This window comes from Bufo bufo, chromosome 2 (assembly GCF_905171765.1).
Source record: "Bufo bufo chromosome 2, aBufBuf1.1, whole genome shotgun sequence".
Taxonomy (NCBI): Eukaryota; Metazoa; Chordata; class Amphibia; order Anura; family Bufonidae; genus Bufo; species Bufo bufo.
Window position 1 is genome coordinate 111,264 of NC_053390.1, and position 72,089 is coordinate 183,352.

Below are 72,089 nucleotides of genomic sequence, written 5' to 3' on the forward strand. Positions count from 1 at the left end.
ACCCCAAGGTATTTCGTGATGGGCATAGTGAGTTCATGGAAGTTTTTATTTTTTGTCACAAGTTAGTGGAATATGAGACTTTGTAAGAAAAAAAAAAAATCATCATTTTCCGCTAACTTGTGACAAAAAATAAAAAATTCTAGGAACTCGCCATGCCCCTCACGGAATACCTTGGGGTGTCTTCTTTCCAAAATGGGGTCACTTGTGGGGTAGTTATACTGCCCTGGCATTCTAGGGGCCCTAATGTGTGGTAAGGAGTTTGAAATCAAATTCTGTAAAAAATGACCAGTGAAATCCGAAAGGTGCTCTTTGGAATGTGGGCCCCTTTGCCCACCTAGGCTGCAAAAAAGTGTCACACATGTGGTATCTCCGTATTCAGGAGAAGTTGGGGAATGTGTTTTGGGGTGTCATTTTACATATACCCATGCTGGGTGAGAGAAATATCTTGGCAAAAGACAACTTTTCCCATTTTTTTTATACAAAGTTGGCATTTGACCAAGATATTTATCTCACCCAGCATGAGTATATGTAAAATGACACCCCAAAACACATTCCCCAACTTCTCCTGAATACGGAGATACCACATGTGTGACACTTTTTTGCAGCCTAGGTGGGCAAAGGTGCCCAAATTCCTTTTAGGAGGGCATTTTTAGACATTTGGATACCAGACTTCTTCTCACGCTTTGGGACCCCTAAAATGCCAGGGCAGTATAAATACCCCACATGTGACCCCATTTTGGAAAGAAGACACCCCAAGGTATTCAATGAGGGGCATGGCGAGTTCATATAAAAAAAAAATTTTGGGCACAAGTTAGCGGAAATTTATTTTTTTGATTTTTTTCTCACAAAGTCTCCCTTTCCGCTAACTTGGGACAAAAATTTCAATCTTTCCTGGACTCAATATGCCCTTCAGTGAATACCTTGGGGTGTCTTCTTTCCAAAATGGTGTTATTTGTGGGGTGTTTGTACTGCCCTGGCATTTGAGGGTCTCCGCAATCATTACATGTATGGCCAGCATTAGGAGTTTCTGCTATTCTCCTTACATTGAGCATACGGGTAATGATATATTTTTTTTCCGTTCAGCCTCTGGGCTGAAAGAAAAAAATGAACGGCACAGATTTCTTCATTCGCATCGATCAATGTGGATGAAAAAATCTCTGCCAAAAAAAGAAAAAGGAGGGGAAAGGCGTCTGCCAGGACATAGGAGCTCCGCCCAACATCCATACCCACTTAGCTCGTATGCCCAGGCAAACCCGATTTCTCCATTCACATCAATCGATGTGGATGAATAAATCATTGCCGTTTTTTTTTTTTATATATACAAAGTGTTTGCCAAAGTATATGAACACCGCCACCTCCTCAGCTCATATGCCTCGGCAAACATATCTTTTACTGCAGAGGAGAAATCTCGTCTTGCAGCGCCGCATACACCGACTTGTGTGTAATCTGACAGCAGCGCAATGCTTCTGTCAGAATGCACATCAGTGCTGCAGCTAGTCGATCGGTTGGTCCACCTGGAAGGTAAAAAAAACAAAACAAAAAAGAAAAAACCAGGCCGCAACGCAATAAATTTATTAACTTTTGAACAGAACATATAAACTTTTTTTAACTTTTTTAACTGAACGTTAACTTTTTTACTTACCGGTATTTTTTTTTTGGTTTATTTTTTTTTACCTTTATAGAACAAACCTCTCCTTCCCCATGGGACAATGTGCAAAGCGCAAATCGCCCAAAGATGTGGCGAAGTACGTTATGCACTTTATCCCAGGTGAAAGGAGAGGTTTGCAGCAGCTGTGAGTAAAAGGGCCCTAATAGCCCTGTGTGCCTGTCCTGTGAGATGCAATCCCTATGCTAAGTGTACCTGTGTGTGGTACTTCCGGAAACACTCCCCTAAGCATAGGGCAGGGTGGTCAGGACAGTCAGGACAGAAATAGCGGGTGTCACGCCTTATTCCACTCCTGCTACAGACATCTTTTTCGGGGTGACGGTTGGGTTGAGGTACCAGGAACGACACTGGGGAAATGTCGCTCGTGTAGACGGCTAACTACACTGGTGGATGGGGCCACGGAACCTTCTGGATACAGGAGGTTCTCGATGATCTCTTCCTGGAATTTGAGGAAGGATCCTGTTCTCCCAGCCTTACTGTAGAGAACAAAACTATTGTACAGCGCCAATTGAATTAAATATACAGACACCTTCTTATACCAGCGTCTGGTTCTGCGGGAAACTAAATACAGAGACAACATCTGGTCATTGAAGTCCACCCCTCCCATGAGCGCATTATAGTTGTGGACACAGAGGGGCTTTTCAATGACACGGGTTGCTCGCTCAATTTGGATTGTCGTGTCTGCGTGAATGGAGGAGAGCATGTAAACGTCACGCTTGTCTCTCCATTTCACCGCGAGCAGTTCTTCGTTACACAAGGCAGCCCTCTCCCCCCTTGCAAGACGGGTGGTTACAAGCCGTTGGGGGAAGCCCACGCGACTAGTTCGCGCGGTGCCACAGGCGCAAATCCGTTCTAGAAACAAATGCCTAAAGAGGGCCACACTTGTGTAGAAATTGTCCACATAAAGATGGTACCCCTTGCCGAATAAGGGTGACACCAAGTCCCAGACTGTCTTCCCACTGCTCCCCAGGTAGTCAGGGCAACCGACCGGCTCCAGGGTCTGATCTTTTCCCTCATAGATCCGAAATTTGTGGGTATAGCCTGTGGCCCTTTCACAGAGCTTATACAATTTGACCCCATACCGGGCACGCTTGCTTGGGATGTATTGTTTGAAGCCAAGGCGCCCGGTAAAATGTATTAGGGACTCGTCTACACAGATGTTTTGCTCGGAGGTATACAAATCTGCAAATTTCTGGTTGAAGTGGTCTATGAGGGGCCGAATTTTGTGGAGCCGGTCAAAAGCTGGGTGGCCTCTGGGACGGGAGGTGGTGTTGTCGCTAAAATGCAGGAAACGGAGGATGGCCTCAAATCGTGCCCTGGACATAGCAGCAAAGAACATGGGCATGTGATGAATCGGGTTCGTGGACCAATATGACCGCAATTCATGCTTTTTAGTTAGACCCATGTTGAGGAAAAGGCCCAAAAAAATTTAAATTTCGGAAACTTGGACTGGTTTCCACCGGAAAGACTGGGCATAAGAGCTTCCCGGGTTGGCGGATATAAATTGTGTGGCATACCGGTTTGTCTCTGCCACGACTAAGTCCAAGAGCTCCGCAGTCAAGAACAGCTCAAAAAATCCCAGGGCCGAACCGATTTGAGCCGTCTCAACCCGAACTCCAGACTGGGCGGTGAAAGGGGGAACTACAGGTGCGGCTGAAGTTGGTGACTGCCAATCAGGGTTTGCCAGCACCTCAGGGATTCTAGGGGCTCTACGGGCCTGTCTGTGCGGTGGCTGCGACGGGGTAACTACTGCACGTGCCACCGTACCAGCTTCAACTGCCCTTCTGGTGCTCGCCACGTCACCATGTTGTACGGCAGTGCTGGTACTAGGTCCAGGAAGGGCTGCGCTGCTGGTGTATGCCTTACCACGTGATCCGGCAGCGACAGCCCCACTCTGCTGCTCTTGAAGCGGATCCTGCGCAACCTGTGGTCTAGCGACACGGGGCCGGGTACGCCTGGTGCTATCAGGGACCTCAACCTCCTCGTCCGAACTTTGGGTCAGACTGCCACTGCTTTCTACAGGTTCATATTCTGACCCGCTAGATTCATCAGATGAGGGTTCCCATTCCTCATCCGACTGGGTCAGAATCCTGTAGGCCTCTTCAGAAGAATACCCCCTGTTTGACATTTGGACTACTAAATTTAGGGGTATTCCCTGAGACTACCCAAGAAAAAAAGCAAGCCTGTCTTACAAAGGGGAGGCTAGCGAAGTACCGGAGGCCGCTGCGATTGATAAAAAATATCAAAACTGATTTTTTTATCGCCGCAGCGCTTGTAAAGTGATTGTGCAGTGATCAAAAAAATATATATTTTTTGTCACTGCGGTGGGGCGGGCGTGGGTGAACGCACGTGTGGGCGACCGATCAGGCCTGGTCGGGCAAACACTGCGTTTTGGGTGGAGGGCGAACTAAAGTGACACTAATACTATTATAGATCTGACCGTGATCAGTTCTGATCACTTACAGATACTATAAAAGTACAAATGCTGATTAGCGATACGCTAAACAGCGAATAAGTGACTGCGGTGCGGTGGGCTGGGCGCTAACTGACGATAACTACCTAACCAAGGGGCCTAAACTATCCTAAAACCTAACAGTCAATACCAGTGAAAAAGAAAGTGACAGTTTACACTGATCACTTTTTTTCCTTTCACTAGTGATTGACAGGGGCGATCAAAGGGGTGATCAAAGGGTTAATTGGGGTGCAGGGGGGTGATCTGGGGCTAAGTGTGCTGTTGGTGCTACTCACTGTGAAGTCTGCTCCTCTGCTGGATCCAACCGACGAAAAGGACCAGCAGAGGAGCAGAGAAGCCATATAACAGATCATATTTACTAATATAATCTGTTATATGACTTGTGATTTGATTTTTTGAAAATCGCCAGCCTGCCAGCCAATGATCGTTGCTGGCAGGCTGGTGACAAACTTGTTCTTTAACTTTTGCCGGCCCGCGATGCGCATGCGCGGGCCGGCTTTGAGCGAAATCTCGCGTCTCGCGAGATGACGCGTATATGCGTGACTGTGCGCAGCGCTGCCACCTCCGGAACGCGAATCTGCGTTAGGCGGTCCGGAGGTGGTTAATAGGGCAATCGTACTCCCTGTGCGGGGCAAATCCTGAACTCCACTCTCAGAGAAGACATCCGAAAATTCAGAGAGGAAAGGTGGTACAGTCTTAGTAGAAACCTCAGAAACAGATGTCGTGAGGCAATTCTCTCTGCAAAAGTTACTCCAACCATTTATTTGCCTCGCTTGCCAATCAATGGTGGGGTTATGTTTAGTGAGCCAGGGTAGCCCCAACACTAGAGGAGTAGGCAAACCGCTAAGGACGAAACATGACACATCCTCAACATGAGCATCACTCACAATTAAACGGATATTGTGAACTATGCCCTTTAATGATTTCTGAGAAAGTGGAGCGGAATCAATAGCAAAAACAGGAATATCCTTTCCCAAAGTGCACACCTGGAAACCATGAGTTATTGCAAATTGATTATCAATGAGGTTGACAGCTGCTCCACTATCCACAAAAATCTCACAAAAAATGCTCTTGCTCTCTAGCGCCACCCTAGCAGGCAGGACAAAACGGGAACTACAAGCAAACGGAAAACCTTCAATTTCCGCCTCAACCCTGCCAATAGTAACAGACGGAACATTTTTAAAAGATTTTTTCCTTTTTGTTTCTTTATTACTCTCAGAAGACTGCCTGAATCTCCTAGAGGGACACACATTTGCCAGATGATTTATACCTCCACAACAAAAACAAACCCTCCCATGCTGGCTGAATCTTCTATCGTCAGAGGCAATCAACCCCAGCTGCATGGGCTCCTGCTCAGAAGGGGCTGACAGCGAGTGAGACCCCTGCGCACAGAATGAGACCGCTGCACTGTCCCGGGACTGAGTATGACAGGAAGGAGAGATCTCTCCTCTCTCTCTAAGACGCCTGTCAATACGAACAGCCTGAGACATAGCAGAATCCAAGGAGGTAGGTCTCTCATGAAAGGCAAATGCATCTTTCAATCCCTCTGAAAGACCATGGCAAAATTGACTTCGGAGTGCAGCATCATTCCAACCCGTATCTGCTGCCCATCTCCGAAATTCTGAGCAGTATATCTCTGCGGATTGTTTACCCTGGCATAACAGACGTAGTCTAGACTCAGCCAGAGCAATACGATCCGGATCATCATATATCTGACCCAGGGCTAAAAAGAATTCATCCGCTGAACGGAGGGGCCGTGCCCCCTCCGGCAGCGAAAAGGCCCAGGACTGAGCGTTACCCCTGAGCAGCGATATAATGATCCCCACCCTCCGTTCCTCATCACCAGAGGAATGGGGAAGAAGGCGAAAATGGAGTTTGCAAGCCTCTCTAAAACGCACAAAATTCTCACTACCCCCGCAGAACGTATCCGGGAGCGAGATCTTAGGCTCAGAACAACTCCATGAACGCAAGCTGAACCGGTCACTTGAAACTGAGAAAAAGTCTTACGGAGATCAGCTACCTCCAATGAAAGACCCTGGAAGCGTTCAGCCAAAAGTGAAACCGTATCCATGCTTGAGACGGTTTAGGCGGCTTATAATGTCACGGATGGTGTACAGGAAACAAGACAATGCAATATAATCAATGACTCACTGGATCCACAACTAAGGAACAAAAGGGAGAGCCCTGCATGGACCTGGCAGACTCTCCCTGACTGCTCAGCCTATGCGAACACCCCAAAGGTGAATGGTCGCATATCCACGTACCTCGACTATCTAACACCTGAAGACCCTACAATAGTGAGGGGACACGACCACCGGCTCCCTACACAGACACGGAGGGAGTCAGGGTCACATGGATCCAGCAGACAGAAAATCACAAATACATATACAGCACTTATCTTGCAGACGACTGGGAACTAGGAACAGCAAGCACACACACTCCAGGAAGTTGTATAAGCCGCAACCTAATGCATTATGGGGAGGAATTTAAAGGGATGCAATCAGTCCAAACACATGACAGCAGAGAGAGGCCAACGAGATGATGAGCTGAAAACCAAAACAAAGAAACTCAAGGAGGAAGTTCTGAAAGGTTTCTGTCAGAGCTTCTCAGCTGTCTGGTTGTGACACACACATACACTTTTGGAAGGGGAATACTAGGGCCGACATACCCCCCACCCCGGTCAAGGGGAGGTGAAATATATAGGCACCTGCCTGGTCTGGGCCAACTCCAAATGAAGAGCACCCCTACCCTGCTTATTCCCAACGATATGCTGTAAATGGATTGGGTTCAGGGCCAGTCAAATCCTGTGGAATAGCGTAAAATTGCCCCCATGGCGTCCCACAATGCCCTCCATCAATATCAAATGTGTCGCTCCTCGGGAAGAGGGGATCATAAAATTGGTAAAAGATGCCTAATAACACGACAACAAAACCCTCCCAGTACACACATCCAGCACAGGCAAAAAACATGGAAGTACAACTGGTATAAGGAAGGAACCCAACTGGCCGGCTCTCTGGTCGCTCATAAATGGGGCAGCATATAGTCCTCCGCTCAGGTTACATATGGTAGCACAATCTAAAAGTGAAAAAAAGAGAAGAAGAACAATAAATCAATGAATATATTATCACAATGGTACATCGGGCACTAAAACTTACATCGCACTAAAATATCACAATCCCACATCTCGGGTGGCGAATAGAAAAGGGAGCTCTGAGATGCACTCGATAGACCTCCTTCCAGGGATTTAGTGGTGCTCCGTCAGCATGGAAGGGGGTCTGTAACTAACTGTGGTCCATTCCACACTTCGCCCAGAACACAGTCCTGCTAGGTTACAACTATTGCCATTGCAGCGCTACACTGTCTATGGGGCATCCACTATTGGCTGCTTCCAGTGTTGCTGGCACATGGGCGATTATTGGCATTTAGTCTAAGTTCATATTCTGGATTTCATGATGCGTGAGATGAGTGGCACGACTGATATTTACCGTATTTCGCTCCCATAATGGATCCTATCCTCAGCCCTATAGTATCCTTTACAACACATTAGCTTTGGTTTAGGACCTTGGGTTGCCGGGATACGGTTGGGACGCTCTATCACATGACTCGTCATGTGATTGAGGGCGCTTGCGCGGTTTCGGGACTCCCGATCATGTGTCGAATACGTGATTTCCGGGAATCTCGTTCTACAACTCGTGCATGCGCAGAGACAGACGGGAGACGCCACTCACCACACGCATACTGCCGGATGGATACTCGGCTCAGGTGCAGGGTAGGTTCCCTTACGTCCTAACCATTGGCACAGATGGGGTATTCTGCCCCTGTGGACTGGTTAGGACAGGTGGAAGTTTTAATGAAATAATAAAAAACTGACAGACGCCGGCAGACAGGCAGTACACTAAACTGCCCTGCCACCCTCCATGGTAAAGGCTACACGCGCTCCATGTGACACACAGTACTTGGGCTTATTTGGACTATATACGTCCACTCGAGCCTGTGCAATCTCTATTCCTTCCCCCCCCCTCCCTCCGTCCGCTACCATCATCCAGCTGATATAGGAGTGGGGACTTTTCCTCTACCCATGACCCCTGTCCCCTGACGAGTTAGGGGGTCCTGTAGAAGTAGAGGTACCTTATTCTTTGAAGGTTGATATATTCATGAATGAAACGCGTAGGGCTACGAATATATCCTTATATACTAGTCCTTAGGGACTTCTTCATTTTTCCACTAACAACACACCCTGATAGTCTTAGCCCCCACAGGGCCACTTCCCCTGCCTTTACAGGGCCATCTAGGGTGCATTTTTCAGGGTCAGGTTCCGGACGGGGCCACCCCTTGCGGGGATAGGGTTAGGAGGATAGGGCACAATAGGCCAAGTAGGGCAACAACAGGGTTAGACTTTTCCCTGTGGCCCTCAGCCATCAAGACCTAACCCATTGAAGGTCGCATCCAGGTTCAAAGAATTTCTTCTCTTGAGCATTGGACTACACGGTCCGGGCGTCCATCACCGGTAAGACCTACCCTGTTACTTTTGCCTATTGGCATATTACTAGACCTTAGGAGCACCGCCAGGGTCTCAACTTAGTGTATATGTTCCTTGGTCACTTCCACTTTTGCACCACTCCAAGGGCCTAAGTGGACCTGACCTACAGGTGACCTAATCCTTTAGGTCCCTTGCTTTTGTTTGTCTATGTTTATGTGGTTTGTCTGGTAGAGGCTCACTATCCTTAGTTATTAATCGTCCTAATAAAATACAGGTTTTAATACGTTACTGCCCCTTTTTCTTACATATACACGCCCTCCCTGCCCCCAATAAAGAGGGGAGTGACCCTCCGGACATCGTGTTTTTTTCTGTCCTGCGGACAAGGCAGGACGGGTGGTTCACTCCTCCATCCCTTCGGTGGAGAGAGTGTTTTTTTATTTTTTCCTCTCTGGGAGCGGGTTCCGCTCCTCCTACGCCGCCTGAGATCTAGGATTCCTTAGCTGGAGTTCAGTCTTACCTCATTCGGGGTCTGAAGCGGCGGTAGCAGCGTCCCGCATGTTCTGCTGGGTGCCGCCATCTTGCGGAAGTGACGTCAGTATTTCTCTGTTTAGGGCTGTTGGGTGCCTTTATATGATTCAGGGGTCCCTCTCTGGGTTCCAGAGGATGTTTTTTTTTTTTTTTACTCAGATCTAAGGAATAGGCTTTAGAGGTTTACCCCGCCCCTTTGTGGGCGGGGCTTCCTTTTGGCGCCCAAACACCCTATTTAAACATGGTCAGGCTCCAGGTTCAGTCTCCTGGAGCGCAGTTTTCTGTTAACCTTGAGTCGTGTGGTTGGTGCTAGAGTTGTTTGCGTGCAAACCTCTGTATTGCTGAAAAAACTTTTCCTTTATAATAGAGCTTGCTAGGATCTTCTGGGTAAAGATCCAGAAGCTTGCGATTAAAGGTCTTTTTTTCTTGAATTATGCTTAAATTCATATCTCTTCTGTTTTTCAGCCATGTCTTCTACCGGGGACGGTGAGCGAGAGCCCAGCAGGAAGTCCGCTGGCAAGAGACGTCACCTGCAGTGCCATGACTGCCAGATCGTGCTGGAGGACTCCTAGGATTTTTCCGGGTGCCCACCCTGTAGGGCCAAGACACTCCCCCAGCTGGAGACATCGGTCCACGACGTTGTCGATTGGGTAAAGGGCTATATGGAGACCAATATGAACCAGGTGAACGCCTCCATACAAGAGCTGAAGAATACCCTGGTTTCTAAACGCCATTGTCCCTCCTCCCCCCATCGGGCGATGGAGGTATCGGGGTGTCAGGAGGCGAGAGACGGTTCAGACTCTTCCTCCTCGGATGAGGAGGACAGGTTTTCATATTTTTTTCCGCTGGAGAAAGCCCAGCGGCTACTAAAATCCGTCCGGTCGGGGGACCAGGACGTTGATCCGGGGGAAGCCTCATCCTCTGCCTCTAGGGGGCCTAGGGCCTTTAAAGCAGATGGTTCTCTCCTGTCTCTGATGAAGACGGAATGGAGAAAGCCGGAGAAGGGTCCAGTGTTGACCAAAAGATTCAAGGCAGTGTTTCCGGTCAAAGAAGATCAAGTATCTTCCTGGGGGCCTGTCCCCAAGGTGGACATGGCGATTGCAAAACTATCGAGAAGGACCCTGATCCCATCAGACGACGGGTCAAGTTTGCAAGACCCAATGGATCGGAAGGCGGATTGCGCCCTTAGGCGCGCTTATTCCTCAGCCTCGGCCTCGGTTGCGATTTCTTCGTCTGAAGTGGCGACTTTTCTGAAAACAAGATTCACCCAGATTCAGTCTGACCTAGACCAGGGGGTCTCTAGGGACGACATTCTGGCCTCATGTAAGACGGCCAGCCTTGCCATAGACTTCCTGTGTGACGCAGCTCCACAACAGTTGAAGCTGGCATCTAAGTCCATGGCTCTCTCAACCGCGGGCAGGCGTCCGCTTTGGTTGAAACCTTGGAAGGCCGATACGACCTCAAAGCACAATCTTTGTGCCATGGCATATGAACCCGGCAAACTCTTTGGTGCAGAGCTTGACCAAATAATGGAAGGGCTGTCAGACAAGAAGGGCAAGTCCCTTCCCCAGCAGTCCTTTCGTGGTCGGGGCAAGGGGTTTGGTTCCAGGGCGGAACCTCAAACCAGAGCCCAGAGGCATTGGGGCTCCCGTAGAGGAGGAAAATCCTCTCGGGGTTCTAGACCCCCCAAGAAGTCCTCGGCGCTCTGATTGCGGGCCTCCTCGAGGCTCTTGGTATTTAGCCGGTCTGACTTGAAATCCCAGGCTCCCTTCTCCCCACATTCCCGTAGGCGGTCGCCTACAGCACTTTCTACCTTGTTGGCAGGATCATATCCAGGACAGTTGGGTCCTGCGTGTAATTTCTCAGGGCTACCTTGTGGACTTGAGCAGTCCGCCTCCGGACAAGTTCGTCCAAACAAGGCTTCTTCCCAGCAACAAGCAAAAGATTCTAGAAAATTACGTGCTAGAATACTTCCAGAAGGGGGCCTTAGAAGAGGTTCCTCTCCAAGAGAGGGGAACAGGTATCTACTCCCCAGTTTTCCTGGTACCCAAGAATACCGGAGGTTGGAGGATGATTAGAGATTTGAGGTTCTTCAACCGTTTCATAAAACAAAAGAAGTTCCGTATGGAAACTATCCAGTCGGTGACCAATCTTCTTATGCCGGGAGATTTCTTGGCAACCTTAGACCTCAAGGATGCTTATCTCCATATTCCCATCCATCCTGGGTCCAGAAGATTCTTAAGGATCGCGGTAAACATTGGGGGGGTCCTAAAACATTTTCAGTTTCTGGCCCTCCCGTTTGGGATTTCTTCAGCCCCACACACTTTCACCAAAGTGGTGGTCTCTGTGGTGGCCGCGCTAAGGCTTCAGGGCCTGAGTATAGTTCCATACCTGGACGACTGGCTCCTCAGAGCTCCTTCCCAAGCGATCCTGTCCCAACACATCCAACAGGCTGTCACATTCATGCATCTGTTGGGATGGATAATCAATTGGGACAAATCCCAACTTCAACCAGCCACCTCGGTAAGGTTCCTGGGGTTCCTGGTGGATTCAGTCAGGATGACGATTCATCTCACTCCCGAAAGAAGGCAATCCGTGCAACAGACAGCCCGTTCTCTTTCTGTACCAAAACAGGTAACGATTCGAACATGGATGAAAATGTTGGGACTAATGTCTTCAACCGCTCAGGCGGTACCTTGGGCATTATGGCATCTACGTCCGCTCCAGTCCGAAGTACTAGCCAAGTGGAATCACAGTCCAGTGGGACTCAATTCCGTGCTCTCCCTGCCTTACAAAGTCCGATCCTCTCTAAGGTGGTGGTCCCACCTCAAGGACGGCAAGTCCCTGATCCAGCCCTCTTGGATCATACTTACTTCAGACGCATCCCTAGTAGGATGGGTGCGCATATTCAGGACATGACAGTCCAGGGAACTTGGACACCTCAGGAGAGGTTATTGTCATCAAATCTCCTGGAGATCAGAGCAATCAGACTAGCTCTTTTTCATTTTGCTCCCTTCATTCGAGGGAAGGCAGTGAAGGTACAATCAGACAGCATGACCGCTGTGCTGTATATCAACAAGCAGGGAGGCACGAGGTCACAAAGTCTCCTGAGACAGATAGGGGTGATATTGGATTGGGCAGAACTGAACCTCACCCACTTATCAGCCGTTCACATTCGCAGAGTTCTCAATGTGATTGCGGATCGCCTGAGCCGAGGTCTTCCAACCGGAGAATGGTCACTTCATCCAGAGGTCTTCAAGGAGATAACGCTCAGGTGGGGCATGCCAGAGATCGATCTCATGGCAACGAGGTTCAACACCAAGGTGGAGAGGTATTGCTCCCTTTACAGGGAGGACAACCCGGTGGCTATAGATGCTCTGTCAATCCCATGGAGGTTCAGGCTGGCCTACATCTTCCCTCCAATTTCCTTGATACCTAGGGTCTTGATGAAAATCAGGCAGGACCAAGCGTCAGTTATCTCCATTATCCCATACTGGCCGAAAAGAGCTTGGTTTACCCAACTCTTACAGATGAGTCGGGGTCAATTTCTGAGGCTTCCCCTAGAGAGAGTACTGGTGTCGGGGGACACCCAGATCTCCTCAAATCTTCAAATGTTCAACCTTACGGCCTGGAGGTTGACCAGTCCCTTCCAAGGATAGAAGGGCTATCAGGGTCTGTCTTGAGAACCTTAGAGCACTCCAGATCAGAAGCTACCAATAAGGCCTACTCCAGAATCTGGAAGATCTTTTCATCCTGGTGTACAAGGCATCAGCAAACATCCGCTGAAGCTTCCATCCCGATAATTCTCCAATTTCTTCAAGACGGTCTGGACAGGGGGCTATCACCAGCTACCTTTAAAGTGCAGATTTAAGCAATCTCTGCTTGTCTCAACAGAGCTATTTCTCAAGACCCCCTTATCAAGAGATTCCTGAAGGGAGCCTCAAGATTAAAGCCTACAGTAATCAGACCTATCCCTGTTTGGGATTTATCGGTCGTGCTCAGGGGGTTATCATCTCCCCCCTTTGAGCCCCTAGAGGAGGCGGGATTCAAGTTCCTGACCTGGAAGATCACCTTCTTGTTGGCTGTTACCTCTGCAAAGCGAGTTGGGGAACTCCAGGCTTTTTCTGCCTTTGAGCCTTATACAAAGTTCCTGCAGGATCGGGTACTTCTCAAATTTTTGCCTACTTTCATCCCAAAGGTTCCTTCCTTTGACAATATTAACCAGGTGATCTCCCTGCCAACGTTGGCTCCACCCCCCTCCTCTGAGGAAAGAGGGCTCCATACCCTCGACATTTCGAGATGTCTTAGGATTTACCTGGAACGCTCCAAGGTATTTAGGAAGGATGAAAACCTCCTTATCCTTTTTTCCGGTACCCATAAGGGGAGGAAAGCCTCTAAGCCCTCCATCAGTCGCTGGATTAAAGAGGCAATTCGGGAGTCTTATATGTCTCAGGGCTCGGAGCCCCTTGAATTTGTAAGGGCCCACTCTACTCGAGCAGTGGCCACTTCTTTTGCAGAGAGAAGCTCGATCCCATTGGACGCGATCTGTAAGTCAGCTTCTTGGAGTTCTCACTCCACTTTTATCTCACACTATAGAGTGGATACTAGAATACATAGTTATTCCTCATTTGGCCGGACAGTGTTATCTTCCGCCAGGCATGAGCACCCTCCCATGGGGGTTTCTACTTGCTAAATCCCCATCTGTGCCACTGGTTAGGACGTAAGGGAATCGTTAATTTCTAACGATAATTTGTTTTCCCTTAGTCCTAACAGTGGCACACAAATTTCCCCCCCTTTTTTAGTAATTGTGGTTATTTTTGTCTACTTGTAATTACACGATGTCCGGAGGGTCACTCCCCTCTTTATTGGGGGCAGGGAGGGCGTGTATATGTCAGTTTTTTATTATTTCATTAAAACTTCCACCTGTCCTAACCAGTCCACAGGGGCAGAATACCCCATCTGTGCCACTGTTAGGACTAAGGGAAAACAAATTATCATTAGAAATTAGCGATTTTATATACACACTGAGATTGTTATGCTGTTTTATTACTGAATGTTATTATCACTTTAGAACACGATTGGGTGAATATGTAAGGGGGGGATTTGACCTTTCTGGGGGACAACCCCTCAACCAATCCGGATTGAATGTTACACCTATATAAGTATTGAACTTCACTTGTAAACCACATGTAGCTGAGAAAGACCTGTGTGTCCAGACGTTGCTGTATCCTTTCAGTGTGATTAAACGCTAAGCTTTGATTCAAGAACAAGAGGGCCGCGACTTTTCTGAAGTTTTTTCTACGTTTGAGGTGCCCCTGAGGCCGGGACCTGACGCCACGAGCAGCGCCGCCATACCACGGACTATGTGTTCCAGGAAGTGGTGCTGTCCTATTCCATTTATTATGTGGAGCCCTCGGGAAGCACTAGAAGCATCCATCAACGGAGGTACCCAGTCGGGGTGCTAGGAGATCCGTTACAATACTATACTGTACTATACTATAATATGCTGTGCTGTACTATACTGTACTATACTATGCTGTACTATACTGTGCTGTACTGTACTATGCTGTACTGTACTATACTATGCTGTACTATACTGTACTGTACTATGCTGTACTGTACTATACTATGCTGTACTATACTGTGCTGTACTATGCTGTACTGTACTATGCTGTACTGTACTGTGCTGTACTGTACTGTGCTGTACTATACTATGCTGTACTATACTATGCTGTACTATACTGTACTATTCTGTACTATACTATGCTGTACTATACTGTGCTGTGCTGTACTATACTGTGCTGTACTATACTATGCTGTGCTATACTGTGCTGTACTATACTGTACTATACTATGCTGTGCTATACTGTACTATACTATACTGTGCTGTACTATACTATACTGTGCTGTATTATACTGTGCTGTACTATACTGTGCTGTACTATACTGTACTATACTATGCTGTACTATACTGTGCTGTACTGTACTATGCTGTACTGTACTGTGCTGTACTATACTATGCTGTACTATACTATGCTGTACTATACTGTACTATTCTGTACTATACTATGCTGTACTATACTGTGCTGTACTATGCTGTGCTGTACTATACTATGCTGTGCTGTACTATACTGTGCTGTACTATGCTGTGCTATACTATGCTGTACTATACTGTACTATACTATACTGTGCTATACTATACTGTGCTTTACTGTACTATGCTGCACTATACTGTGCTATACTTAACTGTGCTGTACTATACTGTACTATACTGTTCTGTACTATACTATACTGTGCTGTACTATACCGTGCTGTACTATACTGTACTATACTATGCTGTACTATAATATACTGTACTATACTATACTGTGCTGTACTATAATATACTGTACTATACTATACTGTGCTGTACTATAATATACTGTACTATACTGTGCTGTACTATAATATACTGTGCTGTACTATACTGTACTATACTGTGCTGTACTATACTGTACTATACTGTGCTATAATATACTGTACTATACTATACTGTGCTGTACTATAATATACTGTACTGTACTATACTATGCTGTACTATAATATACTGTGCTGTACTATACTGTACTATACTGTGCTGTACTATGCTGTACTATACTGTGCTATAATATACTGTACTATACTGTGCTGTACTATGCTGTGCTGTACTGTACTGTGCTGTACTATACTGTGCTGTACTATACTGTACTATAATGTGCTGTACTATAATATACTGTACTATAATATACTGTGCTGTACTATACTGTACTATAATATACTGTACTATACTATGCTGTGCTATACTGTACTATACTATGCTGTACTATACTGTGCTGTACTATACTGTGCTGTACTATACTGTGCTGTACTATAATATACTGTACTGTACTATAATATACTATACTGTGCTGTACTATACTGTACCATACTGTGCTGTACTATACTATACTGTACTATAATATACTGTACTATACTATGCTATACTATAATGTGCTGTACTATACTATAATATACTGTGCTATACTATACTATATTATGCTTTACTATAATATACTGTGCTGTACTATACTATAATATACTGTACTATACTGTGCTGTACTATAATGTACTATAATATACTGTACTATACTATACTGTGCTGTACTATAATGTACTATAATATACTGTACTATACTATACTATAATATACTGTACTATACTATCCTATACTGTACTATTATATACTATACTGTGCTTTACTATACTATAATTTACTGTACTAAACTGTGCTGTACTATAATGTACTATACTATACTGTACTATACTATCCTGTACTATAATATACTGTAATATACTATACTATCCTATACTGTACTATGATATACTATCCTGTACTATAATATACTGTACTATTATATACTATACTGTGCTGTACTATACTATAATAAACTGTACTATACTATAATATACTGTACTATACTGTGCTGTACTATACTATAATATACTGTACTATACTGTGCTGTACTATACTGTACTATAATATACTATACTATAGTATAATATACTGTACTATACTATAATATACTGTACTATACTGTGCTGTAATATACAATAATATACTGTACTATAATATATTATACTGTACTATACTATAATATACTGTACTATACTATTATGTAATATACTATAATATACTGTACTATACTATGCTGTACTATACTGTATTATAATATACTGTACTATAATATAATATACTGTACTATACTATAATATACTGTACTATACTGTGCTGTACTATACTGTGCTGTACTATACTGTACTATAATGTGCTGTACTATAATATACTGTACTATAATATACTGTGCTGTACTATACTGTACTATAATATACTGTACTATACTATGCTGTGCTATACTGTACTATACTATGCTGTACTATACTGTGCTGTACTATACTGTGCTGTACTATAATATACTGTACTGTACTATAATATACTATACTGTGCTGTACTATACTGTACCATACTGTGCTGTACTATACTGTACTATAATATACTGTACTATACTATGCTATACTATAATGTGCTGTACTATACTATAATATACTGTGCTATACTATACTATATTATGCTTTACTATAATATACTGTGCTGTACTATACTATAATATACTGTACTATACTGTGCTGTACTATAATGTACTATAATATACTGTACTATACTATAATATACTGTACTATACTATCCTATACTGTACTATTATATACTATACTGTGCTTTACTATACTATAATTTACTGTACTAAACTGTGCTGTACTATAATGTACTATACTATACTGTACTATACTATCCTGTACTATAATATACTGTAATATACTATACTATCCTATACTGTACTATGATATACTATCCTGTACTATAATATACTGTACTATTATATACTATACTGTGCTGTACTATACTATAATAAACTGTACTATACTATAATATACTGTACTATACTGTGCTGTACTATACTATAATATACTGTACTATACTGTGCTGTACTATACTGTACTATAATATACTATACTATAGTATAATATACTGTACTATACTATAATATACTGTACTATACTGTGCTGTAATATACAATAATATACTGTACTATAATATATTATACTGTACTATACTATAATATACTGTACTATACTATAATGTAATATACTATAATATACTGTACTATACTATGCTGTACTATACTGTATTATAATATACTGTACTATACTATAATATACTGTACTATACTATACTATAATATACTATACTGCACTATACTATAATATACTATACTGTGCTGTACTGTATTATACTATACGGTGCTATACTGTACTATACTATAATATACTGTACTATACTGTCCTATAATATACTATAATATACTGTACTATACTATTATATACTGTACTATTATATACTATACTGTGCTGTACTATACTGTCCTATACTATAATATACTGTCCTATACTGCACTATACTATAATATACTGTACAGTACTATAATATACTGTCCTATACTGTACAGTACTATAATATACTGTACTATACTATACTGTGCTCTACTACACTATACTATAATATACTATACTGTACTATACTATGCTGTACTATAATATACTGTACTATACTATACTATACTATAATATACTATACTTTGCCGTATTGTACTGAGATTACGGAGGTGCAATGAGGGGGATTATAGGGGCAGTTTTCTCTACATTAGGGGGTCAGTAAAGCGGGGTCCACACTTCTGGGGGGCGGGGCCATACTCTGCCCCATTGTACCGGCACCCCCTCTGCTGCAGCCAGGAGCCCAGGAGAGAAGTCCTCTGTCATCTGCGGAGCCCTGACCACAAGACGCATCTCTGCTCCCTGAGAGCCCTGTACACACATGAGGCGGCATCACTGCGGCGGGGAATGTGCGGGGACACGGAGCACTGGAGCCGGCAGGGAGCGGAGGCCGCCGCCTGTGTTACCCTCCCGGGCTCTCCGCGGCTCCAGCTCCTCCCCGCAGCGTCCAAGCAGCTTCCTGCGGCCCCACCTTGTGGGAAAGAGCCCTGGGATGGGGACGAGGGCCGGGAAGAGAGGGAACGAGCCCCCGCAGCGGAGCCATCGGGCCGGATCCAGCCGGATGTGCAGAACGGCAGGCAGAGCGGGAGGACTGTGGCGGAGATCCCGGGGCCTGCTCCGGCCTCCTCCGCCACAGACGGCGACACACGGTGAGGGGGGATGTCCGGGAGGAGGAAGGCGCGGAGAAGGCGGCCTCTCCTGTCCGGTTCTAGCCGCTAAAGGGCTCTTCTCCCGGGCAGGGAAGCACAAGGGGAGAGCGGAGCTGCAGCCGGGCTGAGAGGGGTGAAGGCGGGGCCTGTGTCCAGTGTCAGCCAATAGACGCGCAGGAGGGCGGAGCTCGGCAGCCAATCACTGCGCAGCGCTGCACATATAAGAGGCGGTCCCGGCTCCGGCCTCAGTGTTTTCTCCAGGAGAAGTCTTTGTGTTTTCTCCCCACGTCTCACACGATGGCAGAGACCGCGCCAGCAGCCGCCGCTCCTCCTCCCGCCGAAGCGGCCGCCAAGTCCAAGAAGCAGCCGAGGAAATCCGCCGCGGCAGGGGGCGCCAAGAAAAGCAAGAAGCCGTCCGGTCCCAGCGTGTCCGAGCTCCTGGTCACAGCCGTGTCCGCCTCCAAGGAGCGCAGCGGGGTGTCTCTGGCCGCCCTGAAGAAGGCTCTGGCTGCCGGAGGATGCGATGTAGAGAAGAACAATAGCCGCATCAAGGTGGCCATCAGGGCTCTGGTCACCAAGGGGACCCTCACCCAGGTGAAGGGCAGCGGCGCCTCCGGCTCCTTCAAGCTCAACAAGAAGCAGCAGGAGACCAAGGACAAGGCGGCGGCCAAGAAGAAGAAGCCGGCGGCGGCCAAGAAACCTGCAGCTACTGCGGCCAAGAAACCCGCTAAATCCCCGAAGAAGCCCAAGAAGGCTCCGGCCAAGAGCCCGAAAAAGGCTAAGAAACCAGCCGTGGCCAAGAAAGCAGCCAAGAGCCCCAAGAAGCCGAAGGCTGCCCCCAAGAAGCTGGCCAAGAGTCCGGCTAAGAAGGCGGCCAAACCCAAGGCTGCTGCCAAGAGTCCGGCTAAGAAAGCGGCGAAAGCCAAGAAGAGCGCGGCCAAGAAGTAACCGGCGCCGCCCGCACCTCTCCCCCAAAGGCTCTTCTCAGAGCCGCCACCTCCTCCTCAGACGAGCTCCACTCCGCCCTTCTGCCCTCGTTCTCCGCTCACAGCGGGCGGGGGCTCCGGCTCCTCTGCGGGCAGGAATAGGGGGCGGGTTAACCCTGTCAGCGCCGCTCTCTTCGGTCTATCAGGGCCTCGCTGCTCGGCTGATAACCGCCCCTCACTGCGCCCCGCCCCCTGCTGGTAGTGATGCCGCCGCTGAGTGTACTGTGCGTGCAGGGGGGTCGTGCGCTCTATCCCTGGACACCAGCGCAGCGATGGAGCCGCTCTTCTCCGCACAGTGAATACGGGACTGTTCTCCCCTCCTCCGGTGGGGGGCGGGAGAAGGCGGCCACTGACGGGTTAATACTGAGCAGGCTACGGGGGCGGGGCTATAGAACTAGTACCTTGGCTTTTGAAATTCCCGCTCAATTACCATCTGGTTAGAATTCAGCGGCCGGGGACAAGCTCCGCCCCCGGCTCAGCTGAATGGATGATGTGAGCCCCTCCTCTCTTGCTGCTCCGCCCCCTGGCTTAGCTTAATGAATGTAAATGAGCCCCGCCCCTCCTGCTGCTCCGCCCACCGGCTCAGCTGATTACATGGATGTGAGCCCCTCCCCGCCCCTCCTGCTGTCTCCGCCTCCCCATCTCCTGCTCTTCTCAGAGCCCCCACCTTCTCTAGGACGGAGCTGCCGCATTGTGTGAATACATGGAAGCCTCATGTCCGAGGCGGATTATTCCCTCATTATAGACCACTGATCGGGAGGATGAGGGAGTAGTGATCGTATACTCGGGAGGATGAGGGGAGTAGTGATCGGCCAGAGAGAGGGATGGGGGGAGTAGTTATTGGACACTTGAGGATGATGGGGGGAGTAGTGATTGGACACTTGAGGATGATGGGGGGAGTAGTGATTGGACACTGAGGATGATGGGGGGAGTAGTTAGTGATTGGACACTTGAGGATGATGGGGGGAGTAGTGATCAGACAGTGAGGAGGATGGGGGGAGTAGTGATTGGACACTGAGGAGGATGGGGGGAGTAGTGATCAGACACTGAGGATGATGAGGGGAGTAGTGATTGGACACTTGAGGAGGAGGTAGTGAAGGACGAGCGGCTGGATGGGTCCACAGAGCCGGGCACTCGGGGATACACCGGTGCTATGGGGGCGGGGATAGGATTGGAGCTCAGGACATGGCGGAGAATGCGGGGACGTCTGTGACGAAGAGACGGAAGGGAAGAGCAGGGAGTCCGGGCAGACATTGCTGCTGTAGAGGGTTTGGCCGCTGAATTCTGACCGCACTGTAATTGAGCGGGAATTTCAAAAGCCAGGAGATCAGCCAATCACTGTAAAGCACTTGTCCTATAGCTCCGCCCCCAGCAGCGCTGAGTGGAGATGGCGGGGGGCAGGGAGGATGGAGGCGGTTATCGGTCACGGTCAGCGAGTCCCTGATAGACGGGGGGAGATACAGAGAGCGCTTTTAGAATAAAGGAACTGCTCTTACTAATTAGAGCGCTGAAAGGGTTAACCCGCCTCCTGTGAGCAGAGGTGGAGAATGAAGGGCGGAGTGGAGCTCGTCTCTGGAGGAGGTGGTGGCTCTGAGAAGAGCCTTTGTTGGGTGCGGGGCGCAGATCTAAGCCCTCTCCCCTCGGATCCTGCGGGCCAGCTGGATGTCCTTGGGCATGATGGTGACCCGCTTGGCGTGGATGGCGCAGAGGTTGGTGTCCTCGAAGAGCCCGACCAGGTAAGCCTCGCTGGCCTCCTGCAGGGCCATGACGGCCGAGCTCTGGAAGCGAAGGTCGGTCTTGAAGTCCTGGGCGATCTCTCTCACCAGGCGCTGGAAGGGCAGCTTCCGGATGAGCAGCTCGGTGGACTTCTGGTAGCGCCGGATCTCCCGGAGAGCGACGGTCCCGGGGCGGTAGCGGTGAGGCTTCTTGACTCCGCCAGTGGCGGGGGCGCTCTTCCTGGCGGCCTTAGTGGCCAGCTGCTTGCGGGGAGCTTTCCCGCCGGTGGACTTACGCGCTGTCTGCTTGGTTCTGGCCATGGCTCTGCAGAGATCTGTACACAGCAAGAGAATGAGGTGAGGAGCGGACCGTGCAGATCATTTATACTCCCGGCCTCGTCCTCATTGGCTCATGTAAACCACACCCCTACATCCCTATTGGTTTATTCGTACAATGATGTGCCCGCCAAAACTTCCGTTACCAATCATCGTTCACAAGAGGCGGAGCTCATCCTATCCCAGCTGATGGGCGTGTCTTCAGGTAATAAGCTCCTCCTACATGAAGCGGGAGGTCAGTCTCTTCCCACCGCCTCCTCCTCAGACGAGCTCCACTCCGCCCTTCTGCCCTCGTTCTCCGCTCACAGCGGGCGGGGGCTCCGCTCCTCTGCGGGCAGGAATAGGGGGCGGGTTAACCCTGTCAGCGCCGCTCTCTTCCGTCTATCAGGGCCTCGCTGCTCGGCTGATAACCGCCCCGCCCCTCACTGTTGGTAGTGATGCCGCCGCTGAGTGTACTGTGCGTGCAGGGGGGTCGTGCGCTCTATCCCTGGACACCAGCGCAGCGATGGAGCCGCTCTTCTCCGCACAGTGACTACGGGACTGTTCTCCGGTAGGACGGTCGTGGGGAGCGGGAGAAGGCGGCCACTGACGGGTTAATACTAGTACGTTACAGTGATTGGCTGATCTCTGGATTTTGAAAATCCCGCTCAGCGGCCGTGGAGGAGCAGTCCATTACACACAGGGGACGAACCCTCTACAGCAGCAATGTCTGCCCGTACTCGCAGCAGGTCAGGAGCGGTAAGTGCCCCTGTGTGACGGCCGGACCACCAGAGCCCCTGTGTGTAATGGACTTCTCCTCCACGGCCGCTGAATTCTGACCGGACTGTAATTGAGCGGGAATTTCAAAAGCCAGAGATCAGCCAATCACTGTAAAGCACTTGTTCTATAGCTCCGCCCCCTTCTCTCTGCGCTGGTGTCCGGGGATAGAGCGCACGGCGGGGCTCACATCCATCCATCAGCAGATCACTACTCCCCCATCCTTCTCTTTGGCCGATCACTACTCCCCTCATCCTCCCGAGTATACGATCACTACTCCCCCCATCCTCCCGATCAGTGGTCTATAATGAGGGAATAATCCGCCTCGGACATGAGGCTTCCATGTATTCACACAATGCGGCAGCTCCGTCCTAGAGAAGGTGGGGGCTCTGAGAAGAGCGGGGGCGGAGCAGGAGGAGGGGCGGGGCTCACATCCATTCATTCACTGAGCCGGGGGGCGGAGCAGCAGGACGCACATCCATCCATTCAGATGAGGCAGGGGCGGGGCTCACATCATCCATTCAGCTGAGCCAGGGGCGGAGCTTCTCCACGGCCGCTGAATTCTTACATCACATCCTAAACATTACAGCCTCCATACTAACAGCCTCTACATTATATTACAGCCTCCACATTATCAACCTCAACAACATATTACAGCCTCTACATTATTTTTACAGCCTAAATATTACCAGCCTCCATGTTATATTACAGCCTCCGTATTAACGGCCTCTACATTACAGTCTCCATGTTAAATTACCGGCCTCCACAATATATTACAGACTCCATATTACTGGCCTCTACATTACATCAGGGCCTAAACATTACATTACAGCCTCCATATTACACCACAGCCTCCATATTATATGACAGCCTCCATTTTACTAGCCTCTACATTACAGCCTCCATACTACCAGCCTCCACATTACATTATATTACAGCCTCCATATTACTAGCCTCTACATTACAGCCTCCAAACTACCGGCCTCCACATTACATTATATTACAGCCTCCATACTACCAGCCTCCACATTACATCACAGCCATATTACCAGCCTCTGCATTACATTACCAGCCTCCACATTATATTGCAGACTCCATATTACCGTCCTCTACATTACAGCCTAAACATTATGTTACAACCTACATATATTCAGTCTCCAGATTACATTACAGCCTCCATATAACTAGCCTCTACATTACAGCCTCCATATTATATTACAGCCTCCATATTAGCGGCCTCTACATTACATCACAGCTTAAACATTGTTACAGCCTCCATATTAATTGACAGCCTCCGTATTACCAGCCTCTACATTACAGCCTCCCTACTACCAGCCTCCATTTTGTATCAATCTCAACATTATATTACAGCCTTCATATTTTCAGCCTCTACATTACATTATAGCCTCCATATTATATTGCAGCCTTTATATTACCAGCCTCCACATTACATCCTCCACATTATATTACAGACTCCATATTACCGTCATCTACATTACATCACAGCATAAACATTATGTAACAACCTCCATAATTTCAGCTTCCACATAATTACAGCCTCTACATTACAGCCTCCACATTATATTGCAGCCTTCATATTACCAGCCTCTGCATTACAGCCTCCAAATTATATTACAGACTCCGTATTACCGGCCTCTACATTACATCACAGCTTAAACATTATGTTACAGCCTCCATATTTTCAGCCTCCACATTACAAGCCTGTAAATTACATTATATCCTCCGCATTATATTAAAGCCTCTATATTATCAACCTCAACATTATATAACAGCCTTCAAATTTACAGCCTCCACATTACATAATAGCCTCAATATTACATTGCAGCCTCCATATTATATTACCACTACTCCCCTTATCCTCCCCAGTGCCCAATCACCACCCCCCTCATTAATAGCAGATCACTACTTCCCTCATTCTCCTCACTGGCTGACCACTACTCCCCTAATCATCCTCAGTACCATATAACTACTTCCCTCATTCTCCTCATCGCCCAACTGCTCTCTGCCCAATCACTACTCCCCTCATCCTCCTCAATAGCATATAACTACTTTCCTCATACTTAGTGCCCGATCACTACTCCCCTCATCCTCCTCTCTGGCACTGCTCCCCTCATCCTCCTCTCTGGCAGATCACTGCTCCCCTTATACACTTCAGCTGAGCTCTGCTCCCGCTATGAATGGCTGCGGATCAGCGAGCTGTGCGGCCGCTCAGTGCAGGGCGGGAGGACGAGGCTCCGCCCCTACAGGCACATAACGGCTGAGGGGTCCAGAGCTCTGCTCCTATTGGCTGGGAGAGCTCAGCACCTCGTCGCTCATTTGAATTTCCCGCCTATAGTCCCCAACTGCAAATGAGCTGCTGATCTACAGGAGGAGACGGTCATGTGACCTGTACTCGCGTCATAAGCCACGCCCAGCGCCGCTCATTGGCTTCTCCACGAGTCTTGTCTTCGCTGGCGGCTTCTAATCCACCCAATGAGCGGCGCTGGGGGCGGAGCAGCCGCCTATAAAGGCGGCTCCTCCGGATCACACACATCAGAGTCTTCCTTGCTGTAGAGAACGATGTCTGGACGCGGCAAACAAGGAGGCAAAGTCCGGGCTAAGGCCAAGACCCGCTCCTCCCGGGCAGGGCTCCAGTTCCCGGTCGGCCGAGTGCACAGGCTCCTCCGCAAGGGCAACTACGCCCAGAGGGTGGGCGCCGGCGCTCCCGTCTACTTGGCCGCTGTGCTCGAGTATCTCACCGCCGAGATCCTGGAGCTGGCCGGCAATGCCGCCCGCGACAACAAGAAGACCCGCATCATCCCCCGCCACCTGCAGCTGGCCGTGCGCAACGACGAGGAGCTCAACAAGCTGCTGGGCGGCGTCACCATCGCCCAGGGAGGCGTCCTGCCCAACATCCAGGCCGTGCTGCTGCCCAAGAAGACCGAGAGCACCAAGTCGGCCAAGAGCAAGTGAGCCCGGCTCTGCTGCTGTGCCCCCCGGAACCAAAGGCTCTTCTAAGAGCCCCCCACATGGTCTGTACGACTGAGCTGGCGATGCCGCTGATCTCCGCTCTGGAGGAGGCGTCACACAGGGGCACTTACCGCTCCTGACCTGCTGCGAGTACGGGCAGACATTGCTGCTGTGGAGGGTTCGTCCCCTGTGTGTAATGGACTGCTCCTCCACGGCCGCTGGATTCTGACCGGACTGTAATTGAGCGGGAATTTCAAAAGCCAGAGATCAGCCAATCACTGCAAAGCACTTGTCCTATAGCTCCGCCCCTTCTCCTGCTCTGCGCTGATTGCCCAACTGCTCTCTGGCCGATCATTACTCCCTCCATCCTCCTCACTGTTTGATCACTACTCCCCGATCCTCCTCAGTGTCTGATCACTACTCCCCCCATCCTCCTCAGTGTCTGATCACTACTCCCCCATCCTCCTCAGTGTCTGATCACTACTCCCCATCCTCCTCAGTGTCTGATCATTACTCCCCCATCCTCCTCACTGTCTGATCACTACTCCCCCATCCTCCTCAGTGTCTGATCATTACTCCCCCATCCTCCTCAGTGTCTGATCACTACTCCCCCATCCTCCTCACTGTCTGATCACTACTCCCCCATCCTCCTCACTGTCTGATCACTACTCCCCCATCCTCCTCACTGTCTGATCACTACTCCCCCATCCTCCTCACTGTCTGATCACTACTCCCCCCATCCTCCTCAGTGTCTGATCACTACTCCCCCATCCTCCTCACTGTCTGATCACTACTCCCCCATCCTCCTCACTGTCTGATCACTACTCCCCCATCCTCCTCACTGTCTGATCACTACTCCCCCATCCTCCTCACTGTCTGATCACTACTCCCCTCATCCTCCTCAGTGTCTGATCACTACTCCCCCATCCTCCTCAGTGTCTGATCACTACTCCCCCATCCTCCTCAGTGTCTGATCACTACTCCCCCATCCTCCTCAGTGTCTGATCACTACTCCCCCATCCTTCTCTTTGGCCGATCACTACTCCCCCCATCCTCCCGAGTATACGATCACTACTCCCCCCATCCTCCCGATCAGTGGTCTATAATGAGGGAATAATCCGCCTCGGACATGAGGCTTCCATGTATTCACACAATGCGGCAGCTCCGCCCTAGAGAAGGTGGGGGCTCTGAGAAGAGCGGGGGGCGGAGACAGCAGGAGGGGCGGGGCTCATATCTATTTTTAATTCACTGAGCCGGGGGGCGGAACAGCAGGAGGGGCGGGGCTCACATCCATCCATTCAGATGAGCCGGGGGCGGAGCTTGTCCACGGCTGCTGAATTCTTACCGGACGGTAATTGAGCGGGAATTTCAAAAGCCATGGTTCTAGTTCTATAGCCCCGCCCCCATAGCCTGCTCAGTATTAACCCGTCAGTGGCCGCCTTCTCCCGCTCCCCACCGGAGAAGGGGAGAACAGTCCCGTATTCACTGTGCGGAGAAGAGCGGCTCCATCGCTGCGCTGGTGTCCAGGGATAGAGAGCACGACCCCCCTGCACGCACAGTACACTCAGCGGCGGCATCACTACCAGCAGGGGGCGGCGCGCAGGGAGGGGCGGTTATCAGCCGAGCAGCGAGGCCCTGATAGACTGAAGAGAGCTGCTAGCCCCGCCCCCGGCTTATCTAAATGGATGGATGTGAGCACCACCCCTCCTGCTCATCTGAATGAATGTGAGCCCCTCCCTTCTTGCTGCTCCGCCCCCCGGCTCTGCTGAATAGATGGATGTATGTGAGCCACGCCCCTCCCTTCTTGCTGCTCCGCCCCCCGGCTCTGCTGAATGGATGTATGTGAGCCCCGCCTTTCTTTTTGCCCCGCCCCCGGCTTAGCTGAATGGATGTATGTGAGCCACGCCTCTCCTGTTGCTCTGCTGAATGGATGGATGTGAGCCCCGCCTCTCTATTTGCTCCGCCCCCTGCTCAGCTGGATGGATGTGAGCCCCGCCCCTCTATTTGCTCCGCCCCCGGCTCTGCTGAATGGATGTATGTGAGCCCCGCCCCCGGCTCATCTGAATGGATGGATGTGAGCCCCTCCCTTCTTGCTGCTCCGTCCCCCGGCTCTGTTGAATGGATGTATGTTAGCCCCGCCCCTCTATTTGCTCCGCCCCCGGCTCAGCTGGATGGATGTGAGGCTGCCAATTGGGAGCAGTGGAGACACCACGTGACCCTCTCCTCCAGTAGATCGGCGCGCAGTCAGTAGCAGCTCATTTGCATGGCCCGTGTATAAATACCGCCGCGGTGGCAGGAGGAGAACAGACGAGATTTTGTCTTCCGTCAGAATGCCCGAGCCAGCCAAGTCCGCCCCAGCGCCCAAGAAGGGCTCCAAGAAAGCCGTCACCAAGGTTCAGAAGAAGGACGGCAAGAAGCGGAGGAAGAGCAGGAAGGAGAGCTATGCCATCTACGTCTACAAGGTGCTGAAGCAGGTCCACCCCGACACCGGCATCTCCTCCAAGGCCATGGGCATCATGAACTCCTTCGTCAACGACATCTTCGAGCGCATCGCAGGGGAAGCCTCCCGCCTGGCTCACTACAACAAGCGCTCCACCATCACCTCCCGGGAGATCCAGACCGCCGTGCGCCTGCTGCTGCCCGGAGAGCTGGCCAAGCACGCCGTCTCCGAGGGCACCAAGGCCGTCACCAAGTACACCAGCGCCAAGTGAGCGCCGCTGATCTCCGGACCCAAAGGCTCTTCTCAGAGCCCCCACCCTGTCTCCAGCGGAGCTGCTCCCGGGTCTCCCCGTTCTCACAGTGGCTGCGGTTTTCCTCCCTGTCAGCTAGATGAGATGCGGTAACGCTATCGGAAGTTACACTACAAGCTCCCCTCCTCCTCCTCCTCCATGCCCGATCACTACTCCCATCATCCTCCTCAGTGTGGCGCTCCCTGGAGAGAGGCTGTGCGGCCGCTCAGTGCAGGAGGACGAGGCTCCTACGGGCACATAACGGCTGCGGGGTCCAGAGCTCTGCTCCTATTGGCTGGGAGAGCTCAGGATCTCGTCACTCATTTGAATTTCCCGCCTATAGTTGAGATGCTGATTTACAGGAGGAGCCGGTCATGTGACCTGTACCAGCGCCGCTCATTGGCGGGACGGATTAACCCCTCAGTCTCCGAGCACAGCTCGTCCCGTAGCTGCGGTGGAGAACACCCGGGGCTCGGGATTTACACAGATTATTGAGGGGTTTCTGTAATGTAGACCTCCGGCTGTACTGAGCACAGGGCGCCGCTGATCCCCTGACGTGCGGGCAGTGTTAACCCCTCAGTGGAATTGTAGCTCCTCCCCGGGAAGATGTGGGCGGCTCTGAGAAGAGCCTTTGTGCTGTGAGGACGGAGGCGGCAGCATTAACCCCCGAAGCCGTAGAGAGTGCGGCCCTGGCGCTTGAGCGCGTAGACCACGTCCATGGCGGTGACGGTCTTCCTCTTGGCGTGCTCGGTGTAGGTGACGGCGTCCCGGATGACGTTCTCCAGGAAGACTTTCAGCACCCCGCGAGTCTCCTCATAGATGAGGCCGGAGATGCGCTTGACGCCTCCCCTGCGAGCTAGGCGGCGGATGGCAGGCTTGGTGATGCCCTGGATGTTATCACGGAGCACCTTCCTGTGCCGCTTGGCGCCGCCTTTCCCGAGCCCTTTCCCTCCTTTACCGCGACCAGACATCTTCTAGGTGTGAGGAGCAGAGAGCAGTGACTGCTCAGCCCAGAGCCCTCCTTTATATGGAGCATGGGCGGACCTGAAAGAGAACTGCACGGAGAGGGGGCGGGGCTGTTCCTGAACTCCAGGCCCCGCCCTCCAGCTCTGATTGGCTGAGCTCAGAAGTGCTGGTGGTTTTCATTTTCCTGCCTCCATATTACCAGCCTGTAAATTACATCATATCCTTCACATTAAAATAAAGTCTCTATATTATATTATCAACCTCCACATTATATTACAGCCTCCATACTACCAGCCTCCACATTCTATTACAGCCTCTGCATTACATTATAGCCTCCACCTTATATTACAGCCTCCATATTACATCTATGTTTCTATTACAGCCTCCATATTACATTATCTTCCTCCACATTATATTACAGCCTCTACATTACAGCCTCCATACTACCAGCCTCCACATTCTATTACAGCCTCTGCATTACATTATAGCCTCCACCTTACATTACAGCCTCCATATTATATTATCAACCTCAACAACATATTACAGCCTCTACATTACATTAAAGCCTCCACATTATATTACAGCCTAAAAATTACCAGCCTCCATGTTACATTACCGGCCTCCACATTATATTACAGCCTCCGTATTACCATCCTCTACATTACAGTCTCCGTGTTACATTACCAGCCTCCACATTACCATCCTCTACATTACATCACATCCTAAACATTACATTACAGCCTCCATACTAACAGCCTCCACATTACATCAAAGCCTCTACATTATATTACAGCCTTCATATTACCAGCCTCTGCATTATATTACAGCCTCCATATTACCAGCCTCCATATTATATTATCAACCTCAACAACATATTACAGCCTCCACATTATTTTACAGCCTAAATATTACCAGCCTCCATGTTATATTACAGCCTCCGTATTAACGGCCTCTACATAACAGTCTCCATGTTAAATTACCGGCCTCCACATTATATTACAGACTCCATATTACCGGCCTCTACATAACATCACGGCCTAAACATTACATTACAGCCTCCACATTATATGACAGCCTCCATACTACCAGCCTCCACATTACATTATATTACAGCCTCCATACTACCAGCCTCCACATTACATCACAGCCTTAATATTACCAGCCTCTGCATTACATACAGACTCCAAATTATATTACAGCCTCCACATTATATTGCAGACTCCATATTACCGTCCTCTACATTACATCACAGCCTAAACATTATGTTACAGCCTCCATATATTCAGCCTCCAGATTACATCACAGCCTCCATATAACTAGCCTCTACATTACATTACAGCCTCCATACTACCAGCTTCCACATTACATTACAGCCTCTATATTTCATTACTGGCCTACACATTATATTACAGCTTCCATATTACCGGCCTCTACATTACAGTCTCCATATTATATTACATTACTGGCCTTCACATTATATTACAGCCTCTGTATTACCGGCCTCTACATCACAGCTTAAACATTATGTTACAGCCTCCATATTTTCAGCCTCCACATTACATCACAGCCTCCACATCAACTTGACAACCTCCATATTACCAGCCTGTAAATTACATTATATCCTCTGCATTATATTAACGCCTCTATATTATATTATTAACCTCAACATTATATTACAGCCTCCTTATTTACAGCCTCCACATTACATTATAGCCTCCACATGATATTACAGACTTCATACTATATTACAGCCTCCACATAATATTGCAGCGTCCATATTACCAGCCTCCACATGATATTACAGCATTCATCTTACAGACTTCACATTATATAACAGCCTCCAAAATAACGGCCTCCACATTATATTACAACCTCCACATTATATTACAACCACCACATTACATTACAAGCGTCCACATTATATAACAGCCTTCACATTACAGCCTCCACATTATAATTACAGCCATAATATTATATTACAGCCTTCATATTATATTACAGACTCCATATTACCAGGCCCCACAATATATTAAAGCCTTCACATTACCAGCCTCCACAACATATTACAGCCTCCATATTATCAGGCTCCACATGATATTACAGCCTCCACAAGATATTACAGCCTCCATATTACCAGGCTTCACAAGATATTACAGCCTCCCTATTACCAGGCTCCACATTACATTATAGCCTCCATATTATATTACAGCCTTCACATTACATTACAGCCTCCAAATTATCTTACAGCCTCCACATTACATTATAGCCTCCATGTTATATTATAGTCTCCACATTACATTATAGCCTCCATATTATATTACAGCCTACACGTTATATTACAGCCTCCATATTATATTACTGCTTCCACATTATATTACAGCCTCCAAATTACATTACAGCCTCCATATTATATTACAGCCTCCACATTACATTATAGCCTCTATATTATATTACAGCCTCCATATTACATTTTAGCCTTCATATTATATTACAGCTTCCACATTATATTACAGCCTCCATATTACCAGGCTCCACATATATTACAGCCTCCATATTACCAGGCTCCACATTACATTACAGCCTCCACATTACATTACAGCCTCCATATTATATCCTTCACATTACATTATAGCCTCCATATTCTATTACAGCCTCCACATTACATTACAGCCTCCATATTACCAGTCTCCACATGATATTACAGCCTCCACATTATATTACAGCCTCCATATTATATTATAGCCTTCACATTACATTATAGTCTCCATATTATATTACAGCCTCCACATTACATTATAGCCTCCATATTATATTACAGCCTCCACATTACATTACAGCCTCCATATTACCAGTCTCCACATGATATAACAGCCTCCACATGATATTACAGCCTACAGATTTCAGCCTTCACACTATAGTACAGTCTCCATATTACCAGGCGGTCCTCATTAAGGTCTTACTGGGGGGGCTGTTGTGTGTGTGGGGGGGATGGGGGGGGTAGAAGCATCACCAGCATCACATGCATCAACTTCCGTCTATAATGAGCAGCTTTCTTCAGCCGCCCTCTGAAGAAACCACCCAGCTCCAGCAGCAGGACATCCAGCAGAACCTGAACCAGCAGGCGGTGACATACTTGGACTGCACCCTGTAACCCAAGATCCAAGATCTCCTGGACTTCTGGGCATGCAAACTTGATGTGTGGCCCCAACTGGGCGAGTTTTCCATGGACATGCTTTCCTGCCCGGCCAGAGCGGGTGCTCGGTGCGGCGGGGGGCACAGATACCCCTGAGAGAACTCGCCTTTCCTTCCAAAATGTTTAGTGACAAATAGAGTTGAGTGGACACCTGGATGTTCGAGTTCGGCCGAACTTCACAAAAAAGTTCGAGTTCGGGACCCGAGCTTGACCCCGAACCCAAACCCCATTGAAGTCAATGGGGACAATGAATGCCACCAGCAGCGCGTCTACCAGCGTGCGCTTGTACTCGCGCATCTTACGATCACCCTCCAGTGAGGGAATTAAGGACGGTACGTGGTCCGTGTAACGGGGATCCAGCAGCGTGGCCACCCAGGAATCAGCACAAGTTAGAATGTGGGCAACTCGGCGGTCGTTGTGGAGACACTGCAGCATGTAATCGCTCATGTGTGCCAGGCTGCCCAGAGGCAACGACAAGCTGTCCTCTGTGGGAGGTGTATCGTCTGTGTCCTCTGTATCCCCCCAGCCACGCACCAGTGATGGCCATGAGCTGGTCTGGGTGCCACCCTGCTGTGAACATGGTTCCTCCTCCTCCATCTCCTCCTCCTCCACCTCCTCATCCTCCAGAACTGTGCCCTGGCTGGACAATTGTGTACCTTGGGGTTGTGGGTGCAGGAACCCACCCTCGGAGGCACTTGGGAATGACTAGCTGGAAACCCTATGAAATGATCCCTCTTCCTCCTCCTCCTCCTGTACCACATCCTCTTCCATCATCGCCTGCAGCGTTTTTTCAAGGAGGCATAGAAGTGGGATAGTAACGCTGAGAACGGCGTTATCGGCACTGGCCATGTTGGTGGAGTACTCGAAACTGCGCAACGAGGAACACAGGTCTCACATGGAGGCCCAGTCATTGGTGGTGAAGTGTTGCTGTTCCGCAGAGCGACTGACCCGTGCGTGCTGCAGCTGAAACTCCACTATGGCCTGCTGCTGCTCGCACAGTCTGTCCAGCATGTGCAAGGTGGAGTTCCACCTGGTGGGCACGTTGCATATGAGGCGGTGAGCGGGAAGGCCGAAGTTACGCTGCAGCGCTGACAGGCGAGCAGCAGCAGGGTAGAACGCCGGAAGCGCACACAGACGGCCCGCACTTTATGCAGCAGCTCTGACATGTCGGGGTAATGTTTAAGGAATCTCTGCACCACTAAATTCAGCGCATGCGCCAGGCAAGGGATGTGCGTCAAACCGGCTAGGCCCAGAGCGGCTACGAGATTTCGCCCATTATCGCACACCACCAGGCCGGGCTTGAGGCTCACTGGCACCAACCACTCGTCGGTCTGTTGTTCAAGGCCCGTCCACAGCTCCTGCGCGGTGTGGGGTTTGTCCCCCAAACAGATACGTTATAACACTGCCTGCTGTCGTTTCCCCCTGGCTGTGCTGAAGTTGGTGGTGAAGGGGTTACGCTGACCGGATGAGGAGCCGGCAGAGGATGAGGAAGCCGAGTCGGAGGAGGAAGCAACAGGAGGCAAACTGAAGCGCCCTGCAATCCTCGGTGGTGGAAGGACATGCGCCAAACTGCTCTCCGCCTCAGGCCCAGCCGCCACTGCATTTACCCAGTGTGCTGTTATGGAGATATAGCGGCCCTGACCGTGCTTACTGGTCCACGTATCTGTAGTCAGGTGCACCTTGCCACAGATGGCGTTGCGCAGTCCACACCTGATTTTGTCCCCCACTTGGTTGTGCAGGGAAGGGATGGCTCTCCTGGAAAAGTAGTGGCGGCTGGGCACGACGTACTGTGGGACAGCCACCGCCATAAGGCCTATAAAACTCTCCGTCTCCACCAGACGGAATGACAGCATTTCAAAGGCCAGTAATTTAGAAATGCTGGCATTCAGGGCCAGGGATGGCGGGTGGGTAGGGGGTACTTCCTCTTCCTCTCCAGTGTTTGGGAGATAGAGAGCTGAACGCTTCCGTGGGACATTGTGGAGATGCTTGGTGACCCAGGTGGTGGTGTTGCCTGCAGATCCTCTGCGGGGTGGCAGGTGGCACTGTCACTCCAGAGGTGGATGAAGAGGCCACGACTGCAGCAGAAGAGGAAGCAGGAGGAGTCAGAGACCTTTCTTGGTTTTTGAGGTGTCTTCTCCACTGCAGCTCCTGCTTTGTACTTAGATGCCTGGTCATGTGCAGCGTACTCAAGTTGTGTTTAGAAGTGTTTCTGGGTGATGTAGTGCAATAGACACTAACCTGGTACGGCTGACTCTCTGCAAGGGCAGGTGATGATAGAAAGTTCGTGACGCCAGTGCCAATTAAACGGTGGCACGCCGTTTGCTGATAGCAGGAATAAATGAGGAACCACGTGATGTTAAAACAGAACTCCAACTTTAGTAGTCATCATCAATACAGGGACATTTATGGAATCGCAGTTCCTTTGCATACAGTCGATCTTTCAATACGGTCGATGCAGGCAATACAGTTCAGCAAGGTAACTACAGAGTGTGAAACACAGGACTTGCAGTACAGGAGCTTGCACTCTATTCCTGACTGATCCTGGAACATAGAAACTCTTCTCCAAGGTCCAATGCCCTAGCTCTGGCGTATATCCTTGGCTTTATCTCTAACAAGTACCTCCTCTGTTGTCTTGAGTACCTCTTGCTTTCCTGAGCTTGCCTCTGTCTCCCTCTCAGCTTCTGGAAACTTCTGACTTCCCAGGCTGTTTAACAGTGGTCTTCCTGCTTCTGCATATATAGATTCAGGAGGGGAACCTTCTCCTTGGATTTGTAACCCGGTTACAGGGACTACAATACCCTCTCCTGGTCCGCAGGCTTCAGGCCTGGACTTGTCTCTGACATAGTCTAAGCTCCAACTTCAGACTACAGGCTGCAGCTGTAGACTCCCACTTAAGACTCTAGACTAGACTGACTTTTCCTTCCCTGACTGGGCCTTATATAAACTAGGGCTCCCTAGCTCCCTCTAATGACCAGAAGCTGGAATGACACCCCTAGCAGGCCTGTACATGCAAGTTTCACAGTAACAGGGAAATACATGCATTACATTCAATTACATTTTATAACCAACCTCCCCATAAATAAGGGGACACGACAGCACATAAAGTGACCCTTTTGTAGTGACGGGCATTACCGTCCCCGTACACTACATACCCCACTGCTTTAAGCTGAGTACGCCCTCGTACTCCATCAAGGCTCGCCCAACTGGGATCTCTACCTGAAACAGAAAAGACACATGCAGGCATACATATATGTAATTCATCTGCATTTACATTCAGATCAGGTCCAATTGAGGTCCAAAGGTGCAGGGTAGTGACAAGGGGCGTCGTTCTCTTCTCTCAGGATAATGAATGGAACTGGGGCGCTGACCTGGCACAGCGTAACATTATAACCAGGATAGTCCATGACAATGAATAAGTCCATAATAGAACAGTAAAATAGATAAAACAGTATAAAAGTTCTTGGAGGCTCAAAGAACAAACATGAGTCCGTACCCAGGTTATTTTCCTATAAATCACAGAGGCTCTCGTGCGGTGGAGTCCATCTCTGGGCACATTTCCTTTTAAAAGAGCAAAAATCTCAGAGGCTCAGGTTCTTTTGAGTCTGTCTCCGGGCACGGTTCCTTAGTATGAAGTTGCACAATAAAAGGACAGCAAAGACAAGTGCTGTAATACCCCTGATCAACCTGAAAAGGGGGTGAAGGGTAAAAGGTGCAACTCAGGAACAGGCACAACTTGGCGTGGGGTAGCAAAAGCAGGCAGGAGGTCCTGGAAACAAACTTGGCCTTTGTTGACCTTGTAATTTCAGTGGTTAACACCTACCACTGAGCCGTGGATGAACTGGCAGCAGCAACAAAGGACCAGGAACGTAGGACTCCTGTCCTGGAAGGGTTAATAACATCATTCTCGGATGAAATAAATCAAAGGCCTAGCAGGCTGATTCACAGTGACACATCATAATCACTAGGCCCTGCTGGCAAATATGGCCTGTAGTAGTCCTCTACAGGAGGATGGGCCCACATAACGGTGTTAGGGGGCAGCTGCAGAGTAAAGGGGCCCCTAATAGGTATTGGCCCCATGGGCCTAGGGGTAAACCCTTGGTTGGACCGTACCGGTCCCGGCATGATAATGGTGGGATGGACTGGAGTTGATACCGCTGCCGCAAGCGGTCCGGTGGGCTCGGTGCAGCAACTTCCAGCAACAGGGGGTCTCCTTTGGGGCACCGACGGAGCGGTGGTAGCAGAAGGTGGTCTACGGGTGGTGACAGGCACCCTTACCTCGTCCGTCTTTGGCGGCGTCTGGATCCTGGCGGTCGCGATCTTGCGCAGCTCCCGCAACTTCTCCTCCAGCCGGACAATCTGTTCACCGATGCTCTCTGTGTCAGAGTCGCTGTCATCTGCTGGCGCCGCCGGCGCAGGTACAGTCAACGATGGCGCGGACTCGGCCTCTGCAGGTTCTGGTGATGCATCGGGTCTCCGACCCCTCCGGATGTTCTCAAAGGTATTTTGAAGTCCTTTTAAATTTTCCATTTCTCTCATGGTCTTCTCCCGACGAGGCAGCTCGGGGGAAGGATAGGGGCTCACCCATTTTTCCAACACGGTTGGCTGCCAGAAGACATTGGGCCCAATGAAGGAGCTCCGCTCCTGGAAGGCGTGATGGGCCGGCTCTGGAGAGCGTTCCGGTTCCCGCTCGCAGCCAGAGTAGTCTTCTTCTTCTGCTTCCCAGTCCTCAGGTCCTCGCTGGGGACGGGTCACGGCAGTTGCATAAGGGCCTCTCAGGCTCTCGGCAGGGGTGTACTCCACTTCCTCTCCCTCGCGGAGGCTGTGCTGATAGGAAGGGAGGTAGTCTCTCTTGACAGACCTTCTGTTAACATACAGGTCTCTGCCAGTCACATAATCTTGGATGAACCCGTAGCCACGGGTTTTGTCAAAGGACACCACCAACCCCTTTCTCCTTTCCAGGCGGGGTTGGGTGTTGGTGTGTCGTTCATGGATAGACTTGGTCAATTCCTCATAATAGATCTTAGTCTTTGTATTCCGCTTGATAGCGGCCTCCCGGATCTCTGCCATCAACGAAGACCACTTGAAAGAGGGCTGAAAGAAGTCTCTCCAAGAGCCATAGCAGGGCTCTGGTTCTTTCTCCCATGGGCGGCAGGCGGGTTTCTCCGGTCCCGGAGAGTAGGCCGGTGGAGCCTCCTCTGGCTCTACACCAATGTCATTCATCTCTGGTATGTCAGGCGCGGATGCTGCAGCAACGCTCTGCTCACTTTCCAACATGCTCGATCCTTCTCTGGAGAGCGATAGGGTCGCGCCAATTAAATCAGCCAGCTCCTCCCATTGCACTGGGAGGCCGCCCCCCAGGTATTCCAGTATATGGAAGGCAGAGTCCATGCTGGCCGACATGCAAATGTCCAGATAAGCAGTGGCGCCTGACCTTGAACTCCTTCCCGCTATTTCCTCAGAAAGGCGCCAATTTTTCCCGCCTTTTCGGGATGAAGATGACGCAGCAGTAAATTCAGCAAGCCCAGCGGCCATCTTTAGCAAGAAACGCTGTCTATTCACTGACAGCAAGCAGGATGATGAAAAGTCCATAAAACCACACTCCAATGTGGCGATTTTCTTCCTCTGGTTAGCGCAACACTGCACAGCGCTTTTTAGGGGTTTTCGGTACACTTTGGGTATGATTTTCAGTCCACAAAGTCCACTTTAAATAAACAGGCAATTTGTCACTTTGGTCACAGGGCAACGGTATAAGGCACAAAGTTCACGCTTCTTGCACTAGAAAGCGTGCGTATCCTGTTCGTGACGCCAAAAGAGAGGTGCAGCGTACTCAAGTTGTGTTTAGAAGTGTTTCTGAGTGATGTAGTGCAATAGACACTAACCTGGTACGGCTGACTCTCTGCAAGGGCAGGTGATGATAGAAAGTTCGTGACGCCAGTGCCAATTAAACGGTGGCACGCCGTTTGCTGATAGCAGGAATAAATGAGGAACCACGTGATGTTAAAACAGAACTCCAACTTTAGTAGTCATCATCAATACAGGGACATTTATGGAATCGCAGTTCCTTTGCATACAGTCGATCTTTCAATACGGTTGATGCAGGCAATACAGTTCAGCAAGGTAACTACAGAGTGTGAAACACAGGACTTGCAGTACAGGAGCTTGCACTCTATTCCTGACTGATCCTGGGACATAGAAAATCTTCTCCAAGGCCCAATACCTTAACTCTGGCGTATATCCTTGGTTTTCTCTCTATCAAGTACCTCCTCTGTTATCTTGAGTACCTCTTGCTTTCCTGAGCTTTGCCTCTGTCTCTCTCAGCTTCCTCAGACTCTAGAAACTTCTGAACAGTGGTCTTCCTGCTTCTGCATATATATATTCAGGAGGGGAACCTTCTCCTTGGATTTGGAACCCGGTTACAGGGACTGCAATACCTTCTCCTGGTCCGCAGGCTTCAGGCCTGGACTGGTCTCTGACATAGTCTAAGCTCCAGCTTCAGACTACAGGCTGCAGCTTTAGACAGACACTTAGACTAGACTCCTTCCTTAGACTGACTGTCTCTTCCCTGACTGGGCCTTATATAAACTAGGGCTCCCTAGCTCCCTCTAATGACCAAGAGCTGGAATGACACCCCTAGCAGGCCTGTACATGCAAGTTTCACAGTAACAGGGAAATACATAGCATTACATTACATTACATTTTATAACCAACCTCCCCATAAATAAGGGGACACGACAGCACACAAAGTGACCCTTTTGTAGTGACGGGCATTACCGTCCCCGTACACTACACATGCAGGTTGTGCTCAGGTGGAGAACGTTTATGCTTCGCTTCAGGCTCTGATTGCACAGCGTGCAAACCACTCGTGTCTTCTCGTCAGCACATTGTCTGAAGAACTGCCACGTCAGGGAACTCCTTGGAGCTGCCTTTGGTGTGCTCGGTCCCTTGCTGCGGTGGGCAGTAGCAGGCGTACTGTCTAGGTCTGGAGGATGAGGAGAAGGATCCCCGTTCACAGCAGGGTGGCACCCAAATCAGATCACGGGCATCACTGGAGTGTTCTGCAGTGAACATTTTACAATTTTTGACATGAATAAACCCCTGCTCTGCATAGGTGACAAGGACTTAAATTTCTAAAATTCGTCTTTAATTGGCCCTTTCATTCGATCCTTCTGCTTTAATAGCTTCTCCCACATTTCCGCTTCATCCCATTGCAGCCATTGACCTCCCTTGGATGTGGTCTCTCTTTCTCACGCTCCCTCTCTGGCGTGGAACCCTGATTCGCCGCTAACCGCGATCACCATGGTAGGCACAGAAAAGAACATGGAAACTTGATAGAGCAGATATCCAAATAGATGGTGAACATCACGGGGACGTGCAACATGGTGGAGCAGTAAGTGTGCACACGCCTACATGAACTGACTGACAGGGGTCAGCCCCTGCAACTTCTTGGTCTCCAAATTGGGCACATGTCACTACCAGAGTTTTGAGACGTTCTCACAGCTCTGTTTCTCCACCCCTGTGATGATGTCACTACTAGAGTTTGGAGGAGTTCTCACTGCTCTGTTTCTCCGCCCCTGTGATGAAGTCTTTACTTTCTGTTTCCTTCCTCCCAGCTGTTCCCTGCGTTTGATTTCTCTGCCTTTAAATCACCCCTCCTCCTTTGTAGGGTGTGGATTATATTTCTCATTTGAGTTGTAGCTCTTGCTTGAGTATCTTCACTTGTATGCTATCATTTCACTGGACCTGTGTTCTGCTGCAGCAAGCACTCCGGATATTGCCAGCTGTCTTTGGATCCGTCTTCTCTGCGGCTGCAGCTCCTTCAGCTAAGTGTGCAGACATTGTTGTGTACATGTTTATTTTCTGACTGGATCTGAGGCGGCCACGGTTCCCTCCATATACTGAGCAGGGCACCGGTGGCCGTGCCCCTTCCACTATTGTAGGGGTTACAGTGGTCATCAGTCTTAGGTACGTGGGCATGCCCCGTTCCACCATTTGGATCCGGGCATGTGCTTTAGCAGCATAGGGAGAGCTTTGAGGGTCTGACAGGGGTCACCCTTTATCCTCCCTAGTTTGGGTCCGGTCAGTAGCTCTATTTACTGTGTATGCTCTTGTTGCTCACATACAGCCGTGACATTATAATCCACCAAAACCGTCCTTTTTGACATGGATCCGCTTTCTGGCCTGGTTGACCACATGCAGGGTCTTTCTTTGGAAGTAGCGGATCTCCGTCAATCTATGACTCAGCTTCAAGCATTGGGCTCTGCTCCGGCTCATGGAGTCTGTTGCGAGCCAAAGGTCTCACTTCCGGAAACGTTCTCCGGGGGCAGTGAGAGTTTTGTTCGCTTCAGAGAGGCATGCAAACTCCATTTTTGCTTGTGTCCCCACTCCTCTGGTAAGGAGGAGCAGAGGGTGAGGATTGTCATCTCCCTGCTTAGGGGTAATGCTCAGACTTGGGCTTTTTCGCTGCCATCAGGGGATCCCTCCCTTCGATCCGTGGAAAGATTTTTTGTGGCCCTGGGGCAGATTTATGATGACCCGGATCGTGTTGCTCTGGCCGAATCTAACTTACGTGTTTTATGCCAGAACAAACTGTCTGCGGAGCTTTATTGTTCTGAATTTCGGAGATGGGCAGCTGATTCGGGTTGGAATGATGCTGCACTCCGGAGTCAGTTCTGTCATGGTCTCTCAGAGAGATTGAAAGATGCGTTTGCTTTCCATGAGAGACCAACGTCCTTAGAGTCTGCCATGTCATTGGCGGTACGCCTTGACAGGCGTCTAAGAGAAAGAAACGAGACCTCTCTGTCCAGCCATTGTCAGTCTAGGGGCAGTGGTGCAGACTCATTCAGTGTGCAGGGGCCTCATCCTGTCTCGCTCCCCTCTGAGGAGGAGCCCATGTAGCTAGGTCGACTTGCCCCTGATAAAAGAGGATTTAGTCCTCAGAGTATGGTGTGTTTTTGTTGTGGGGGCATAGGTCATTTGGCAAATGTTTGTCCGTCTAGGAGATTCTTGAACTGTACTAAGAGCGATAATAAGAGAAAAACCTCAAAAGGTAAATCATCAAATTCTGCTTCATCTGCTACTTTGGGCAAAGTTGATGTAGGAATTGATGCTTTTCCTCTGACCTGCAGTTCCCGTTTTCTCCTGTCTGCCAGGGTGGCGCTAGAGAGCAAAGTCATTTCTTGTGAGATTTTTGTTGATAGTGGAGCGGCCGTCAATCTTATTGACACTCAATTTGTAGCCATGCATGGTTTTCAGGTTTGTACATTAGAAAAGGATATACCTGTTTTTGCTATTGACTCTGCTCCACTCTCACAGAGATCTCTGAAGGGCATTGTTCACAATATCCGGCTAGCTGTAGGTGACACTCATGTGGAGGATATATCTTGTTTTGTCCTTAACGGATTGCCTTCTCCTCTAGTTTTGGGGTTACCCTGGCTCACTAGACATAACCCCACTATTGATTGGCAAGGAAGGCAAATAAATGAGTGGAGTGACTTTTGTAGAGAGAATTGTCTCACAGCGACTTTTGCAGAGGTGTCTACTAAAACTGTGCCATCATTTCTCTCTGATTTCTCGGACGTGTTTTCCGAGAGCGGTGTTCAGGAGCTACCTCCTCACCGGGAGTTTGACTGTCCCATTAACCTCATTCCCGGCGCCAAGCTGCCAAAAGCACGCCTCTACAATCTCTCACAACCGGAAAGAATCGCAATGCGAACCTATATCTCCGAGAGTCTCGAGAAGGGGCATATTCGTCCCTCAAAGTCACCTGTGGCCGCGGGTTTTTTTTTTGTTAAAAAAAAAGATGGCTCTCTGAGACCTTGCCTAGATTTTAGGGAGCTGAACCGTATCACGATTCGCGATCCCTATCCCCTTCCTCTGATCCCGGACCTCTTCAACCAAATTGTTGGGGCCAAGGTTTTTTTCAAATTGGATTTGAGAGGCGCGTACAACCTGGTCAGGGTCAGAGAGGGGGATGAATGGAAAACGGCCTTTAATACCCCTAACGGGCATTTCGAGAATCTCGTTATGCCTTTCGGCCTGATGAATGCTCCGGCCGTCTTTCAGCATTTTGTTAATAGTATTTTCTACCATTTAATGGGGAAATTTGTATTGGTGTATCTTGATGATATTTTGATTTTTTCCCCTGATGTTCAGACCCATCAGGATCATCTTTTTCAGGTTCTGCAGATTCTGCGGGAAAATAAATTGTACGCCAAGCTGGAGAAATGTCTTTTTATGGTATCGGAGATTCAATTTCTGGGTTTTCTCCTCTCTGCTTCTGGTTTTCGCATGGATCCGGAGAAGGTCCGTGCTGTACTTGAGTGGGAGCTTCCTGAGAATCAGAAGGCATTGATGCGCTTTCTGGGTTTTGCGAACTATTACAGAAAGTTCATTTTGAATTATTCCTCTGTTGTCAAACCCCTCACTGACATGACAAAAAAGGGGGCGGATTTTTCCTCTTGGTCGGAGGAGGCGCTTGCAGCTTTTTCTAAGATTAAAGAGAGTTTTGCGTCTGCTCCCGTCTTGGTGCATCCCGATGTTTCCTTACCTTTTATTGTTGAGGTGGATGCTTCCGAGGTGGGTGTGGGTGCGGTTTTGTCCCAGGGCCCTTCTCCTGCCAAATGGCGACCCTGTGCATTTTTCTCTAAAAAACTCTCCCCGGCAGAGAGAAACTATGATGTGGGAGATAGGGAGTTGTTGGCCATCAAGTTGGCTTTCGAGGAATGGCGCCATTGGTTGGAGGGGGCCAGGCACCCTATCACCGTTTTTACCGACCATAAGAATCTGGCATACTTGGAGTCGGCCAGGCGTATGAATCCGAGACAGGCCAGATGGTCTCTGTTCTTCTCCAGATTCAATTTTGTCGTTACATTCCGCCCTGGGATCAAAAATGTGAAGGCTGATGCTCTCTCTCGCTGTTTTCCGGGAGGAGGAAACTCTGAGGACCCGGGTCCCATTTTGGCGGAGGGGGTAGTTGTTTCTGCTCTATATTCCGATTTGGAGGCCGAGGTCCAGGCTGCCCAGACTGAGGCACCTGCCCGTTGTCCTTCTGGGAAGTTGTTTGTGCCTCCTGAGCTACGTCACAAACTCTTCAAGGAGCATCATGATACTGTTCTTGCTGGTCACCCCGGGAGTAGAGCCACGGTAGATCTCATTGCTCAGAGATTTTGGTGGCCGGCTCTTCGTAAGTCGGTGGAGGGTTTTGTGGCTGCTTGTGAGACGTGCGCTCGCGCTAAGGTCCCTCGTTCACGGCCTTCAGGTTCCCTTCTCCCGTTACCCATACCTTCCCGTCCTTGGACACACCTGTCCATGGACTTTATCACGGATCTTCCTCGTTCCTCAGGGAAGTCGGTGATCCTGGTGGTGGTGGACCGTTTTAGCAAGATGGCTCATTTCGTTCCTTTCCCTGGTTTACCCAATGCTAAAACGTTGGCGCAAGCTTTTGTCGACCATATTGTTAAATTGCACGGCATTCCCTCTGATATTGTTTCCGATAGAGGCACGCAGTTTGTGTCCAGGTTCTGGAAGGCTTTCTGTTCTCGCCTGGGGGTTCGGCTGTCCTTCTCTTCTGCTTTTCATCCGCAGTCGAATGGTCAGACTGAGCGCCTCAATCAGAATCTGGAGACATATTTGCGCTGTTTTGTGGCAGAGAACCAGGAGGATTGGTGTTCATTTCTCCCTCTTGCTGAGTTTGCTCTGAACAACCGTCGTCAGGAATCTTCTGATAAGTCACCATTCTTTGGTGCATATGGGTTCCATCCGCAGTTTGGGACATTCTCGGGAGGGGCTCTTTCTGGTTTACCTGAGGAGGAGAGATTTTCCTCGTCTTTGTCTACCATTTGGCAAAAGATTCAGAGTAATCTTAGAAAGATGAGTGAGAAGTATAAGCGTGTGGCTGATAAGAGACGTGTGCCTGGTCCGGACCTGAATGTGGGTGATCTGGTGTGGTTGTCTACAAGAAATATTAAACTGAAGGTTCCCTCCTGGAAATTGGGTCCCAAGTTTATTGGGCCTTATAAAATCTTGTCAGTCATCAATCCTGTTGCCTTCCGTCTTGATCTTCCACGGGTTTGGAAGATACATAATGTATTTCACAGATCTCTCTTAAAACCATATGTCCAGCCCACGGTACCCTCCTCTTTGCCTCCTCCTCCGATTTTGGTTGATGGCAATCAGGAGTTTGAGGTTTCCAGAATTGTGGACTCTCGCATTGTCCGTGGTTCTCTTCAGTACCTCGTTCATTGGAAGGGTTATGGTCCTGAGGAGAGGATGTGGGTTCCGGTGTCGGACATTAAAGCCACTCGCCTCATCAGGGCATTTCATAGGGCTCATCCTGAGAAGGTGGGTCCTGGGTGTCCGGAGTCCACCCGTAGAGGGGGGGGGGGGGTACTGTCACTACCAGAGTTTTGAGACGTTCTCACAGCTCTGTTTCTCCACCCCTGTGATGATTTCACTACTAGAGCTTGGAGGAGTCCTCACAGCTGTTCCTCCTGCGTTTGATTTCCCTGCCTTTAAATCACCCCTCCTCCTTTCTAGCGTGTGGATTATAGTTCTCATTTGAGTTGTAGCTCTTGCTTGAGTATCTTCACTTGTTAGCTATCATTTCACTGGACCTGTGTTCTGCTGCAGCAAGCACTCCGGATATTGCCAGCTGTCTTTGGATCCGTCTTCTCTGTGGCTGCAGCTCCTTCAGCTAAGTGTGCAGACATTGTTGTGTACCTGTTTATTTTCTCACTGGATCTGAGGCGGCCACGGTTCCCTCCATATACTGAGCAGGGCACCGGTGGCCGTGCCCCTTCCACTATTGTAGGGGTTACAGTGGTCATCAGTCTTAGGTACGTGGGCATGCCCCGTTCCACCATTTGGATCCAGGCATGTGCTTTAGCAGCATAGGGAGAGCTTTGAGGGTCTGACAGGGGTCACCCTTTATCCTCCCTAGTTTGGGTCCGGTCAGTAGCTCTATTAACTGTGTATGCTCTTGTTGCTCACATACAGCCGTGACAGCACATGGCCTGAGCTTGCCCTTTACCCCTTGGAGGTGCTGGCCTGCCTTGCAGCCGGTGTATTGTCTGAACGTGTGTTTAGCACGGCTGGAGGGCGTTATCACAGGTTATATTTCCGAAAGTTTTGGGGTGTACCCTAATTAAAAAAAAATATAAATAAATTTAAAACCAAAAAGCAGTGTAGGCTACCTCCTCCTTTTCCTCCACCGCCGCTTCCACCTACACCGCCACATCCACCGCCTCCTCAACCTCCTACTCCATATGGACCTCGTCCTCCTAGATCAAGATTATTAGTTTTAATTTTTACGTATTTTATGTTATTTAAAGTCATTTCCCTATCCACATTTGTTTGCAGCGCACTTGCCATGCTCTTAACCACATTTTTATGCCATTTTCAGCCCTCTAGCCCTTTCCATAACATTTTTACAGCCATCCTGTTCCTTGTTCCTGTGGTGGTTACGGTGTCGAGCGGAGTGCTTGGAGCCCTCGGGAAGCACTAGGAGCACCCATCAACGGAGGTACCCAGTCGGGGTGCCAGGAGATCCGTTACAGTGGTGGCAGCAGTGGGATGGTGTCCTAGTGCGAGGAGGAGCAGCTCGGAGACACAGTTCGTGGAGTATATGGAGGGCAACGCTAGTATCCGTACAGCGCCCCTGGATACAGCAGGATGGAATCAGCTAGTCTTCGGACAGTGTAAAATGTAGAGCAGATAACCAGTGGCACTACACCAAACCTAAAATTGTCAGGATGCGACTGCCGAGGAGTGGTGCCTCACGGAGGTGCTCAGCTTGTAGCTGCAGTGAGCATATATGATAAAAAGAAAAAGAAAACGAAACGAGCGGCACTCACCGTTGATAGGCAGGTAACTTTATTCCATGGCAGGAGGGGAGTGCAAGGGTTGCAGATACAGCAGCAAGTGAGCAACAGCCGTTTCGCGCGTGTATGCGCTTCTTCTGGCTTTCCAGAAGGAGAAGCCAGAAGAAGCGCATACACGCGCGAAACGGCTGTTGCTCACTTGCTGCTGTATCTGCAACCCTTGCACCCCCCTCCTGCCATGGAATAAAGTTACCTGCCTATCAACGGTGAGTGCCGCTCGTTTCGTTTTCTTTTTCTTTTTATCATATCAGTCTTCGGACAGTGTTCCATGGCGAGGAGGCGGCCGCGGACTACAGGGATGCAGACAGAAAGGAAGTCTGGTATGATGTCCTGGAAAATGCCCAGTGGCGGCGAGGTGAGAGTCTCCTCAGTTATGATCAGCGGCTACAGAAGCGTGTGGTGATGCGGATGGGTCTCTTGGGAGAGCACCCCCTGGATGAGTGGGTAACAGAGCTCCAGAGCCTGGTATGTAAGGAGCTTTGGCTAGAGGACGCTTACCGGGCCCTAAGGTGGCATGTCATTCAACATCCCCCCTGGACGGCCGAGCATGACTTACCTGAAGGGAAGGATTATGATGGACCTGGGTTACTATGAGAGGCCTTGGAGGAGGACATTGATCTCGGCAGCATGGAGGAGTCTAGGTTTTGGGACATCTACGACTACTGGATGGGCATGCATGTTTATGCTGGCGGATGGGAGGTGAGCAAAGACATGACCCACCTGGTAACAAGGGGGTGGGAGCTGGAGCAGACCTACCAACACCTGCTCAGCTCCGTTCATCCCCAACCTACCCGACAAGCCGAGCCAGATCTGCCCCCCTACAACTGGAAAGACTTGACGGTGATACCCCCTGCTTTCCTACCAACTCCCAAAGTAGGGAACTTCATCGACTGGTTCTGGGAAGACCTCCCGACGGCAGGTAGAGATGGGACTGAACTCTCTCCACCGGCCCTACAGGGATGCTGGGCAGCCGGCCCAGATCCCCAACTACAGCCAGCGTTACCTGGAGTCCAGACAGTCGGTCTGACTCCCCATCGGCAGCTTACTGTCACGGCGGGGAGCGGGGAAAACCCCCCACCGTGCAATGGAAGTGGCTGCAAAGCAAGATAGCAGGGCACAAGGAGCTGGTCACCACCTAAAGTAACCCTGAGCTCTCCCTGGACTCCTAGCGCATGAGCCGCCTCAGATGGTAAGGGGGATCATGCTCACGAACCTAGGACCCTACTATCCCTGTAATGCCCTAGGCCAAATGACAGGGCAGAGACCACCCATTCATCCTACACCACGGATGAAAAGGTGTCTCCAGAGACCCAGTGGCAGACAGGAAGCAAGACCATGGGATAAACATTACGGCAGGTAAGTTACACAGCAACATAACTATGCAATCCACACTTACCTGCCATAGCCAAGATGGAATGAGGCTCCAGGCTGGGAAACCCACAGTCTTGTCTTCGCTTAAACCCCTCCGGGAAAGCACGCCCCTTGCAGAGCCCAGACACCACCAGAAAACCTCCATACACCAACCACACCAATACAACATACACCAGGTGGGGGAGGAAAACAGAGACACACCGGAGGGGACACACAGCCATGGCAAGGAATCAATATAATAAATAAGGGTGACTCACACAGACACAAAGACATACCGCCAGGGAGCAGAGCTCCTACTCAGGCAGACAACTAAATAAGACTGACCACAGGCTCCAACACACCATCATATAAAGAGGCCTGAGGTCACACCCACCACACCTAGCAGACACACCTAAATTAACCCCGTGACCACCAAAACGGGGAATGCACCAAATAAAAGAAAGTGTACATGCAAACAGAAAACTACACGTTGCCCCCGGCAACCAGTCTGCACGCAACAGCGTCACGGTCAACATAAATTGGCCGTGACACTTACCTTACAGGGAGAGATGACAGCCGGTCTCTCTCCCCAGCGGCAGACAGGATCACAGGGAGAGGAGATTGTCGGTCCCCCATCCCTGCAGCAACCAGCATTACTAGGAGTGGAGATGGTCGCACCCACTACCCAGCACCAGGCAGCGTTACCGAGAGACGAGACAGTCGGTCTGACTCCCCAGTAGGAGTGGGTTGTAAAGGGAGACGAGACAACCGGTCTCTCTCCCCAACCACAGGGGGACAGCACCCCTAACTCCGATGGTGCAGATGGGACCACGGTCTCTGCACCAGACCTACCGAGATGCTGGACGGCCGGTACAGATCCCCCACCAACCCCGCAGGAATGCCAGGAGGAGGAGGTAAGCGATTCCTCCTCTCCACAGCCGATCTGCAACAAGGTCCTGGGGGTAGGATTCCCTGACCACATCCCAGTGGAAGAGCTGGCATCTGGGCAGAGCGCAGTCTGCCTCTGCCCTCCCCTACCCTCTTGTCCAGAGCCTGACTCCCCACAGGCTACCCCAGCGAAAGAGCTGGCACCTGGGCAGAGCGTAGTCTGCCTCTGCCCTCCCCTATCCTCTTGTTCAGAGGCTGACTCCCCACAGGATACCCCAGCGGAAGAGCTGGCATCTGGGCAGAGCGCAGTCTGCCTCTGTCCTCCCCTATCCTCTTGTCCAGAGGCTGACTTCCCACAGACTACCCCAGCGGAAGAGCTGGCATCTGGGCAGAGCGCAGTCTGCCTCTGCCCTCCCCTATCCTCTTGTTCAGAGGCGGACTCCCCACAGGCTAGCCTAGCTGATGCGCTGGCATCTGGGCAGAGTACCGCTGATCCCTGCCCACAAAGCAACCTCCACTCCAAGCCAGGGAGCAACACAGAGACCGGGAGTACCAGTTACTAACACAACCTTGGTAAACTCACTGGACAGAGACAGGCTACCGAATTCAACTGGTCCAGTATTTGGTTGTGGGTGGGCTGCCAGACTAACTCAGGTACCGAACGGCGTGAGGTCAGGTGTCTGGTTAGTCTTCCCTGGGAGGGGGAGATGTGTGGCAAAAATACCCTCGCCACTGGGTTTTGGAGGGGCCTCTTGCCTCAGGATTATGGCCCATATACTAACTTTAAAAGAGAAGACAGACCGGCCGCACACCCTAAATCTATGGAACTGTTGTGGGCAGGAAAGCCATGCTTGCGGTCGGCCAAATGTGACTTCCATGGAATTCGGGAACCCCTGCTCGGATCTGGGTGATTTTTGGATATGTTGGGGTTTTGAGGTGTTTTCTGTGTTTTGGGAAAAATGTGTGTTTTCTGCCTGTGAGTGACTAAGTTAGCCCATTATGTTTGGTAATTGTATTTTGTTGATTGTGTTACAGACAGAGGGAAGGGGCTTTTGTGTACAATTGCTGGGAAGGTTTCAATACTGTAAATGCATGTGATTGGCTAATCTATAAACTGTCACAGTCTTCTACAAGGTCCCCAGGGAGTGTCCCTTGCTGGAAGACCTGCATAAAAGGCTGAAAAATAACCCATTAAAGAGTTCCTGTTTTACATTCCCCATAGAGCCTCGTCTCATGTGTGGGGGATTGCTATACGCTGTATACTCCCCTGGCTATAACCCCTAGCTCTTGTAAGAGCTGTTCCTGGTCCTTGTTCCTGTGGTGGTTACGGTGTCGAGCGGAGTGCTTGGAGCCCTCGGGAAAAAACTTCAGAAAAGTCGCGGCCCTCTTGTTCTTGAATCAAAGCTTAGCCTTTAATCACACTGAAAGGATACAGCAACGTCTGGACACACAGGTCTTTCTCAGCTACATGTGGTTTACAAGTGAAGTTCAATACTTATATAGGTGTAACATTCAATCCGGATTGGTTGAGGGGTTGTCCCCCAGAAAGGTCAAACCCCCGCCTTACATATTCACCCAATCGTGTTCTAAAGTGATAATAACATTCAGTAATAAAACAGCATAACCATCTCAGCTGTGTATATAAAACCTACCCTGCACCTGAGCCGAGTATCCATCCGGCAGTATGCGCGCGGTGAGTGGCGTCTAACGTCTGTCTCTGCGCATGCGCCAGATGTAGAGCGAGATTCCCGGAAATCACGTATTCGACATAGCGGTCACATGATCGGGAGTCCCGAAACCGCGCAAGCGCCCTCAATCACATGACGAGTCATGTGATAGAGCGTCCCAGCCGTATCCCGGCAACCCAAGGTCCTAAACCAAAGCTAATGTGTTGTAAAGGATACTATAGGGCTGAGGATAGGATCCATTATGGGAGCGAAATACGGTAAATATCAGTCGTGCCACTCATCTCACGCATCATGAAATCCAGAATATGAACTTAGACTAAATGCCAATAATCGCCCATGTGCCAGCAACACTGGAAGCAGCCAATAGTGGATGCCCCATAGACAGTGTAGCGCTGCAATGGCAATAGTTGTAACCTAGCAGGACTGTGTTCTGGGCGAAGTGTGGAATGGACCACAGTTAGTTACAGACCCCCTTCCATGCTGACGGAGCACCACTAAAGCCCTGGAAGGAGGTCTAGCGAGTGCATCCCAGAGGAAAAGGGGCAATATTAGGCTAAATAAAATCGCAAGGTTCAAACAATGCAGCCCCATAGCTAAAGCCATGTAGTCATGAGCATCCCCCGCACAACTCCCTATGGTTTCCACCACCAGGATGTGCTGGGGAAACACGCACACGTACACTTTTGGAAGGGGAATACTAGGGCCGACATACCCCCCACCCCGGTCAAGGGGAGGTGAAATATATCGGCCCACACCTGGTCTGGGCCCATCTCCAAATGAAGAGCACCCCTACCCTGCTTATTCCCATCGATATGCTGTAAATGGATTGGGTTCAGGGCCAGTCAAATCCTGTGGAATAGCGTAAAATTGCCCCCATGGCGTCCCACAATGCCCTCCATCAATATCAAATGTGTCGCTCCTTGGGAAGAGGGGATCATAAAATTGGTAAAAGACGCCTAATAACACGACAACAAAACCCTCCCAGTACACACATCCAGCACAGGCAAAAAACATGGAATTACAACTGGTATAAGGAAGGAACCCAACTGGCCGGCTCTCTGGTCGCTCATAAATGGGGCAGCATATAGTCCTCCGCTCAGGTTACATATGGTAGCACAATCTAAAAGTGAAAAAAAGAGAAGAAGAACAATAAATCAATGAATATATTATCACAATGGTACATCGGGCACTAAAACTTACATCGCACTAAAATATCACAATCCCACATCTCGGGTGGCGAATAGAAAAGGGAGCTCTGAGATGCCCTCGATAGACCTCCTTCCAGGGCTTTAGTGGTGCTCCGTCAGCATGGAAGGGGGTCTGTAACTAACTATGGTCCATTCCACACTTCGCCCAGAACACAGTCCTGCTAGGTTACAACTATTGCCATTGCAGCGCTACACTGTCTATGGGGCATCCACTATTGGCTGCTTCCAGTGTTGCTGGCACATGGGCGATTATTGGCATTCAGTCTAAGTTCATATTCTGGATTTCATGATGCGTGAGATGAGTGGCACGACTGATATTTACCGTATTTCGCTCCCATAATGGATCCTATCTTCAGCCCTATAGTATCCTTTACAACACATTAGCTTTGGTTTAGGACCTTGGGTTGCCGGGATACGGCTGGGACGCTCTATCACATGACCCGTCATGTGATTGGGGGCGCTTGCACTGTTTCAGGACTCCCGATCATGTGACCGATATGTCGAATACGTGATTTCCGGGAATCTCGCTCTACATCTGGCGCATGCGCAGAGACAGACGTTAGACGCCACTCACCGCACGCATACTGCCGGATGGATACTCGGCTCAGGTGCAGGGTAGGTTTTATATACACAGCTGAGATGGTTATGCTGTTTTATTACTGAATGTTATTATCACTTTAGAACACGATTGGGTGAATATGTAAGGGGGGGATTTGACCTTTCTGGGGGACAACCCCTCAACCAATCCGGATTGAATGTTACACCTATATAAGTATTGAACTTCACTTGTAAACCACATGTAGCTGAGAAAGACCTGTGTGTCCAGACGTTGCTGTATCCTTTCAGTGTGATTAAACGCTAAGCTTTGATTCAAGAACAAGAGGGCCGCGACTTTTCTGAAGTTTTTTCCCGAGGGCTCCAAGCACTCCGCTCGACACCGTAACCACCACAGGAACAAGGACCAGGAACAGCTCTTACAAGAGCTAGGGGTTATAGCCAGGGGAGTATACAGCGTATAGCAATCCCCCACACATGAGACGAGGCTCTATGGGGAATGTAAAACAGGAACTCTTTAATGGGTTATTTTTCAGCCTTTTATGCAGGTCTTCCAGCAAGGGACACTCCCTGGGGACCTTGTAGAAGACTGTGACAGTTTATAGATTAGCCAATCACATGCATTTACAGTATTGAAACCTTCCCAGCAATTGTACACAAAAGCCCCTTCCCTCTGTCTGTAACGCAATCAACAAAATACAATTACCAAACATAATGGGCTAACTTAGTCACTCACAGGGTTAAACACAGAAAACACCTCAAAACCCCACATATCCCCATAATTTATACATCTATGGATATCTCTGATCTGGGCGAACAACATATCCAAAAATCACCCAGATCCGAGCAGGGGTTCCCGAATTCCATGGAAGTCACATTTGGCCGACCGCAAGCATGGCTTTCCTGCCCACAACAGTTCCATAGATTTAGGGTGTGCGGCCGGTCTGTCTTCTTCTTCAAAGTTAGTATATGGGCCATAATCCTGAGGCAAGAGGCCCCTCCAAAACCCAGTGGCGAGGTTATTTTTGCCACACATCTCCCCCTCCCAGGGAAGACTAACCAGACACCTGACCTCACGCCGGTCGGTACCTGAGTTAGTCTGGCAGCCCACCCACAACCAAATACTGGACCAGTTGAATTCGGTAGCCTGTCTCTGTCCAGTGAGTCCACCAAGGTTGTGTTAGTAACTGGTACTCCCGGTCTCTGTGTTTCTCCCTGGCTTGGAGTGGAGGTTGCTTTGTGGGCAGGGATCAGCGGTACTCTGCCCTGGTGCCAGCGCATCAGCTAGGCTAGCCTGTGGGGAGTCAGCCTCTGAACAAGAGGATAGGGGAGGGCAGAGGCAGACTGCGCTCTGCCCTGGTGCCAGCGCTTCAGCTAGGCTAGCCTGTGGGGAGTCAGCCTCTGAAGAAGAGGATAGGGGAGGACAGAGGCAGACTGCGCTCTGCCCAGATGCCAGCTCTTCCGCTGGGGTAGCCTGTGGGGAGTCAGCCTCTGAACAAGAGGATAGGGGAGGACAGAGGCAGACTGCGCTCTGCCCAGATGCCAGCTCTACCGCTGGGCTAGCCTGTGGGGAGTCAGCCTCTGGACAAGAGGATAGGGGAGGGCAGAGGCCGACTGCGCTCTGCCCAGATGCCAGCTCTTCCGCTGGGGTAGCCTGTGGGGAGTCAGCCTCTGAACAAGAGGATAGGGGAGGGCAGAGGCCGACTGCGCTCTGCCCAGATGCCAGCTCTTCCGCTGGGGTAGCCTGTGGGGAGTCAGCCTCTGGACAAGAGGATAGGGGAGGGCAGAGGCAGACTGCGCTCTGCCCAGATGCCAGCTCTTCCGCTGGGGTAGCCTGTGGGGAGTCAGCCTCTGGACAAGAGGATAGGGGAGGGCAGAGGCAGACTGCGCTCTGCCCAGATGCCAGCTCTTCCGCTGGGGTAGTCTGTGGGGAGTCTGGCTCTGGACAAGAGGATAGGGGAGGGCAGAGACAGACTGCGCTCTGCCCAGATGCCAGCTCTTCCGCTGGGGTAGCCTGTGGGGAGTCAGCCTCTGGACAAGAGGATAGGGGAGGGCAGAGGCAGACTGCGCTCTGCCCAGATGCCAGCTCTTCCGCTGGGATGTGGTCAGGGAACCCCCAGGTAGAGATGTCGCAAACATAAAATTTTCCGTTCGCGGAAGGCGAACGTGAATTTTCGCAAGTGTTTGCGAACGGGCGAACCGGGAGAATCGCTATAGACTTCAATAGACAGGCAAATTTTAAAACCCACAGGGACTCTTTCTGGCCACAATAGTGATGGAAAAGTTGTTTCAAGGGGACTAACACCTGGACTGTGGCATGCCGGAGGGGGATCCATGGCAAAACTCCCATGGAAAATTACGTGGTTGACGCAGAGTCTGGTTTTAATCCATAAAGGGCATAAATCACCTAACATTCCTAAATTGTTTGGAATAACGTGCTTTAAAACATCAGGTATGATCTTGTATCGATCAGGTAGTGTAAGGGTTACGCCCGCTTCACAGTGACAGACCAAACTCCCCGTTTAACGCACCGCAAACAACCGCAAACTCCCCATTTGCACAAGGTTGGATACCAAGCTAGCCATGTCCCGTTCCTTGTCCTCACTGATGTCATGGAAGGTCTCTTCCTCCACCCAGCCATGTACAACACCAAGGGTCCCCGAAAGGTGACAACAAGCCCCCTGGGACGCCTGCTGTGGTTGGTCTTCCACCTCCTCAAAGCCACCTTCCTCCTCTGACTCCTCTTCTTCAGACTCCTCTCTCTGCGTTATTATAAGGTGTGTTAAGTAGTACTATTCCTATCAGTTTAATCCCTGTTATGTCCCCTATCAGGGGCCGGTGTATGGAATAGATTTTAGGAACCGGGAGATGGAAAAAGATGCTTGGTCGGTCCTCCTACGTCCAATTTGGGGCACTGCGTGTGCGCCGTGCAATGTACTGTGCCACCCTATATGAGTGGTGTGTTATGTTGTTCTATTCTTATCAGTTTAATCCCTGTTACGTCCCCTATCAGGGGACGTGTATGGAATAGAGTTCAGACAACCGCAAAGAGTTGTCAATAGTTGACAGACTCATGACATAAATGTTATTCCTCTATGCGTCAATCTTGGTGTAGTGATGACTGTGCTCGTGCGCACGTTTGGGAGATTGCAGGCGATGGCGGTTTTACAAAGCCTATGGTCGTGCTGAGGTCGTTCAGTGACAGTTAAGTGACCCAGAAAACAATGATTCTGCAGTGTGGGCCCATTGTTGGCCTAGTAGGCTTTAATGATCACCTTAGATGATCACAAAGAAAATGTATGTTTTTTCTATGCAAAATTATCCAGCCGATCGCTTTTGGTCTGTTCACAATGAAGCAACGACCTTATTATCTGGGGTGTGCCAACATTGCCAACGCACTCAGAGGTGGTCGCTTCATTGTGATACGCAAGCCCCTTCACCACAACAAGGTAACGATCACGAAGGGGAATTGACACTTGTATGTGCCTTTTTTTTTGTTTGTTTTTTGAAGCCACAGTGCAGCACCAGAGGCCAGAAATATTAGGCATTGTTGCAGCCGCTGTGTGTGCAACTGACTGCTATTTATTCACAGTCAAAATTGTTATTTTTATTTAAATGGAATGTACTGTGACACCAGATATGAGTAGCGCTGGTGACAATATGCGCTTGCAGCTGGGCCTTAAACACACAAACACGTGTGTGCAACTGACTGCTATTTATTCACAGTCAAAATTGTTGTTTTTCTTTAAATGGAATTGAATGTGACACCAGATAGGAGTTGCGCTGGTGACACTGTGCACTTGCAGGGCATGAAACACACACGCGTGCCGGCAACTGACTGCTATTATATTACAGTCCAAAAAGTTTTTGTTTTTTTGTTTTTAAATGCAAGCTACTGTGACACCAGATATGAGTGGTGGCACTGGGCGAGTGGGCACAGTATACGCTGTGAGCCTGACACACACGCTGGCAGGCAACTGCAATTAGATTACACAGGAAAAAAAAAAGAAAGCAGACTGATGTTCTAGCCCTAAAAAGGGCTTTTTGGGACGCTGTCCTTACAGCAGAGATCAGATGAGTCCTTCAGGACTGTAGTGGACACTGAATACACGGCCTAGCTATCGATCTCCCTATGAAATCAGCAGCAGCTGCACTGTCCCTCCTCTCACTAAGACTGCAGCTTCCAAATGATTCTGAAATGGATGCTGTCCAGGAGGTGGGAGGGTCTGGGAGGGAGGGTCTGCTGCTAATTGGCTGGAATGTGTCTTCTGACTGTGAGGTACAGGGTCAAAGTTTACACAATGATGATGAATAGGGGGCGGACCAAGCATCGCATATGTTCGCCCGCCGCGGCGAACGCGAACAAGCGATGTTCGCTGGGAACTATTCGCCGGCGAATAGTTTGGGACATCTCTAACCCCAGGACCTTGTTGCAGATCGGCTGTGGAGAGGAGGAATCGCTTACCTCCTCCTCCTGGCATTCCTGCGGGGTTGGTGGGGGATCTGTACCGGCCGTCCAGCATCTCGGTAGGTCTGGTGCAGAGACCGTGGTCCCATCTGCACCATCGGAGTTAGGGGTGCTGTCTTCCTGTGGTTGGGGAGAGAGACCGGTTGTCTCTTCTCCCTTTACAACACACTGCTACTGGGGATTCAGACCGACTGTCTCGACTCTCGGTAACGCTGCCTGGTGCTGGGTAGTGGGTGCGACCATCTCCACATCTAGAAATGCTGATTGCTGCAGGGACGGGGGACCGACAATCTCCTCTCCCTGTGATCCTGTCTGCCGCTGGGGAGAGAGACCGGTTGTCTCTTCTCCCTTTACAACACACTGCTACTGGGGAGTCAGACCAACTGTCTCGACTCTCGGTAACGCTGCCTGGTGCTGGGTAGTGGGTGCGACCATCTCCACTCCTAGAAATGCTGGTTGCTGCAGGGTCGGGGGACCGACAATCTCCTCTCCCTGTGATCCTGTCTGCCGCTGGGGTGAGAGACCGGCTGTCATCTCTCCCTGTAAGGTAAGCTGCCGATGGGGAGTCAGACCGACTGTCTGGACTCCGGGTAATGCTGGCTGTAGTTGGGGATCTGGGCCGGCTGCCCAGCATCCCTGTAGGGCCGGTGAAGAGACTTCAGTCCCATCTCTACCCGCCGTCGGGAGGTCTTCCCAGAACCAGTCGATGAAGTTCCCTACTTTGGGAGTTGGTAGGAAAGCAGGGGGTATCGCCGTCAAGTCTTTCCAGTTGTAGGGGGGCAGATCTGGCTCTGCTTGTCGGGTAGGTTGGGGATGAACGGAGCTGAGCAGGTGTTGGTAGGTCTGCTCCAGCTCCCACTCCCTTGTTACCAGGTGGGTCATGTCTTTGCTCACCTCCCATCCGCCAGCATAAACATGCATGCCCATCCAGTAGTCATAGATGTCCCAAAACCTAGACTCCTCCATGCTGCCGAGATCAATGTCCTCCTCCAAGGCCTCTCATAGTAACCCAGGTCCATCATAATCCTTCCCTTCAGGTAAGTCGTGCTCGGCCGTCCAGGGGGGATGTTGAATGACATGCCACCTTAGGGCCCGGTAAGCGTCCTCTAGCCAAAGCGCCTTACATACCAGGCTCTGGAGCTCTGTTACCCACTCATCCAGGGGGTGCTCTCCCAAGAGACCCATCCGCATCACCACACGCTTCTGTAGCCGCTGATCATAACTGAGGAGACTCTCACCTCGCCGCCACTGGGCATTTTCCAGGACATCATACCAGACTTCCTTTCTGTCTGCATCCCTGTAGTCCGCGGCCGCCTCCTCGCCATGGAACACTGTCCGAAGACTAGCTGATTCCATCCTGCTGTATCCAGGGGCGCTGTACGGATACTAGCGTTGCCCTCCATATACTCCACGAACTGTGTCTCCGAGCTGCTCCTCCTCGCACTAGGACACCATCCCACTGCTGCCACCACTGTAACGGATCTCCTGGCACCCCGACTGGGTACCTCCCTTGATGGGTGCTCCTAGTGCTTCCCGAGGGCTCCAAGCACTCCGCTCGACACCGTAACCACCACAGGAACAAGGAACAGGATGGCTGTAAAAATGTTATGGAAAGGGCTAGAGGGCTGAAAATGGCATAAAAATGTGGTTAAGAGCATGGCAAGTGCGCTGCAAACAAATGTGGATAGGGAAATGACTTTAAATAACATAAATACGTAAAAATTAAAACTAATAATCTTGATCTAGGAGGACGAGGTCCATATTGAGTAGGAGGTTGAGGAGGCGGTGGATGTGGTGGTGTAGGTGGAAGCGGCGGTGGTGGAGGAGGAGGAGGAGGTAGCCTACACTGCTTTTTGGTTTTAAATTTATTTATATATTTTTTTAATTAGGGTACACCCCAAAACATTGGGAAATATAACCTGTGATAACGCCCTCCAGCCGTGCTAAACACACGTTCAGACAATACACCGGCTGCAGGGCAGGCCAGCACCTCCAAGGGGTAAAGGGCAAGCTCAGGCCATGTGCCCAATTTGGAGACCCAGAAGTTGCAGGGGCTGACCCCTGTCAGTCAGTTCATGTAGGCGTGTGCACACTTACTGCTCCACCATGTCGCACGTCCCCGTGACGTCCACCATCCATTTGGATATCTGCTCTATCAAGTTTCCATGTTCTTTTCTGTGCCTACCATGGTGATCGCGGTTAGCGGCGAATCAGGGTTCCACGCCAGAGAGGGAGCGTGAGAAAGAGAGACCACATCCAAGGGAGGTCAATGGCTGCAATGGGATGAAGCGGAAATGTGGGAGAAGCTATTAAAGCAGAAGGATCGAATGAAAGGGCCAATTAAAGACGAAGTTTAGAAATGTAAGTCCCTGTCACCTATGCAGAGCAGGGGTTTATTCATGTCAAAAATTGTAAAATGTTCACTGCAGAACACTCCAGTGATGCCCGTGATCTGATTTGGGTGCCACCCTGCTGTGAACGGGGATCCTTCTCCTCATCCTCCAGACCTGTGCCCTGGCCGGACAGTTGGGTACCTGGCCGCTGTTGGTGCAGGAACCCACCCTCGGAGCCACCTGTGGATCAGGGGAGGGCTGGCAGCCTTAGTCCTGGGGGACAAATCCAGTCAAGTGGCCCATTTTTAGCCCCGCCCATTATTAAAAGCCCCTCCTACATTTAATAGGCCACTCCCAACACACGCTGTACAGCTGGCATTCTATAGTTGAGGACTGTCTACACATCATACGGAGAGGGGGGGCCCGTCCTGGCTGCACTGCCTGATTATATAACAAGCTACAGCCAGGACGCTCCTCCGCTCTCCTCCCTCCCCTGATCCTGCTCAAGGCTTGTGGTTCCCCCCACCATCTGCCACCCGCCCGTGGCCTGCTGCCCCCTTTGGCCGTCCTCACCCAGCTCTGAATCCTCCTTCTGCAAATGGCAGCCGGAGCATCTCCTCTCCTACATAGCGCCCCCTACCTCTTACATCCATTGATGTCACCTTTGTTGTAGACGTTCTCTTTCCTCATCTTCTCCATTCAGACCAGACCGCCATGATGATTCTTCAGCCATCTCCCGTCTCTGCAGAGATTGAGAAACAGACATTAGTTTCCTGCCACCCCCAATACTATACTGCAGAAACAGTCCCCCTGGAAACAATACTACCACACAGATAGTGCCCCCAATACTGTGCCCGCTGTGCCCCCAATACTATACTGCAGAAACAGTCCCCCTGGGAATACTACTACCACACAGATAGTGCCCCCAATACTGTACCCGCTGTGCCCCCCAATACTATACTGCAGAAACAGTCCCCCTGGAAATACTACTACCACACAGATAGTGCCCCCAATACTGTGCCCGCTATGCCCCCAATACTATACTGCAGAAACAGTACCCCTGGGAATACTACTACCACACAGATAGTGCCCCCAATACTATACCCGCTGTGCCCCCAATACTATACTGCAGAAACAGTACCCCTGGAAACAATACTACCACACAGATAGTGCCCCCAATACTGTGCCCGCTGTGCCCCCAATACTATACTGCAGAAACAGTACCCCTGGAAATACTGCTACCACACAGATAGTGCCCCCAATACTGTACCCGCTATGCCCCCAATACTATACTGCAGAAACAGTCCCCCTGGAAATACTACTACCACACAGATAGTGCCCCCAATACTGTACCCGCTGTGCCCCCAATACTATACTGCAGAAACAGTCCTCCTGGAAATACTACTACCCCACAGATAGTGCCCCCAATACTGTGCCCGCTGTGCCCCCAATACTATACTGCAGAAACAGTCCTCCTGGAAATACTACTACCACACAGATAGTGCCCCCAATACTGTGCCCGCTGTGCCCCCAATACTATACTGCAGAAACAGTACCCCTGGAAACAATACTACCACACAGATAATGCCCCCAATACTGTGCCCGCTGTGCCCCCAATACTATACTGCAGAAACAGATAATCCCCCTGGAAATACTGCTACCACACAGATAGTGCCCCCAATACTGTGCCCGCTGTGCCCCCAATACTATACTGCAGAAACAGTACCCCTGGGAATACTACTACCACACAGATAGTGCCCCCAATACTGTACCCGCTATGCCCCCAATACTATACTGCAGAAACAGTACCCCTGGGAATACTACTACCACACAGATAGTGCCCCCAATACTGTGCCCGCTATGCCCCCAATACTATACTGCAGAAACAGTCCCCCTGGAAATACTACTACCACACAGATAGTGCCCCCAATACTGTACCCGCTGTGCCCCCAATACTATACTGCAGAAACAGTCCCCCTGGAAACAATACTACCACACAGATAGTGTCCCCAATACTGTGCCCGCTGTGCCCCCAATACTATACTGCAGAAACAGTCCCCCTGGAAATACTGCTACCACACAGATAGTGCCCCCAATACTGTGCCCGCTGTGCCCCCAATACTATACTGCAGAAACAGTCCCCCTGGGAATACTACTACCACACAGATAGTGCCCCCAATACTGTACCCGCTATGCCCCCAATACTATACTGCAGAAACAGTACCCCTGGGAATACTACTACCACACAGATAGTGCCCCCAATACTGTACCCGCTATGCCCCCAATACTATACTGCAGAAACAGTACCCCTGGGAATACTACTACCACACAGATAGTGCCCCCAATACTGTGCCCGCTGTGCCCCCAATACTATACTGCAGAAACAGTACCCCTGGGAATACTACTACCACACAGATAGTGCCCCCTTAAACAATTATTGGCACACAGTGCTCTAAAAAATAACTGCACCAGACACTAATAGTATAAAGATAATGTCCCCCAAAAATAATTGTGCTAAGCTGATACTGTGCCAGGGTGCCCCCAAAATCCCACCAATAGAAATAATTCTCTGCCAGAGCACACTTAGTAGTAATAATGCCCCTATAGTGCCCTAGTAATCATGTTCCTCATAGACCCCCAGTAGTAGTAAAGCTCCCCATAATACCCCCTAGTAGTACTAATTTTCCCTATAATATGACAGTACATGAAATACCCCCGCTTATTGCACGCAGTTGAGCTAATGTCCCCAAAATGCATGCCAGTATAAAATACCCCTATATAGTGCCCCAGTAAATGCCCTCATACTGCTCCTCTCCCCCTTCCCCACAGTGTCCCCCATAATATGGCAGTAAAAAAATGCCCCTTAGTACCCCCAGCAGATGCCCCTATAGTGCTCCTCTCCCCCACAATGTGCCAGTAAAAAAATTCCCCTTCTTAGTGCCACCATATGCCCCAATAGTGCTCCACTCCCCCATAGTGCCCCCAAATAATGTCCCATAGTGCCGCTCTCCCCTATAGTGCCTGCCATAATGTGCCAGTAAAAAATGCCCCCTTAGTGCTACCAAATGCCATAGTGCCCCCCATAATGTTCCAATACAAAAGGCCCCTTTAGAGCCCCCACTTCCCCATAGTGCCCCCAAATAATGCCCTTATAGTAACACCAGATGCCCCAGTGCTGCTGTCCCCTATAGTGCCCCCCAGAATGTGCCAATAATAAAAAAAAAAAAGCCCCTTTAGAGCCCCCAGATACCCCCATAGTGCTCCTGTCCCCCATGGTGCCCCCCATAATGTGCCAGCAAGAAATGCCCCCATAGTGCCAGCTCCTCCAATAGTGCCAGCTCCCCTCATAGTGCCAGCTCCCCCCATAGTGCCATCCCCCTTATAGTGTGCCAGTTCCCCCATAGTGCCAGCTCCTCCAATAGTGCCAGCTCCCCTCATAGTGCCAGCTCCCCCCATAGTGCCAGCTCCTCCCCCATAGTGCCATCCCCCTTATAGTGTGCCAGTTCCCCCATAGTGCCAGCTCCCCCCCATAGTGCCATCCCCCTTATAGTGTGCCAGTTCCCTTATAGTGCCAGCCCCCTTATAGTGCCAGCCCCCTTATAGTGCCAGCCCCCCCATATTGCCATCCCCCTTATAGTGCCAGTTCCCCCATAGTGCCAGCCCCCCCATAGTGCCAGCCCCACCCATAGTGCTAGCTCCCCCTATACTGCAAGCCCCCCCATAGTGCCAGCTCCTCCCCCATAGTGCCAGCCCCCCCCCATAGTGCCAGCCCCCCCATAGTGCCAGCTCCCCCATAGTGCCAGCCCCCCTATAGTGCCAGCTCCACCTATAGTGCCCCCCCAAAGTGCCAGATCCCCCCCATAGTGCAAAATCCCCCCATAGTGCCAGATCCCCCCCCATAGTGCCAGCTCCCCCTATAGTGCAAGCCCCCCCATAGTGCCAGCTCCTCCCCCATAGTGTAAAGCCCCCCCATAGTGCCAGCTCCTCCCCCATAGTGCCAGCCCCCCATAGTGTCAGCCCCCCCATAGTGTCAGCCCCCCCATAGTGCCAGCTCCCCCATAGTGCCAGCTCCCCCTATAGTGCCCCCGCATAGTGCTAGCTCCCCCAAAGTGCCAAATCCCCCCCATAGTGCCAAATCCCCCCCAAAGTGCCAGCCCCCCCTATAGTGCAAGCCCCCCTATAGTGCCAGATCCCCCCCATAGTGCCAGCCCCCCTATAATTCCAGATCCCCCATAGTGCCAGATCCCCCCCCCCATAGTGTCAGCCCCCCTATAGTGCCAGATCCCCCTATAGTGCCAGATCCCCCCCATAGTGCCAGATCCCCCCCATAGTGCCAGATCCCCCCATAGTGCCAGATCCCCCCCATAGTGCCAGATCCCCCCCATAGTGCCAGATCAACCCCCCAAATAGTGCCAGATCCCCCCCCATAGTGCCAGATCCCCCCCATAGTGCCAGCTCCCCCTATAGTGCCAGCTCCCCCTATAGTGCCCCCCCATAGTGCTAGCTCCCCCAAAGTGCCAGATCCCCCCCCATAGTGCAAGCCCCCCCTATAGTGCCAGATCCCCCCCATAGTGCCAGATCCCCCCCATAGTGCCAGATCCCCCCCCCATAGTGCCAGATCCCCCCCCATAGTGCCAGCCCCCCCTATAGTGCCCCCCTATAGTGCTAGCTCCCCCAAAGTGCCAGATCCCCCCCCCATAGTGCAAGCCCCCCCTATAGTGCCAGATCCCCCCCATAGTGCCAGATCCCCCCTCATAGTGCCAGATCCCCCCCCCATAGTGCCAGCCCCCCGCAAAGAAGAAAAAAAAAAAAACACTAATACTTACCTCCATCAGCAGCGATGCAGCCTCTTCTGGCCTGTGTCCCTGCTGTGTGCTGCCGGTGTTCTGCCAGATCTCTATAGCTTGCCGAAAGTCTATAGCGGAAGTGACGTGGTGCGCTGCGCAAGCGCACAAGCGCACTTCCACAAATCATCCGCATCATCGTCTTAAAGTGACAGTCACCTCCAGTAAAATACAGCATCTACATTAATTTGTACCCTCGCCACGCATCGGGCTCGGCCTCGCTGCGCTCGGCATTTAGTAAAACTAACTCTATGCCGCCATTGATAGTAAAGAAGGAAATGGATAGTCTCTTTCTTTACTATCCCTTTCCTTCTTTACTATCAATGGCGGCATAGAGTTAGTTTTACTAAATGCCGAGCGCAGCGAGGCCGAGCCCGATGCGTGGCGAGCGGAGCGAGCCCGCGAGGGTACAAATTAATGTAGATTAATAGAGCTGTATTTTAATGGAGATGACTGTCACTTTAAGAAATGTGTGCGCACGCGCGGTGCTGCAGGAATGCTTCGCTGAAGTACGCTTGTGCGCTTGCGCAGCGCACCACGTTACTTCCGCTATAGACTTTCGGCAAGCTATAGAGATCTGGCAGAACACCGGGCTCAGGCGTCGCGATGATAATGACGTCATCGCACTGCCTGAGCCGGCCTCTGATAGGCTGCAGGCATTAGTGCCTGCGGCCTATCAGAAGAACAGGGGAGGGACACGCCTCTCCCTCCCCTGCCCCACAGCACACAGCACGGCCGCAATGACATCCAGGGCCGCGCCGCCTGTGGTGATGATCGGCGGTGCGGCCCTGAAGAATAAAAAAAAAAAAAAAATTTTTTTTTTTTTTAAGACGGGCGGCCCAGCGGCCGTTTATTTAGGGCGGCCTGGGGGGCAATTGCCTCCCTGCCCCCCGGCCCAGCCCGCCCCTGCTGTGGATGACTGGCCTGATAACCGTGGGGATGATCCCTGTTCCTCCTCCTCTTCCTCCTGTGCCTCATCCATCTGCGCCTGAAGCATTTTTCAAGTAGTGTTGATCACAAATATTCGAATTTCGAATTTTTATTGCGAATATAGGTTCTTCGAAAATTCCCGAAAATTTCTAATATAGTTATATATATTCGTCATTTTTTTTTTTCCGATATTTTTTGGGGTTTTTTAACAGTACACATGATCCCTCACTGCTTCTAGCTTGTGGGCCAATAAGAAGGCTGCAATATACTTGACTTTAGGAGTAGTAGTGTTTGCGAATTTTGCTCTATATTCATTTTTTTTGAATATTCGCTATATTGCTATATATTCTTGTTTTAGAATATTACGAATATTCTAAAAAAATGGAATAGAGCAATTTAGCTAATATAGTGCTATAATCTTCTTTGTCTAATAGTTGTAAGTTGAAAAAAACCGCAAGAAAAATTTGAATCTGAAAATTCGCATATTACACAATCATTACCTTTCTGATTTTTCGAGTAAAAAAAAAAAATCGTGAATTTGCGAATTTTCGACGAATATTCGCGAAATATTGCGAATTCGAATATGACCCCTGCCGCTCATCACTATTTTCAAGGAGACATAGAAGTGGGATAGTAACGCTGAGAACGCCGTCATCACCGCTGGCCATGTTGGTCTCGAAGCCGCGTGACACGGCACACAGGTCAGTTTGGCTTTGTCATTACATTAGCATTACATGTATGCCGCCACGCTGTGTGTAGACTTTCCACAGGAATAGCCTTTTATATCTGGGTGTTCTCTAGTCATTTACAAGAGGGGTTTGAGGGCGAGTAGGAATAGGGCAGGGATAGGGGGCAGCCCGGCCTCGCTCTCTTGTGTAAATCCTGAATGGGGAGGATAAGGAATGATTCATGAGTAATCTGGCAGTTGGAAATGCGCACATTGTAAAGATGGCCTCTATGAAGGAATGAGGGAAATGAAGGTGACATAAAACGTGTCCCATATAGGTCCCGTCCACCCTGTCGAAGGCCTCCTCAGCGTCTGTCCCCAGTAGAACCAGTGGATGTTTCTTCTGAGACACTATCTGAAGTAGGGACAGCACTCTCCTCGTATTGTCCTTCCCCTCTCTACCCGCCACAAACCCGACCTGTTCTGGTGAAATTCAGGATGGCGCTCGGGATCCCATCCTGCTTGCTAACAGACATAACAAGGATATAAGTCTGTAGCTGCAGCAGTTTGCAGGGTCTTTCTCTTCCTTATAGATCAGAGTAATATAAGCTTCCAGTGATTGCTTTGGGATTGGGACGCCGGACAGATAAGCGCTGAACGTGTCTGTCAGTCGTGGGAGAAAAACTGAGAGGAAGGATCTGTAATAGGAGCATGGGAAGCCATCTGGGCCTGGAGCTATACCCAACGGGCAGTTCAGCATGGTGGACCGGACCTCATCTATGGAGAAAGGTCCTAACAGCTCAGCGTGCGATGCCACCAGGATAGAGGGTAGAGTGATGCCTGAAAGACATTTGGTAATGGCTGGGATTCTGTCTTGTGTCTGGTTCTTCTGCTCCGTGGAGTGGATTTGGTTTAGTGAGGTATAAAACTCGATAAATTCTCGTTCAATCACAGCTGGGTCCGCCGAAAGATGGCCGGAGTATGTTTGTGGTCGAGGCTACGGAAAATAGGATATGCTAGCTGAGGGGGGAAGAAGCTTAGTAAGGGAAACTAACTGATGGCTGGTGGTGTGCCCTTAGCCATGAGCGCGGGTAGGCCTATAAGGGGGCAAAAAACCAAACGTGGGGAAAAAATATATTGTAATTCAGAGAGCATGCAAGCTCAAAGGGCCAGATGACAAAATGCTTTTGATATCTCAGCATGAGGATTAGGAATGTACCGGGAAAAACAGGAGGACTTCCAACGACCCATTTTCTTAATGACTACAGTTGAGCAGACACCTGGATGTTCGGGTTCGGCCGAACTTGATAAAAAGAGTTCGGGTTCGGGTCCCGAACTTGACCAAGAACCCGAACCCCATTGAAGTCAATAGGGACCCGAACTTTTGGCCACTAAAATGGCTCTAAAATAGTCCTGGAAAGGGCTAGAGGGCTGCAAAAGGCATCAAAATGTGCTTAAGAGCATGGCAAGTGTTCTGCAAACAAATGTGGATAGGGAAATGACTGAAAATAACATAAAATACAGAAAAATTAAAAATAACAATCTGGATCTAGGAGTAGGAGGTTGAGGAGGCGGTGGATGTGGCGGTGTAGGTGGAAGCGGCGGTGAAGGAGGAATAGGTAGCCAACACTGATTTGTGTTATTCTTAAATTGGGGTATCCCACAAAATATTAAGACATAACAAAATAAAACAAAGAATAAGTGCACTTAAAGAGGACCTTTCACCGATTCTTACCCTATGAACTAACTATACAGACATGTAGAGCGGCGCCCGGGGATCTCCCTGCACTTACTATTATCCCCGGGCGCCGCTCCGTTCTCCCGCTATGCCCTCCGGTATCTCACTAAGTTATAGTAGGCGGAGATTCCAGTCCCTAAGTTATGGTAGGCGGAGTCTGCCCTAGCGCTGGCCAATCGCAGCGCAGAGCTCACAGCCTGGGAGGTTATTTTCTCCCACGCTGTGAGCTCTGCAATGCGATTGGCTAGCGCTAGGGCAGACTCCGCCTACCATAACTTAGTGAGCGGAGATACCGGAGGGCCTAGCAGGAGAACGGAGCGGCGCCCAGGGATAATAGTAAGTGCAGTGAGATCCCCGGGCGCCGCTCCACATGTCTGTATACTTAGTTCATAGGGTAAGAATCGGTGAAAGGTCCTCTTTAAGTACAAGAATGGATGGTTGAGGCCGGTATAAATGTCTATTCTGCACAAGGTACGGACAAGTCCTGTGGGATCCAGGCCTGGATCATTATAATAAACCTCAGCTTGTCCACATTGGCTGCGGCCTGTGATAACGCTCTCTGCTAAACACACGTTCACACTATACACTGGCTGCAGGGCAGCACCTCCAAGGCTGACAAAGCTTCTCCACATGTCGGCCATGCTAACCCTGCCTTCTCAGGTGCTGGCGGTGCCCCAGCTGCGTGGGCGACCTCCTCCTCTGCCTTCGCCTTGTGCTTCCACTGTGCCCAGGGCCGTAGATAATTTTTTTTCCTGGGGGGGGTTCAGCTTTCTCAAATTAGTTTTTTTTGTATGAAGAGGCTGCGGTGCTTCATGAGTCCCACAGTCTCTTCTTAGGCCATATGACATCTTCAGACAAAAAGAAAATGGGCAACTAAGCCAGTTCTGCGTTACACCAGTCTGATAAATTACCCCAAATGTTCCTATAGTGTCCACAGCAGCTATAATGTCCCCTAGAGACCCCCAGTAATAATACCACCCTCTATTGTGCTCCAGGCAATAATCCCTGTATAGTGTCCCCAGAAATAATAGAATTGCCCCTACAGTGCCTCCCCAATAGCAACACCCCCATATAGTAATTTCCACCACACTGCCCCCCACATAGTAATCCCCCCATAGTAATTTGCCCCCACACAGTAATTTCCCAACACTGTCCCCACATAGCATTTACCCCCACACTGCCCCCACACAATAGTTTCCCCCACACTGCCCCATCTAGTAATTTGCCCCCACACTGCCCCATCTAGTAATTTGCCCCCACATAGTATTCCCTCTTATAATAATTTAAGGCGGGATGAGTCAGGCGCGTCACAGTGCTGCGTCCCGGCACAGGCACGCGATGAAGCCTATGGCGGTGATAGGCGACGGGAGAGGGAGCTATGCGCTCCCGTGCCCTGCCGCAGTAATACAGTATGTGGGCGTTCGGGTCAGCGGCACGCCTGGGGGGGGTTTGAACCCCCCTATTCCCCCCTTATCTACGCCCCTGACTGTGCCCCCGCTGTCAGGTGGGAATGCCATCAGCAGCGTGCTCTTGTAGTCGCGCATCTTCCCATCAGTAACAGATGTTTTCACTTTCAAATTTACTTCCCTGTCAGCAATGCAGAGCAGGGGTTCATTCACGGCAAAAGGGGGTTCATGTCACCCAGCAATAGAACAGAGGATTTTGAGAGATTTAGGCCCCTGTCACCCAGGCACAGCAGGAATTTGTATACGCCAAAAATGGTAAAATGTCACCCGACAATTGAAAATAAGAATTTTTTCAATATAGGGCACTAAAATTGGCACTTTTTTTAAATTAAAATGGCTCTAAAATAGTCCTTGAAAAGGCTAGAGGGATGTAAAAGGCAGTAAAATGTGCTTAAGAACATGGCAACTGCCTGCAAACAAATGTGGAGAGGGAAATGACTTAAAATGAAATAAAATAACTAAAAATTACAAATTATTAACCTGCAACTCAGAGAAGGAGGTGGATATGGAGTCGGAGGTTGAGGAGGCGGTGAATGTGGTCCTCTGTGGGAGGCGTATCATCTGCGTCCTCCGTATCCCCCCAGCCACGCACCAGTGATGGATGCCAACCCGCTGTGAACATGCTTTATCCTCATCCTCCTCCACCTCCTCCTCATCCTCGTCCTCCTCGTCCTCCAGTAGTGGGCCCTGTCTGGCCACATTTGTACCTGGCCTCTGGTGTTGCAAAAATTCTCTTTCTGAGCCACTTCTAAAAGACTGGCCTGAAAGTGCTAAAAATGACCCCTCTTCCTCCTCCTCCTCCTCCTCCTCCTGGGCCACCTCCTCTTCCATCATCGCCCTAAGTGTTTTTTCAAGGAGGCATAGAAGTGGGATAGTAACGCTGAGAACGGCGTTATCGGCACTGGCCATGTTGGTGGAGTACTCGAAACAGCGCAACAGGGCACACAGGTCTCGCATGGAGGCCCAGTCATTGGTGGTGAGGTGTTGCTGTTCCGCAGAGCGACTCACCCGTGCGTGCTGCAGCTGAAACTCCACTATGGCCTGCTGCTGCTCGCACAGTCTGTCCAGCATGTGCAAGGTGGAGTTCCACCTGGTGGGCACGTCGCATATGAGGCGGTGAGCGGGAAGGCTGAAGTTACGCTGTAGAGCAGACAGGCGAGCAGCGGCAGGATGTGAACGCCAGAAGCGCGAACAGACGGCCCGCACTTTATGCAGCAGCTCTGACATATCGGGGTAGTCGTGAATGAACTTCTGCATCACCAAATTCAGCACATGCGCCAGGCAAGGGATGTGCGTCAAACCGGCTAGTCCCAGAGCTGCAACGAAATTTCGCCCATTATCGCACACCACCAGGCCGGGCTTGAGGCTCACCGGCAGCAACCACTCATCGGTCTGTTGTTCTATACCCCGCCACAACTCCTGTGCGGTGTGGGGCCTGTCCCCAAACACATTAGTTTCAGAACAGCCTGCTGACGTTTACCCCTGGCTGTGCTGAAGTTGGTGGTGAAGGTGTGTGGCTGACTGGATGAGCAGGTGGAAGAAGAGGAGGAGGAAGCTGAGGAGGAGGAGGAGGAGGAGACAGGAGGCAAAGAATGATGCCTTGCGATCCTTGGCGGCGGAAGGACGTGCGCCAAACAGCTCTCCGCTTCGGGCCCAGCCGCCACTACATTTACCCAGTGTGCAGTTAGGGAGTGTAACGGAACGCCTAGCACCCCGACCGGGTACCTCCATCGATAGATGCTCCTAGTGCTTCCCGAGGACTCCAAGCACTCCACTCGACACCGTTGTGAGAGAAGGATTTATGATTTTATGAATATATAATGAGAATATTCTGTAGTACACATTTCTGTCCACTAGATGGCTGCAAACCATATGTATGAGAAGGTCAATGAGGGAGGGGGAAAGAGGGGATTACATTACAGTCTTCAAATACACCTATAGACTCAGTGAAACCACTCCTATCAGGATAAGGAGCCAATAGTCTCTTCTTAAGGAACACCCCTTTTGTGATGTCATGTCTGCTATTTAAGTGAATGTACTGTGAATAAAAGGCTCTCTCTGGCCTGCTCTTCTACCATGCTCAGGGAAGATGAGAAGATGCTTTCATGAAACCACCTAGCGTGTCTGGTCTCATTATAAAGCTGTATGGCATGCACATACTTATTCTTCTAATTGATTTGGCACCACACAAAGAAGAAGGAGAAGCGCATGAATTGCGCTAACAAAATGGCGCCGAGCGTGAGGCGGATAGCTTGCGTAACTTCCGATTCAAACGCCACGAGAGCGACTTAAACGGAACCATCAGACGAGATCACATGCCGGCAAGTTAAGAAAGCTTTATTTCTTACAAATCTCCTCTGTAACTTCCGCTTTTGGGTTCTCAAGAGTTGAATTGGTGTTATCGCGATAAAAGGGTTCAAGTTATAGCTGATCTGTCTGTTAGAAAGAACCTGTTGAAATATTCCTTCTTTGTGTGGTAGAACATGCTGAAACTAAACGGAAATTGTTAGACAGCTGAGCCGGATATCCTGTGACCTAGATTTGATTCCCAGCCCAATATTCTGACGAGAACTTGGGAAAAGGGTTAATACCAAGTGCCATAGGCAATTGGAAGTTATTAAGATTTTGTATCCCGGTGAATTGACGAGGGGTCTTCACTTTGAGAGATTGTGGGTTCGGTGGCGATTACTTATAGTAATCGGATTCCGTTTGATCTTTGTGCAACTACGCTTAAGTTTGCGGGTTTGATAAGTAGCAATTGTTTGATCTTCGTGCAACTACAATAATGGGAAATTCGAATGTTGCAGGACAGAGTAAAGAGATATTAACGGCGGCTCAGTTGATGCGAGGAAAGAAAGGAAAAGTTTCAGTTAGAAATAAAAGTTGAAAGCATTCTGTCATACTGAGTAGCAGCGATTTCCGGTATTATCCGTAAATATGCAGTTTTGTGTAAAAGTTCCCCCTAGAGATTGCAAATGCAGTAGGAGATAGATTAAATTAAAGTTTGTGGAAAAGTGTAGATGGAAAGTTGAAAGTAATTGAGGAGAATGGACAATACTGCTATAGTAAAATGGAGAATTTGGGTGTGGTAAGGGAACAAAGAGAGTTTGCCATGCGGCATTCCCTTCCCCCCACCACATGTGTTGTAACTTAAGGAAAAAAAAAAAAAAAAGTAATCCTGGGTCTTGTGGTCCATCATCAAAGACTACCTATTGCTTTTTCTGTCAGCCCCTCCTCTACACCAGGTGCTGGAATGTGCTAATCAGCACCACCCACTGTGCCTTCTGCTCTCTCTAGCTTTTCCCCACCCCCCAAAACTCTTTCCTTAGGCCTTATGGGGGATGAGTGTGTGTGCAAGTAACATGTTGTTTGTTTGAGGATACAATCCTATCAGTTTCCAACACTGGATTATATCCAGTGATGTCTGAAAATAACCCTTCCCAATTGTATGTCCCATCAGTTAAAAATGTACCTGCAGTAATTGCCCCAATGATGCCTACTAGAAATATTCCAGTGTCCAGTCTACT

At 49.9% G+C, this 72,089-nt stretch overlaps 4 protein-coding genes across 4 annotated transcripts; 3 read left to right on the top strand and 1 right to left on the bottom strand.

Moving 5' to 3' along the window:
• The first annotated feature begins 19,167 nt into the window (after nt 1–19,167).
• On the top strand, nt 19,168–19,847 carry LOC120991284 (histone H1A-like). Its single transcript, XM_040420124.1, has one exon. The coding sequence runs from the start codon at nt 19,197–19,199 to the stop codon at nt 19,845–19,847; it is 651 nt and encodes a 216-aa protein (XP_040276058.1). The 5' UTR covers nt 19,168–19,196.
• Nucleotides 19,848–21,303: 1,456 nt separating this feature from the next.
• On the bottom strand, nt 21,304–22,086 carry LOC120991919 (histone H3). Its single transcript, XM_040420646.1, has one exon. It carries the CDS (start codon nt 21,919–21,921, stop codon nt 21,511–21,513), a length of 411 nt encoding a protein of 136 aa, XP_040276580.1. The 5' UTR covers nt 21,922–22,086; the 3' UTR covers nt 21,304–21,510.
• Nucleotides 22,087–25,272: 3,186 nt separating this feature from the next.
• On the top strand, nt 25,273–25,671 carry LOC120991922 (histone H2A type 1-like). Its single transcript, XM_040420651.1, has one exon. The coding sequence runs from the start codon at nt 25,273–25,275 to the stop codon at nt 25,663–25,665; it is 393 nt and encodes a 130-aa protein (XP_040276585.1). The 3' UTR covers nt 25,666–25,671.
• A 2,321-nt stretch (nt 25,672–27,992) lies between these two features.
• LOC120991928 (histone H2B 1.1) lies at nt 27,993–28,373 on the top strand. Its single transcript, XM_040420658.1, has one exon. It carries the CDS (start codon nt 27,993–27,995, stop codon nt 28,371–28,373), a length of 381 nt encoding a protein of 126 aa, XP_040276592.1.
• Nucleotides 28,374–72,089: the final 43,716 nt, after the last annotated feature.

Bases quoted from the DNA above. Each gene is read 5' to 3' on its own strand.
- LOC120991284 (XM_040420124.1), top strand. From the start codon at position 19,197: ATGGCAGAGACCGCGCCAGCAGCCGCCGCTCCTCCTCCCGCCGAAGCG.
- LOC120991919 (XM_040420646.1), bottom strand. From the start codon at position 21,921: ATGGCCAGAACCAAGCAGACAGCGCGTAAGTCCACCGGCGGGAAAGCT.
- LOC120991922 (XM_040420651.1), top strand. From the start codon at position 25,273: ATGTCTGGACGCGGCAAACAAGGAGGCAAAGTCCGGGCTAAGGCCAAG.
- LOC120991928 (XM_040420658.1), top strand. From the start codon at position 27,993: ATGCCCGAGCCAGCCAAGTCCGCCCCAGCGCCCAAGAAGGGCTCCAAG.